This window comes from Lagopus muta, chromosome 16 (genome assembly GCF_023343835.1).
Source record: "Lagopus muta isolate bLagMut1 chromosome 16, bLagMut1 primary, whole genome shotgun sequence".
NCBI lineage: Eukaryota > Metazoa > Chordata > Aves > Galliformes > Phasianidae > Lagopus > Lagopus muta.
In genome coordinates this window covers 5,790,519-5,862,607 of record NC_064448.1, presented here as the reverse complement: position 1 = coordinate 5,862,607, position 72,089 = coordinate 5,790,519, and the positions used below count along the sequence as shown (strand labels likewise).

The 72,089-nt window shown below is 45.5% G+C and overlaps 1 long non-coding RNA gene across 6 annotated transcripts; it reads left to right on the top strand.

Annotated features, from left to right (window-relative positions):
- Positions 1–21,843: 21,843 nt before the first annotated feature.
- LOC125701141 (uncharacterized) lies at positions 21,844–66,596 on the top strand. Of its 6 annotated transcripts, none has more exons than XR_007380155.1 (4): positions 21,850–22,185; positions 22,307–22,465; positions 56,472–56,645; positions 59,556–66,596. It is a non-coding gene; the product is annotated as an uncharacterized LOC125701141 (long non-coding RNA). The 6 variants fall into 6 exon arrangements; XR_007380158.1 differs by having other exon boundaries at positions 56,472–65,308; positions 65,417–66,596; XR_007380157.1 differs by having other exon boundaries at positions 21,844–21,873; positions 56,472–66,596.
- Positions 66,597–72,089: the final 5,493 nt, after the last annotated feature.

Here is a 72,089-nt window from a genome sequence, read left to right as displayed (position 1 = left end):
AGGGGGCTCTGACAACTGGGACTTGTACTGCATTCCCAATGAGAGTGAACATCGTGATGCTTTTTTGGCTTTGTTTTGGCAAGGAGCTATCTCCTAATCACCCAAGAGAGAGGGAAAATCGATTCACACGTGGACAGGTGCTTGGTGCATGATTGCAGCACTGTGCCCATGGAGCTGCCAAGGGCTGCAGGAAGGATCTGGGGATGATGCCCCAGCAGTGGGCCAGAGCTGGAGTGCAATGTCTTCCATCCTTTCAAGCAGCCCACTGTGGGCTGTAGGGCTGAGCATCCTTCCTGGTACATCTCAAGGCTGGGCTTCCTGCTGCTCTTCAGCTCACTGGGTGCATGCAAATGAGCACATAGAGCACAGGGCAGTCTTTAATTACCCACTAAAGAAGAGAGCTCAACAGCTATCCCATACTAATGCCTGTCCAGCTGTCATTTCTTTACATCTCCTTCCTCTCTGTGGGAATGTAAGGGTATAGACAGAAAGACGGGAGCAAAGTGAGAAGGAGGAAGACATGCATAAAAAAGGTTTTATAGGTGTACAAATGTGTGTATATAGATAAAGTATGTACAAGTATCTGTACATGCACGCAGACATTTGCAAGAGCTCTGTTGAATGACTTGCCTGGCAGAGCAATGATCCACTCAAACAGCACAAAGAGCTCTACCAAGAAACAGCAACAGTAAATACTTCTATCATTATTGCCACTGAGAAATGTTTTTCATCGTTAGATGAAGAGATAGAACCCAAAGACTTCACCAACTGCCCTTCCCTACTGGCTGTGTTGCTGACCATGCTCTGTGTCCTACACTCTGTGACACCTCTTTCTTGCTAGGGAAACCCCAAACTGAGCTTTCCCTTGCTGTGTTTGCCTTCCTGGCCACACACAGTTGATTTTTTTTCCACATTATCACTTTCTAAATATATCACAAATCATCATTTACTTTTCTCCATCACTCCAAGACCTCTGTATGCCTTTCTTTCACTGCACAATGAATCATTGGCTCAAATATTTTAGGTTTTCAGAAGAATACCATCATACAGTATACAAGCAATTTGTTATCACAGTGTGCAAACAAGGTAGAGAGGGGAATATGCTAAAGTAAATTTTATGTATAGCTACTGTGTAAATTTGCCTATTTCCCAGGAGCAGTATTGTCACTATTAATCGTAATAGCACTTCTAATATGGCATATTTCCAATATTTTGCCCTTAATTAGGATTCTGATCATACAGTCCCATTTCATTCCCGTTCAGCTCTCTGAAACCCACTTGGATCCTATACAGGGGTTGTGGGCAGCAACAGGGAAGTCCCAGCACTGCTGTCCCCCCGTTGCCTGAGGACGTGGAACACCTGCACTGTGCTGTGCTTGCATGAGCTGACCCCAATCCTATTTCCTGCAGGAGATTTCTTCTGGTGAAGGGCATGCTGTTATTTGCTATGTAAAATGGATGTGTATGCACAGGGTTAGGGGAAAGCCAGCAAACCAACCCCATTTGGATGCCAAAGCCGGAGCTCTGCGGGAAGGGAAATGGAAGCAGATCACTTTCAAGTCAAGATCATTTTCAACTGTGCAAGTTGTCCTTGAATGCGACTGTGAAGGGTTTGTGACAGCATGAGGATGTGCTGGTCCTTCCACCTGAATGAGGAACAAACCTCTGCCTTTCACTGTTCTAACGTGCAATTTCCCCATTTATACACACACGGTTTGACAAGGACTGACCTCACACCGTGGCTTGTGCTCCTTTCACCCTTTTCTATTTCAAAGCTGTGTGCCCCCATGTCTAAAAGAAAGACACAAGAAGCACGCTCACATACAGGTTGTGCAAAGCACGCCTGTGAGCTGCTGTTGGCATCAGGTGCAGGATGCTGACTCTGTGCCAGCAGGGGATTTTCATGGGAAATGCGAACAGATCGATAAGCCCCAGATGGAAAGACAGGCAAGGGCAGGCAGCCAGCAGCTGTGATAGCATTGAAATAGTTAAAAAATTATAATTCTGGGTTTACCTTGAAGGTGAAGGGAGTGCTATAGGGATTTTTCATGTATTCTCTTGGTGGGAGGGGGAATTTTTTGCAGTAAACTTGGTGACTTCCTGTTCTGCGGCCTAGAGCAAAACCTTTAGCCTCTTCTATGCCTGTGTCCTCCAACATAAAGGGAGAACACCAGTCTGATCCTGCTGTGGTACACTGATGGAACTGGTGGAAGCACATTAAACAATGTCTCACAGCCCTGTGAGATGAGCAGAGCAGGGCAGAAGGTCTCCTGTGCACCATGGGGAGCTCCTCTGACTTCTGTGGAGCATCATCAGATTGTGTCTTCGGATACTTTATCCCCCTTGGAAAGGACAGAAAATGGGTCACCCACAGCTGGACTGGGACCAGGACTAGGAATACTCCAGCGGTTCCAATATTAATCCCCTGGAGTCATCATCAGTCCTTAGAAAAGGCACAGAGCAGAGACTCTCTTTCTTAGTCCTCAAAAGGCAGCAAAACTAACTGGCAGTCCTTTCAAATTCCAAAAAGAAAAAAAAAAGAGAGAAAAAAGAGAGAAAATATTCAAAGCCCAGTAAATAAAGAGGGCACTGTTGCTATGACCTGTCCCAGCCCCTCCTGGTCTGAGTTCCCCACTGTGCAGTAAATAAAGAGCTACCTGTTCCACAGCTATTTTTTAAAATAAAAACACCTTGAAGTGTTTTGATTTTCCTTAATTAAAAACACATCAAGCCATGGATAAAGCACTGCGGAAGGTCTTGTTGTGGCGTTGCATTTTACAGCTGGCAAGCAGATTTCTAATAAAATGCTTTTTGAAAGGAATATTGCTTTCATTCAAATCTCCTATAAAAACTACCCATCCATTAATTCCAATTAATGACACAACACCATTTCCACTAACACTGGTAGTAATTCTTGGCTAATGGATGATTTTCAACAAAATCAGAATCAATGTAAGTTTGGACAGGACCTTTGCAGAATTAATTTACTACCCTGATGCTAGCTGAACCAGGGCGCAGTGGTCTTCTCAAGTGTATAAATCACAGTGCTTTGGAATGGCCTCTCAGCACCACTGCACGCAGCCTGTGCTGAGTTTGCTGTGGCTTTGCAAAGTGAAATGCATCCTGCACAGCTGGTTGGTGTGCAGGCACAGGAATAGGGGTGTTAGTGGGAGGACTCTGCGTGTAGGGAATCAGAGTTAGAACAAAACCGTCCTCTCCCAAGAGCCCCAAATCTTCTTCAGTGTCCCCCAGCTTTTGTTCCATCCAGCCCCCGAGCTGCTGTGCCCTCTCTTCTGGGCCAAGGGTCACAGTGGGTTCCCAAGCCTCCACTGATAGACCAAATGAAGAATGGGATTTTCTGTGAGTTGTGTCTGATTTTACAAGAGCCAACCCCATCCACGAACATGCTGGGAAGGCTTAAAAATAGTTATTTATTTTTTATTTCATGTATCAGTACTGTCAGAAAAGTGCAGAGAGGAGAAACACAAGAGATTCTTAAAGAAAAAAAAACACTAGGGCAAGCTGAGAGATCAAAAATGTAATTCTTTTCTTCTTTTCTTTTCCCCCAAAGTATTCATTTTCTAACAATTCAGCTGTGCAGTTCAAGTCAACTCCCCTTTTATATAGTGAATTTAAGTAGAAAACCCAAAGGACATTCATCCTACAGTGTATTACATCAAATGGCACAAGCACAGCCAGGAGTCCTAGGATGGAGAGGACAGAGGTCCCACAGCAGCATCCTGTAAGGCCAGCTGGGTCCTGGTGGGGTGCAGGAGATCCCCACCAACATCCCTCTTGCTGCTACTACACGAGGAGGCAGTTTAATGGAAACCCTTTCCAAATCACACAGCCCTATAACCTGTCATTTTCTGGATGGCTTTATTATAGCTTTCCTTTAGTCTCCACCACTTGAGAAAACAGGTTCATCCTCCGTCAGGTTAGAGGGATTGTGGGGTTTCCCTGCTGACTGCAACTCCGTGCTGTGCAAATGCTGGCAGGAGAGGGAAGAGTTATTTCAGCTGACAATAAGGAGCATTTGGCAAAAGAAGCCTCATGTGCTCTGAAGTGCTTCTGCTGTCAGAAATGCTTGTGGTGGCCCTGGGGAGGCTCGGGTACATACTTGAGGGTTGCAGAGTTTGTGCATGGGGCAGAGCAGTGCCCACCATGATTTAGGTGCATGATTTTCCACAAGCCTGGAACTATGCAAGTGCTTAAGTGTTCACCTGGTTAAGTGTTTCCTGAACTGGGAATGAGTTACAGTGTTTTTTAAACTGATTGATATATTTGGAGTAAGGCAGTATTAATGATCATGTAAATTAAAATCTGGAAGACCTCCAACTTTTTAAAAGCTGCTTCTGACACTGCAGCTCCTTGCAAATTGACTTCGTGTTCCAAAGATACCTACGTGGAATTATGCTTTCACTCACAAATATTTTTGGGTCCAGGCTGCCTTTTAAAGAATCTCCAGTAATTACTATGATGAAGTGGCCATGAAGGTCACCTGGTGTTAAGGCTGATTTGGAATGCTTATCATTCAAAATAACCTGAGCATGCCTGCCATTAATAAACTGTCCAAAATGGCAATAATAAGGTGTGTGTATGCTCTTTGCCATTGGGATGACCCAAACTATATGGCCCTCAACAAGAGGGGACCTGCCTATGGGTGCGTTGCAGGAAAATACTCTTGATGTAGAAAACATTTAATTCTGTATTATGTGTTAATTCTCAGAATAAAATAAAGCCACTAGGTTTCCCCTCACTGATTTCCATTTATTACTCATCCAGGGAAGCTTGGCATGCCAAAAACAAATCTGTTGCATTAGTCAGGGTTAATTATCAGCCCTACAGAATGACACAGAGCTGCCCTTACATCTCATAGCATATGCAAGAGAATTCACTTTAACAGCATCCAAACAATGAGAAGATGGGCTGAAATCCATAGCCACGATCTGACCCAACCTCAGCATCCTGGTCCCAGGCTCCTGGGTCAGCTGCAGCCATGTTGGTTGGGTTGCTTTTGCCAGAGCCCACAGCTTATTTCGTCCTTCCGATGTGCCAGAGGAGGGGAAGCTGCCAGGGTTTACCCAGCTCCCTCATCCTGCTTGCTAGTGACTGAGTGTGTTCCAGGATTCACCCTCTGTGCAATCAACAAGTTGTTTGCATGGCTGGAGGCAGTTAATGGCACAATGCTTGGAGCGGGTTTTCTTTTCCTAAAGAGGGAAAGAGCAGTGGCTAATGCAGGCACTGTGGCTTGTACAGATAGACAGACAGGCAGATAGACAGATAGATAGCATGCGCTGCCTCAGACAAGGCGGTGGGACCTGCTCAGAATGGGAGCATCAAGTTGTGTCAAGGTCAGGTTGGATATTAGAAACAACTTCATCTCTGAAAGAGCGGTGATGCAGCAGCACAGCTGCCCAGGGAGTGGTGGGGTCATCATCCCTGGAGTGCTCCAAAGCCAGGGACCTGTGACACTGAGAGATGTGGTCACTGGGGCATGGTGGGGTGGGCTGGGGTTGGACTTGGGGATCATAGCATTCTTTTTCCAACCTCAACGATTCCATGATTCTTTGATTCTGCCAACTCCTGGAGCTCTGGATTCTCCACTTGAATCGCAGCAGCAATAGCCAGCAGATGTGCAATAGCCAGCAGATGCTTTCCCATCCCTAGGCAGCATCAGACCCAGATGCTGGCATCTTGCAGAGAGGCGAGGGCAAGCCCCAAAAACACACTGTAACTTCTTGCATCATCTCTGTCCTTCAGTGATGTCCCCTTCGCTCCAGGCTGAGCTGTTCCAAGGGACAGATTCCGGGCCACTGCCTATACTAATCTTGTAAACGCTACTCATTTTTGCCCAGGCTATCAAAGTAAAATGTCTCTACAGTGCAGTACATTTATTAAAGTCCTAATGGAATTAGAGTCCTCCCACCAAAAAGCCAGATGGTTGGTGTTTTTATGTTATTAGTTAATGCAATTTAGTATTAAAGTTTTGAGTTAAAAATAGTGTGTGTTGTTTTCTTTATGGCATCTACTTATATTCTGCCAGAAAGATGAATTTATGTTTAAACAGGGCTTTTCCTTTATTAATGAAGTCAATTAAAAGAATGACCCAAACGAAGGCGATTTTGGGTTTGGGGAACAATCACCTATTATTACTGCAGGCAGTTCTAGCTCTGGGAGCTGCAGTGCTGAGCAGGCACTGGAAAAATGCCTTTGTTGTCCATGATGTTCAGCATCCACAGAGAAATAGGGGGGAGGGGAGAATCAAAACAGAATACTGCAAGAAACCTCATATTGTTTTCACTGCAAAATGCCTTCTTGGCAGTGAGTGGCAGCTGCCAGCAGCATGTGTGGGAGGCGGCAGGGCTGTGTCCTTGGGCTGCTATGGCCCATGGATTGCTTCGTCCTCATCTTCCCTTTCAGAATCTATCATTTGAGGTGCAAATGTGGCTCTGAGGACTTTCTCATGTGTGCAAAAAGTTTGAATTTCACACAGTGCCACTTCCTTGTTTTATTCCATTCTCTATTTTTCCTTCTGCCTTTTTAAGGCGTGTTTTATGGTATGACTACAAGGAGAGGTCCCTCTCAGCTTTAGTGCAGTATTGGGAATAGGGAGGTGTTTCTGAGCATCCCAATCTCATCAAGGAGCTGCTCCGGGGGTTAGCAGGAACCTCCATCCCATTAGAGTCCGTCTGACTGTCTGTCTTACCTTTCTTTCTTCCTTTTATTATTCTTCCTTTAGAAATGCACACATCCCCAAGAGTCATCCAAGCACCAGCAATGCAGTCAAGCTTGCGTGTCTGCAAATGCTCTCAGTAGTCATCACAGTTGTCCTGCGATGTGAAATTGTGAAATTCCCACTGCATGACACTGAAAATATTACTATAGCTTTTATGGATAGACACTTCCAAGGGAGCTGGGCCAGATTTTGGCTGGGTTAATTTCTAACCTGACAGAAGCCAGTGCAGAAATGTCAAATTAAACCAGTTCGGATCTCAGTTGTAATTCACCTGCTGTTTCCTGCATATCAGGCTACCATTGCTTCTAAGTGATTAAATATCTAACAATTAGGAAAATAAGAAAGGGCCTCAGCTCTATCTCAGATAAGTAAAGTGAATCACCAAAATAAAATGAAGTCACTTTTTTCAGTTGCTTAAACATCATCCTTTCTTTGGAACACCCAGAATGGAATTCATTGCTGCAGTTCCTAGAAGAGTAAAAAGGGTGTCTTAGAAATGGACATCTGGAAGATGTATTTTAAACCTGCAAAATACAGACTGATACATAGCTATATATAATATGTTCTATTCCACCTCACCCTATCCCATCCCATCCCATCCCATCCCATCCCATCCCATCCCATCCCATCCCACCCCAAATTTTACTCATCACTGTTACTCGTCACTAAATGCATCTTAGCAGGTGTGCACCAAACAGTGGTGTGCATGGCAATTTCCTCCCTTATACCTTCTCCCCTGGCCCAGGGCTGGATTTCTGGCATGGCGCTTTGCATGGCTGATGCTCAGCTTCCCAGGTTGCTGGATGCCTGTGCTACTCTGGGTTTACAGGAGAAAACAATGTAACAGTAGGCTCTGCTGCCAAGGGCTGAGCACTGGGGGGTCTCAGAAAGGATCCTTCTTGACCACAGTGCTTGGAGAAGCACAAAATAGTTGGGCTAAGGAAGGCGGAATGGCCACAGCTGCAGAGGTCATCCATATACAGAGCTCTCTGCATCTGGGAATCTCACACAGCCTGATGCAATTAAGATAAGATTTGCGCAGAAAAAAAAATATTAGAACTCAACTGATCATTTGCATGCCAGCAACCATCTTGGTTTCCCTGTCTCTTCCCATCCACTGGCAGTTTGCCGGCCCTCAGCAAGGGCTGCATCGTGCCAAAGCAGAGGCAGATACAGCTCTTTGCGTTCCCCAAAATTCCCAGCACAGCGTGTCCCAGGGTTTGCTCCTTGAGCCCTCTCTGGTGGGAGGCAGCATCTTTCCCCAGAGGGAGGGGATGTTTCCTTGCAGCGGTGCTTGGGCAGAGCATGGAGCCCAGCCAGACCCTGGGCTGCAGCTGAAGCTGCCTCCTCCTTTCTGTTCTGCTGCAAGAGAGAAGTGCTCTGCGGAAATCATCCCTTTTTCTCTTCACTTGAAGCAGTTCCTGTAAACCAGAAGACATATGACTGTTTCAAAGAGTTTTAATACTTTTACCAGTAACTCCGTGGTGCAGTTACGAAGAAGTGAGGCATTGCGGGTGAAGAAGTGCACGGCAATTTAGAAGATTTAATAGAAGTCGATTTTACACTTACACACATTAACATTCACATGGACTTGACGAGCAGAAAAAAAAAGGCACCACCCGGTGTTCTTGCTGCTACATGATGCTGTTTGCCAAAGCCTTTAGTTATAATTAGTCAGATTAAACTCTGTCCATGGACAGATTCAACTCCATCCAGAAAAGCTACCTCACTTTCTATTTTTACAAACCGTGCTGACAATAAGTACTCTCACATCTGACAGGATATATTGTCTTTGCCCATTGCCTCTTATAACCTGACAGTGAAAAATGTACACTTCAGCATCCAGGGAGTCATTTGTTACCTCTCCACTTCCTTCTAATTAATGAAAACATAAGGGAAGAAACAATAACCGGGCAGAAAATGATCATTGCTCTGATGAAATAAAAAGAAAAAAAATACTTTTGGCACCTGGTTGCCTCAACAATGACATAATCAGAGGGGATTTTACTGACTCTGCAATAAAACTACATATAACAATAAATGCAAAATGCTTAAAGGTTTCCCCCCACTCCTTCCTTTGCATGCAGTTACACCTCCCATAAAGGCTATCTTGAAGATGATAAAGAAGAAGTGTTCTTTACTGAGGCTAATGGTCTTTTTGCAGAAAAGTGGAAGGCTGTACCAAAAAGCAGGCCAGCCTGGCTTCCCTCACCGAGAGGCACTGTTTGGCATAGAGCACTGTGATTGCTGTATTTGGGCCAGGTAGCATATTTTTGTGCTAGTACATGGAGAAATGATTGATACAGATGAAATTTGGAACACGGCAGAGCACGTTTTTTTCCCTGCAAGTATAATAGGGGCTGCAGGGGCTGGGAAAGCCGTTGTCAATGACACAAAAAGGGTTCCTTAGCAGCTTTGGGGTTTCTGTTGCAGAAGGTAGAACCCAAAGCCTTTTTTTTTTTTTTTTAAGTTTTTCTGCTTCCCTGAAGCACCACACATAGCCAGGGCATTTCTGCTTGAGAAGTTCTTATCCATCTGTAACACATCTCTGGGGTATCTGAACTCATTTCAGAATTGAGATTTTCCCATTCATCGTCCATTCCTTGGGTCTTTCTATAGAAGTGTCCTGAATATAATGACTTTGCTGACCTCCATAAAAACAGGACAGTATTTTCTCAATTGATCAAAACTGCTGAAAGAGTGCAGCTCCATTTCTCACAAAGCAAGTTACAGAGAGCTGTTGGGCTGGGAAAAGATGTCTTCATTAGCTGCCAGAAGTAAATGGAAAACCAGTGTAATCCAGGGGAGAAAAAAAAGGAGAACAGCAGTGATACGTTGATATTCTACTTCAAGTTGAGTGGTACTTTATTGCACGGTCTTGAATAAGATTATGTTCTGAGCAAGGTGCTTTAGTACACCCAGATGCTAAAAACCAAGCTTTGTGTAACCTGGCTGCGGCTCATATTCACTGTAAATCCAATGGTTTGGGAATAAACAATGTGTACAGATGGGAAAGCACCATTATTGACCAGACACTGGGGATGGCGAGAGCGGATGCACTCAAAAGCAGTTCAGCATCTTTTATCCTGTTAGAAAAAGGGTGAACACTCAAGTTAATAATTGTGATGCACAGCCAGAAATAATTAGAGACTGCAAGACTGGCAATCATAAATTACTTTTCTTTTAATAACATAACGAAGGCAGAGGCACAGAGGCAATAGAAAAGTGCAGCTTAAGCAGAGAAGTTCAAATGAATAAATCAAGGCCAAATCCATTTCTTTAATTTCTTTCTTGCACAAAGAACAATATAATATTCACGGTTTCCAACGGACTATCTTTAACTGTAGGTGATTTTGTCCATGGCTAACTTGTCTAAGGGAGAGAAAGAAATCAAATCTTAAAGGAGAGCTCCACGGACTATTTAAAGCTATGAAATATAATGCTGCAAAAGTTTCCTTCCCATCTGTAGAGGATGCCCTGACCAGGTAATGGTGGTTGCAGACAGGAGTGGCTCTGCTCTAACAAGCTGTTTGCAGCTTGAAATTCCAGGAGAAATTCTGGATATCAGCCAGGCATGCTAATGGGAGCTCCAAAAACACCGTGCTCCCGTGGGATATTCTTGGGATACATCAAAGTGATAGCTCTTCCTTCGCTGCAGACGTGTTGTTGGACTCCTGCCCAGTTTGCATCCAGAGCTGGTGCAGAGGAAATTAATAGGCTTAACACAGGTGGCTAAGTTGCATGGGACGAATTACCCTACGGTGAGATTCTGAATGATTGACTTAGCGTTCATCTTCAGAAGCTGAAGTTGGGGGCGATGAATCCTCCCGAGAGCAGCAGCCTGGAGAGTGGCTTTGTTTCAGTTTGCTATACAAGGGGCAGGGGAGTTTGGAGCAGTGGAAGCAAGGCCGTGAATGCTGCCGAGTTGATGTTATCCACTGCAAAGATTTTCTTTAATTATGGTAGAAGCTGAAAATCCTTTTTGTCTGTGCAGTACGACAGACTTATTAAAACACAGTGTAAAACTTGAAATGTAACAAAGGGAAGTGAATGGATTCCTAAGTTGCTGCGATTCTTTTGGAAAAGAGGAAAGGCTTTGCATCCATGCCCAGACCTGTCTTGCAGAGATAGTATCAGTGTTTCCATTACAGCAGCATCCAAAAGCCCTGAGCTCAAGGCTCAGTTGTCTTGGGTGACGTCTTGCAAAAAAGCTGTACCACCTTTTACATGAATATAATTAAATACTGTTTAATACATTTTCCAGTAAGAAAGTAAACACGTCAGAGCCAAAAAAAGGGCTCCGTTTGAATTGAGTAAGCAGATAACGTGGGCTGGAGGTTCCAGTGTGACTTTTTGGTAGTAGCCTACAATTTGTTCTATTTTAATTTGGCCCATCCATTTTGATGGGTAGCCTCATTAATACAGCGCAGTTTCACATTAGAAATATCTCCACTGAATGCTATGAAGCCTAATGCATTCCTCCCACACCGAAAGAAGCATAATAGGTGGCAAACATAGTGCACCTGGTGATCCTCACTGTAACTGATCGATCGTCAGTTTTCAAAAAGGAAAACCATCGTTGGGTAGAAAATGGATCGGCTGTTGAGCCAGACAATTATCTTCTCTCCTGAATGAGATGCTGTGTGCCAAACCAGAACGGATCAGCTATTTGGCAGAACGGTACACATATAACTAATATCTTTAAGACATGTTGGACAAAATTATTTACTACTAATGCTCCAAGGACTGGAAAAAGGCTCTGGGACCAAAGTACGTGTCCCATTAGTTGCAGAAAACCACTCGACAGTGGTACGAGGGCTCCTCGCCAGCCTGCTGCTGTCCCTGCTTCCTGCTGGAGGTCTCAGCCTCGAGCTAGAGTAAAGTGGTGGAAGTCCTTCAGCAAAATGAGATTACCAGCTGTCGCAATCCGGTTTGCTCTTTTAAAAGATGGATGTCAGCTTGCATCAAGCCCCTGGTTGGCTAATGGAATATATCAAAAGCACACTGTCAAGGGTTTTTGGGCCACAGGTCTGACTTATCCTAAAATAGTTGATATAAAACACGACGGTTATTTGAAACTCAAATGTCTATTTTTTATTTTTTAAAGAGGAAAATGACACCCCGCTCTTGTAAGTTTCATGCCTGCAATCAAATATAAATGAAAACAAAAGATCCAGACTGCCAGAAAAAGAACAGTGTTCTTTATTTAGTTGGGGTCTACAGAAACACAGTGATTTCTTCCTTCCTGTCTTCCAAGCCTGGCTGGCTGAGCAGCCTGTTGCTGGAGCTGTGCTGTCACTGCTGCTGAGGCTGATGCACACGCAGAGAGATTCTGGCATGATGCTCCCTGGCATTAGCATATATTTTCTGCGAGTGACACTGTTTGTCCTGCGGAGTGGAAATTCCCTCTGCCTGAAAAAATGGTCTCGAGGGATTAGCTCTAAAGGGAAGAAAGAAATTTATCCTCCAAGGCTCACGCGGTCTTGGTCCCTCTGCTGAGAATGACAACCAGTGTGACTCTATGTGTCAGTAGAGGTCCTGGCTCAGGAACTGGGCTGAGAAATATGGGGTAATTTGATGTTGACATTAAAACCTGTCACCATCTGAAACAGCAGGGGAAAAATAACAATATTTGCTAAAAGGCAGAAGATAAAATCACCAGATGAAATTACTGCTTCGGAATGACCTTCTAAAAATACCTGCGGTGATCAGTCTGGATGGCTGGAGAGCTCCAGACGGAGATGGCAGAGCCTCTGCTCCAAAGCCAGGTCTTCCCCGGAGAGAGATAATTTGCACCTTGCAAAACACTGTCCCCAAATAAATTATGGTCATAATGAGCCACAAAGACAACAGACAAAAAGAGCCCTTTCCTTGTAAACAAAAGAGCAGGAGGGAAGGCTCCAGCTGCAGCCAAGAGCCTGCTTGTTTATCTCTCATTAACGCAAAGGTTAACCCAGGAGGCACACGGGGCTGTGACATGGGCAGCCCCAGCAGCTTGTCCTGGTGCGTGCTGCCAGCACGTCTCACAGCCACCGTGATCTCAAAACAGGCTGTGAGTGCTTTGCTGCTCTTCCTTTCCTCTGTCTGATGACACATGCTTGAGTTTTCCGGGGCGCTCAGTGCAGAGGGAACATTTCCCACTTGCCCTGTTGTAGGACTGCATTTCCCATTCATTCCCAAATTCCCTTTTGATTCCACAACCTCTTTGCTATAGGCAGGTGCAGAACATGCAGCTGGATACAAACACCCCGTGAGTGAGTGTGCACTCCTAAATTCCAGTATATTAGCAGCATGCTCCAAACCTCCATTCCAAGACACAGCCAATAAAAATGAATTAACTGAATAGTCATTAGGATATAATGTGGTAGCGTTAAGATGAGCCACAATATAATTACCATTATTTCTAATGGAGTTACCATGCTGTTACTGCAGCACAACACACCTCACCTCTGCCTTCAAATGGGCACACACCTCATTGCACACTCACTTTGGGGCATGCTCGATTCAGGCACAAAAATCAAGAAGTGATCCAGAGAACACTTGTAAAAAATGCAGCTCCAAGCCAAATGTGTGAAAAAATGCACAGGTACTGCTACTTGGCTGGACTGGAACAGGTTGCCCAAAGAGGCTGTAAATGCCCCATCCCTCGAGGAGTCGAGGCCAGGCTCGATGTGGCTCTGGGCAGCCTGGTCTAGCGGCTGGCAACCCTGCATATAGCAGGGGGGTTGAAACTAGATGATCATCAAGATATTTTTCAACCCAAGCCTTTCTATGATTCTATGATTCTTTAGAAAAACCAGGTCTGTGTAGGTGGCATCAAAAGGAGTTTTCATGGAGCATGGTGGGTTTTGGATCAGGAACCTCAGATCTCTTTACTTGTTTTTTAAAGAAAAAGAGATTAAGAATTCCTGATCTATGAGCTTCTCAGTAATTTTGATCCTGAAGGCCAAATTCAGCCATGTTCATTGGAGGAGGAGCAGGCAGCAGGTTGTTTCTCCTGTTGCAATAAGGCAGGTTCAAGACAAGCACAGACTCCCAGTGGCCCAATGGGGGAGAAGGCTGCAGTGTTTGCTCCTCACTTCAGCTCCCAAGGAGACCTTTAGCTTGATCAGCGTCTCACACAGACATTAGGTTCACCCCCAGCAGGGCTCCTGCTTTACAGCATGGTCCTTGGATCTCTCACCAGGTTCACTGCACTGCCAGGTTTGGGTACATTGGCTGGTTTCTGAGAGATTCTCCACAAGGAGCCTGCAAAGGGGCAGGAATATGGGATGTGACATAAACATATTCTGCTAATGCTGTAAATTAGTCATATCAAATATGTATTTAATATAATAAATTTAGAAGACAGCTACTGTAGGGTTAGTGGCAACTGACAGCAGTTATAATGAGGATTAATATACATACAGGTCCTACAGATTCGTTATATTTCAATAAATATTTATTATAATTCACCAGTTCTTAACTTACACTTGAATAAATTGGCTAATGTTAAATAAATAGAGAAGCATGACCGAAAGGAACGGGCAGAAGTCTGTCAGTACTGGGGCAAGCTCTGAGCTCATGAGGGCTGTGCTCCAGCAAGGAGCAGCCTGCTTGGATTTGGCTCCAATGACTGTTGGTTTCACAAGCTTCATGTCAGAGCCTGTATTTCCTGCAGGGTTCCTGATCAGATGATCCTTTTAGGTCAAACATGGCCATCTCAGGTTGAATATTAGGAAAATTTTTTTCTTGGAAAGAGCAGTCAGGCACTGGCACAGCTGCCCAGGGAGGTGGTGGGGTCACAGTCCCTGGAGGTGTTCAGGAAAAAGTAAATGTGACACAGAGGAACATGGTACATGCGACATGGTGGGATGGGTTGAAGGTTAGATTTGATGAACTTAGCGATCTTTTCCAACCTCAGTGATTCAGTGATCCTATAATTCTATGATTCTATGAACTTGTGTCCTTCAAGGAGAGCAGCCTTTGCTGCAGCTTCTCTGAAAAAGCTCTTCCAGAACTGGCTTGGTTGCAACTAGCTCAGGTTCATGGCACTGAGCTGGAGGCAGCTGTGTGCCTGGAAGGAGCAGGTTTGCAAAGTACAAGGGTATTTGGGTGTCTTTAGGTGAAGAAGGAAGTTCTGTCAAATTTCAAAAGTATTTTGCTGTAAGTAAGTGGCTAATTCACTGCTTGCCTTTTTGGAACTGTTGCCAAGCAGCTCTGTGTCTGCATGGGTTGGTGCCTAATTGCTGTTAAAGGTCTGGCAGGGGAGGCCCAAAAGGAAGCTGCAGCAGCAGGAAACGTGCAGCCACAGCCACCAGCAGGGCACTGGGACCAGTCCTGGGGGGTGAGAAAGCAGGAGCTGCTGTGTGCAGCACACTGTGAGACCAGCCCTCTGGGGATTCCCATGCACAGAGCAACTTCTGCTTGAAGCACAGACCTTATTGCATGGGGACAGCAGCAGTGAGATCAGAATCTCACTGCAGGAAACCTCAGTGTCTTCAGAAAAAAAAAAAAAAAGCCAAAAAAAAACCCAGTCCACATTGCCTGCAGACACAGGGCTGCATTAAAGAATCCTCAGACATTTCAGAGCAGGGTGGAAAGCTTTGCACGAGTTGTAGATGGAGCATGTTTTAAAAATTATTTTTACCCATTGCTTTAACTTTTTCTTCCTGGCTTATCAAAGGATTCCTGAGTCTTTCAGAAGAAACTTTTACCAATATCTGATGATAAATCATCTTCTCCTGTAAATGCAAGATGGTGTACACTCTGCTGACTGCTCATAATCATCTTTCATGGATCATCTTGTTGGCTTCCTCTCCCATCATTATGCTTTTGCCTATGATAACCTCCCTGACATTGTCTTACTGATATTTTTGTAGCCAACCTGGACCCTTTCCTACCTCTTCCATACACACAGGCTTGCAGTGAATAGTTCTGCAATCTCATATGACAGGTAATAATGTTTTTCTTAATTTCTAATCACATGTATTAGTGAGTTACATGCAGGAGAATTGTTAATTACAGGCTGCTTGGGAATTGTGCAGAGGGGTTGAGGGGACAAGCCCAGCTGATCTCTGCACCATCAGCATCAAACCTGGAAGTGACATTGCTTTGTTTCCATTGTGGCAAAAGAGAGTGAGAAGTTTGGCATGAGGCTGATGGCCACCTGGCAGCACAAGCCCCGTGCAGTGCAGTCTGAGAGGGGAAAACAGATCCCAAAAGAAAAGTGGGGCTACAAAAGGAGGGGATCTGGTGTCGACCCAACACAGCATTGGGAAGTGGAATGGGGGCTGCATGTGAGACTTATGCCTGCATTGGGCTGCTGGTTTTTAACACTCCTGACACAGCTCTGCAGGATTTCCTTGGCTCCAACACTGTCAGAAACTCAGAAATTTTATCTAATCCTCAGGGATTAGATAAAGGTGGGGGTGACCCTCAAGCCCAGAGACTCCTGTCTGCTTCAGAGAACCTAAAGCCACACAGCATGGTCTAATGGGGAGATAGCACAGAGAGGGGAGAGAAAGGCAGGGGGAGAAGTAAGCAGTGAGTGTTGGTAAATGGGAGTCCTGAGGAAGTGAATATCTCTCATTCTTCCTCCAAACAACTGCTAAATAAATGGTACTTCTTGTCCCCCACTGGTTTCCCTTCCGCAGCCATCACCCCCCAGGGATGCTCTTCTTGCTCCTCGAAATGCAGTAGGAGGCAGCACCCTGCAGCAGGCTGCATTCAGGGTGCAAAGGGCAGAGCTGCACTTTGGGAGGGATTTATTGGAGGCAGCAGCTCCTTGCAGAGGAACGCTGCAGTGCTCCATTAACTCTGGGAGATATTTCTGCAGCGCACCACGCCGCGAGCATCCTTTTTGCTGTTAAGCACCAACAATGTTGAGCTGGGAGGGAGCAGGAGACTTTCTTGCTCGAGGAAGATGTGGAAAACCAATTACAGGTCCTCATACAAATCCAAATGTGTCTTCCTAAACAGACCGCCTCGCCAAATGAGCCCGAGATTTAGCTCTCACAATAAGCCTGAACTGTGAACTTTTTAATTTGCACATGGTTTCAGGAAATCTAACTCATCCTATCAGGAAAAAAAAAAACAGCAACTTTAAAAAATGTTCTTTCTCCTGTTTCTTTATTCCAGGAGCAGAGTAATTTATGTACTCATTTAATTTTGTTCTGCCACAAAGAAAACCACAGTATATAATGCGATCTCCATTGCTGGAATGCTCATTGTTGGAAGGACATCGGAGAAGACATAAATGTCCCTGACACAAAAGAAGATCCCAGGTTTCAGAAAGATCACACAGATTGGAAAACACGTTTTTCACTTAAATTTATGAGCGGCCCTTTGTTCTTTCCTTTATGGTATGATAGCATAATAATATTTTAAAACCACAGTAAGAGCGAGGCACCTGAGAGATTGGTGCTTTATAAATACTTAAACAGATAGACTGCTATGAAAATCTTTTGTTCTGCTGCATTTCTGCCCATTCTTAATACTGCTCCAACAATGCAGGGAAAAACCTCTAATAATTGGAAAACATTTGTGTTGGGAGGTGAGGCGGTTAGTGTCTTCAGAGAAATATCTTCCAAAGCAAAGAGCAGTCCATTACGCACACAAACTGCAGAAACTACACGCTGGTTTTGCATAGATGTGCATACAGAGATGCTGGAAACCACCCAGGCAGCGAGCGAAGCACTCATATTTCATCGTTATGATAGCATCGGACAGCTGCATCTCACAACTTCTGAAAAGTGCTGGAAAAACCCAAAGCAGCCCTTATAAATGTGGCTGAACAAAAAGCCTGTGCCGTGCGAACGAACCCAAGTCGGCCGTTTGGTAATTGGCTGAGTTATCTGGAATGTCACTGCTTTGTCTGCCAACAGTGCGGTGCTGATAAGCCCCAAAGGTTCTGAGCTCCCCAGAGGACACAGCACAGCAGCCCCTCCTCCTGCCTCAGTTTCCCGATGGAAAACAAGGAGAGCAACGTGCTGCTGTCTCCCATGTCAGGCTGTTTTGAGGAAAGGTTGGCCACGAAAAACCCTTCTGATTATTGACAGTTTCGAGAATAATTTTGTTTTCTTTGTCTTGCCAGAAATGTGAAATGAATAAAAAAGACTGGGGAAAAAAAATATGTTTGCATAGTATCTTCAAAAATTGTGTGTCAACCTTGTTATATCCATGTGTATTTGGAAAGGTTGGAGAAATCAGGAGGAAGGTGGTTTTGAGCATCATTATGGGGATGCTACTGCAGTGTGGCTGGGGTATTCTCCAGTGATTTGAAACTTGGAGCCCAGTAAAAGGAGAGATGGGTTCCTGTACACATGCATGGAGTATTTTTTATTAAAAAGAAAAAAAAGCATAACTTAACAAAATGAACACAATTACCTTAAGGAAGTTGAAACGAACAGCCTTCTTTCAGGCCAAAGTATACAGCAGGTGCTGCAGCCGTGTGATTTAGCTTGTGCTGACAGAGCACTCTTGGTGAGGCTCAGCCGGACCCAGCACCATCTGAAGGAGCTGCATGTGCAGACCATGGGCGCACAGCTCGGGGTATGTTTTGTGGAGACTTTGCAGTCAGTCCCAAAGCCTGGATTTGATGTTTCTCAGTCACTAATAAAGGGCAAAACCAAGAAAAAGATTTGCTGTTATAAATCATAGAATCATAAAATATCCCAAATTGGAAGGGACTCATAAGAATCATTTCCCAATGGTGAGGTTGGTGCCCCAACCCTGGAGACAACCAACGTCAGGCTTGAGAGGTTCTAAGCAGCTGATGGAGCTGTAGGTATCTCCGTCCATTGCAGGGAAGTTGGGCCAATTGGCTTTTAAAGATCCCTTCCAGCTCAAATGATTCTATGATTCTGTGATTCTATGCTTCCATGACCATCGAATCCAATTCTTGGTGCCACCTTTCACCACCACTTGAAAACACACAGACACCGTTTTTTGTGTCATGTAACTCACCACACCAGTATTTAAAAAACACCACTGATGTACAGATGTGTCAGTTTATGAAAACCTGAACTTTTAGTAAGAATTCACCTGGGTTGAGACGACTTCTATTATCAAAAGCTAATTCCATCTAGTAATGGAATTGCACATTGCACCCAGTGATAGAATTTTGGGTCAAAATAAGAGAGACAGAAAGAGAGAAGGCACAATCCCAGTAACCTTATCAGCCTGGAACAAGGCAAAGCCACGGGGCAGAGCTTCTGTACCAATAAAAAATAACAACTTTGGGTCACTTGAAGAAGACCAAAACCTAGGTGGCTTCTGCAGGACGTGGACACTGGAGTAACCTGATTTGATCACAGTACACTGCCCAGTCTTTTGGATCAAGAGAAGATTTTGGCTTGTAGAAAACCAGAAATCAACACCAAACAAAATGGTCCAATTGGGTCAATAATCGTCAATTTTAGTTTTTTTTTTTTTTAATTATTAGAAATATTTATATTACAGAAGCTTGGTATTTTAGAAGGCTATAAATGCATTTTTATATAATCAGCATTTTTAAAAGTCTATAAACATCCACTATGTTTGGCTAATGTACTATAAAAGCCTCCAAAGGAGCTGTTATTATCCAACTTGTCACCTCACACATGCTCCAAGGAGGATTTTTTTCTTGTCTGCTGTTAATAAAATGAAGCAAACCATTAACAGCTTTGGAGCTGCAAGGAGAAGTAAAGGGGCTTGTAATCTTGGACTCCAAAGGAAATGTCTGCAGCTTTGCTCCTCGCCTCTTTGACATTCCCAACACGCAACAACAATTTCAAAGAGACAAAATCAGTTTAGGTTACATAAATTCAAAAGCCCAAGCCTGCTTCTTTTAAAGTAACATCTTGCATTTTGTTTGTAGTGTTGCAATCTCTCACATAACATTTTGAACTGGTTTAGTTTTCTATTCTGCAGTGCATCTTCCACAGGTTTCATTGGTTATGGAAGCTTTAATTATTACATACACGCATGCATACATTATTACTACACACACATATTTGTGCATATATGTATGTGTGCATGCAAACACATGCATATATTAAAAGTCTGGCTTGCTGTGGTGGTTGCACACTGAAGACCCATCCCTCCTGGCACCCTCTACACACCAAACTCCCATCTGTATCTGCGCGTGGAGCAATCCAAAATGCCATGCATTTTGGAGAGGAACATGGATATTTTTGTCCCTGCAAGCTCAGGCTGAGTGTGGTGCAAATCAATTAGTGCAGGGAAGAAATCTGTGTGCAAAAAGCAGAGTCGGCATGAACATGGTGTTTTAAACAATCCCTTAATTCACATCTAGGAGATCAGTTTTCGGTTCATCGCCATTTATAGTTTGCTCCTGTTCCCAACATATCTCGGTGTCGGGATAGATTCTCAGCCCTGGGGAACCTGTCAGGGACGTGATAACAACTCACTCAGCCCAAAGCAGGGCATGATTGCGCCTGAGACAGCAAGCGGTGTTAGCAGCTCCCTGCTGCCGGCGTGGGGTCCTGGCTGGTGCAGGAAAGCACAGGCAGCCCCACGAGCCCCCACCATTTTCTGTTCTCAGATAGGGCTGAAAATAGTGTGAGAACTTCTTGTTTTTCACATGTGGGTTCTTGTGAGCCTAGGATGCTCCAAAGTGGGGAGCAGGCAATGCGCAACTCTGGTGTTTTAGGTAAAGGATTTTGTGATGACTGTAGGGTGGCTTTCACGACTTCTGTTATTGAAAGGCTGTGAGATGGGAAAACATGAAAAGTCCTGGTTGGCCCCTGAGAGAAGCAGCTTGGGTACCCCAATGATAATGGAAGAGGATTAAAAAGCAGTGGATGTGGTTTATGCCACTGCAGGAAATTTCCATCTGTTTTGCAGGGCAATGGGCTGAACCTGCTGTATGGGGTGGTCACCACAAAGGTGGCACTTCTGGGATGCCAGCATTTGTGTGATCTGTGGTTTTGTGCCACACACCCAGTCTTGGGTGTCCAGATGGTGATGACACAGAGCTGCCTCTGCTCAGGACTGGAGGGGATGGGGAAATCCCAGACTTCAGATTCCAATTTGAGTTCAGAAGGGCTGTGACAAAGAGGACAAGCCACAGGGGATGGAGAGCAGGTGTGCCAACTGAGAAGGTGACTCTGAGAATATTCTGACATGCCTTGGGGTGCCTTGGAATCTCTTAAGAGCCTTTCACAGCTCATGGCACTATGAAGTGGTTCCTTCAGGCATTTCCCATTCCTAGATGACATGCTACGAACTCCCAACAAGCTCAACCTCTGTTAAATGTTGTCTGACAGTCCCATGTGGATGCTCTACATGGAAGTATCCATTATGATCGCCTTCCAAACTCAGGAATCAGGGAATTCTAGAATTGCCCCTTGTTGGGGAAGATTTGGAGGCTCCCATGGCCAAAAGGCCCAAGAGGTGTCTCCATGTCGGTGTCCCCCATGCTATGGCAGAAGGGTTTCTCTGGACTATGGTGGAGCTCTCCAGCCCTCCCTGCTAAGGGTAGAAGATCAACACTTCACTGGGCCCTGGTTCCTTTGGAGACACTGGAAGGGAGATGTGGCTGGACGATGGGGTGCCTGGAACAACACGGTGGAGGTCTCAGTCCCAGTGTGCAGTGTTTTCTGTCTTGAAGGTGAAAATTAGGATCCCTTGACCTTCTTCCCCACTTTCTCTTCCGGCTACCTTTTGACAGTGGAGGAAAAAATACAAAAGAAAGAAGTCAGAAGAGAGGAAAAAGATAAATAGAGGAGGGAGACAAAGGTCTTCCAGCACGGACAAGGTCTCCGCTCCGTGTCTCCCAGTGCTGGTGCTTACCAAACATAGCCAGGGCCCCCGTGAACCCTCAGCCCAGCAGAGTAGTAAGATGAGCTCCCTCTTCATTTGGCCTCGCTAAAAATAGCGGAGGGTAAAAAAAGGCAGAGTCAGGACCCTGCTGGACCAGTAGTCAATGGGCTGAGAGGAGCGACTGAACTCCAAATACTGCTCAGCAGCCTCCAGCTGACAGGCTATTTTTTGCCATGGTTGACTAAATATGGTCAGGGAGGGAAGAGCACGAGCAGGGGCCGCTCGCCCGGCGGTGCATGTTTCGGATGCTTCGCTGGGTATATAAGCACTGGAAAGGTGGACCCACTTCCTGACCAGCGCTTGCCCCCCTCGGTCTCCCCCCTCCCTGGGTGCGTGTGTGCGTACCCCTCCCGGTGGCTGACCCCAAGCCAGGGCTGACCCTTGGGAAGGAGGGGATCTAGAGAGGGGACAGCCCCATTCCGCAGCCAGGTGTGCTGCAATCCGGGCGGGTTGGGTCCCTTCTCCTTAACCCCCGCCTCGCCCGCCGCCGCCGGCGCTCCCCGGAGCCCCGCTCCCCCCGCTCAGCCTCCGCTGCTCAGCCTCCGCTGTACCGCGCTGCCTGCCGCCTTCCTCCCCCCACCGCCCAGCCGCGATGCAGCAGCGGGGATGGAGTTGTAGTGGTGCTGGGCGGAGGGGGTGAGGTAAGGGTGGGGGGGGGAGGTTTGCCTGATGATTTTTTTTTTTTTAATTTTTTTTTTTTTTCCTCCAAGTGAGGACTAATACCATCACTGGGCCTGCTCTCTTTTTCCCTTCCTGCATTAGAGATTGGCTATAAGGAGAAGGCTGACGGCTGCAGCATGAAGCGCATTATTACCTTGTGATTCCATGACCCTCCTCTATGCATCCCTAACTCTCGAAAGCTGATTCAGCTTTCAGCTAGTGCTCTGGTGAGTCCTCTGCTGCAACAGAAGCTCCTAACTGGTATGTCTCTTTTTTTCCTTCCCCTCTTCTGCTCCCTTTCTTCCCTCTAACTGCACCAGCTCAGCTCGTTTTTAAACACTTTTCTGACCGATGCAGGACTGAGTGCCCATCCAACTTACCCGGGGACTCAAATGTCTGCTTTTGCATCCGGCAAATGTGTGTGTGCTGCGTGTGTGTGTGTCTGTGTGGGGATGTGCCGGCTGCCTCTAATCCATGGATGAGTTGGGAGACCTTCCCCCCACCTTTATTCTTTTTTCTTGTTGTTGTTGTTGTTGTTCTGCTGTGGCATAATGTGCATTTAAAAGGGGGGAAAAAAAAAAGAAAAAAAAAAAGCAACAAACTGCAGAGCAAGCAGTGCACTATAATAATCTGAACTGAAATGTTAGAACTTTGACATGCAGCCGTTCTGCAAGGTTAAACTGGCCTTTAAATGCCTAATTCAGAGCCAGGCTGGCTAATGACACCTAGGGGGATTGGGGCTTCATTTATTTATTTGCACCAAACTAGTGGCTCTGAGCTAATACCAGACAGAGCAAAAGGGTGAAATGTGGTTAAACTTAGCCTAACTTGCAGTGATCTCAGTGCTGCGGTGATTAACTGTTCCAGTGCCGAAAACTGAGCGTTAATTGTGGACGCATGGCTTGTGGGCAATCAGAAAGGAGATGCAAGAAGAAGTTAGGTTTTCCCTGCAAGGGGTTTGAATTCAGGTTACACTTCATCCATCAATCGGCTGTTATTGCTTTTGCAGCTGAGAGTTAGCTGTGGTCATTATGTTTTATATGATAGTGGTGATACCTGATCACATAAATGTATATGCATTGGTATTGTGCGAGGGGTACTGTGTTATATACGTGCATGCACACAAATTGGGCTGTATTTTATAGCATGCATATGTATATTTTACATGGCTTTATACAGAGATATTAAATGCTATATATAAACAGGTGTAGCACATGATCCTAATACAATGCACCTTCAGTCTGTGCTTGGAGTATGGCATTTGCATATGTCTGTGCTGGAGAGAGTGTGCACTCAGCAGCCGTGTGTAATTGTGGAGGCAGAGCCCTGTGATCTGGCTGGCAGTTTAATTGCTGGTTCCCTGGCGCGGGTGGCCATGCTGCCGCCCCAAAGCACTGAGCCTGGTCCATTCACTGCAGCTCAGTCCTGCTGGGTTCCCTTGGCCATGCCCAGCCCCAAACCAGGCTGCTTCCAGGTGCCCAAAGTTTTGCGCTGCAAAGCTGCAGCCTGACTTTGCCACTGGGACTCGAGGAGCTCCCCCAGAATGGGACAGAGGGCGCAGTTGTACAGCACCATGCTTCCATCCTTCACACCCCCTCCATCCCTCCATCTCTGTCCTTCCCTTTTATTTGCTCCTTGCACTCTGCATTATCTGCATTCCCATGCATTTTTTCCCCCCAGAGCAACCACAATTTTACTGTGCAGCTTTTTCTGCTCTGAGTGAGCCGAAGTGGGTGGAGGATGCTGGGCGATGCTCACCCTCCAACATTACTCCTGGTGCTCACAGCAGGATGTGGACCACAAAGTGCCTCTGGCATCACCATTAAATCACTGCCACGCCGCATGTCTGCTCCTCCACCAGCAGGGCCAACCCTACAATCACAGGCAGATTGAAACCTAGATCCACCACCTTTCTGGGAGCAACCAACAGATAAACCTGGCTGCCGCTGTTGTTCCATTGTCTCCAACATTTGTAAGGATTTTATGTGACATCTTTTAGCTCACTGTAGTGGCTGGCATCCCGTTCTCCTGCTCATCCACAGAAGTTTGGGACAGTTCAAGACAGTCCATGGAAGGGGGATTTCAGGAAAGCAAATTGGGAATGAGTTGAAATGTGCTATGGTCCAAGATGTCAAGCAGCAGTCCTGTTCCGTTGCATGGCCTGTTGGTGTTTATCTAAGGGGAATTCAACATGGCCAAGTGCCTTGGCCATGTGAAACCCAACTGAACTCAGTTCTTTGTGGGCTTTTGAGGAATTCTTTTTAGAATCTGAGCACCAAGACGTTTCCTCGCGCTCCTCACCTCTCCCTTCACTTTAATTTCACTGCAGTCACGCAGTACCATGGTGCCACAGCTCGATCTCTCTTGCCCTTACTCCAAACCGACAGTGGAAATTTACCTCAAAATGAGACAGATAATGGCATTTAGTGGGGCTAGAAGCCCTGTGGCAGTGAGGAAGGGCACAGTGCGGAGCCATCATGGGGCTTGCGCCCATGCTGCTGCATGGTGCATGGCACTGAGGGGCTGGGGTGAGCCCATGGGTTTGCACCCGGGCTCTGCAGGGCTTTGCAGCCTGATGGTGTGGAAGTCAATCAGCACAGGGAAATATTTACTCCCACTCTCTCAGCGATATTTCACAAAGCAGCGGGGGAAAAAAAAAAAAAAAAAGGAAAACACATCGATACAATTAAGTATTCCAAAGTGCTTACTTTGCCACTTGCTAAGTTTACTTAAACCCTCTTTAAAGGCTTCATTAGAAACTGGTGAGAAACGGCCAAATTCATTAGCGTCGAGGCAGGCGTTGTGCATTTCGCCTGCAAATTGCAATCGAGCGGCGGCGGGGCGAGGGGCGCAGGTGAGCGCGCACCCGCTGTGCTGAGAGAGCGGCAGCGCCCGCCGTGACCTCCGGAATGCCGCCCTGCATTCAACCCAGCCACATTGTTCCAGAGCTTTAAAGCTCAGCGTGGCGGCTGGCGGAGGGCAGAGGCAGCGGGAACTGATGGCTGCGTGTGGGGATGAGCCCCACGGGGAGAACTCCGAAAGACTTTTTTGGCCTAAGCTACCAGCACAGGGCTGGGGCTGCTTTTTAGTTTGCATTGCTGCAGGTGTCTATCCCAGGTATGGGGCTCCGCTGGATGACTTGTGAAAAGCAAATTGTCTTTTATATATGTATTTTTAAATACCCTGAACTCCCCCGCCCTCCTCCAAAGGTATATTGGGGATTGTTTGCTGCAAGGTAGTGTCACACTCACGGTGACCAGCAGAGGAAAAACCACTGGATTCTCTAGGTAAGATGCTTTCTTCTTCCTACGCCTTAATCTCTACTGAGTGCTGGAAGTGATGGCATGTCTGTAGCTGGTGAGTTCTCTTGCTCTGCCAGATGGAGCACTTCTTGCTGGTGTTGCTTTGTAAATCAGTGCTATGCTGGATTTTGGCTTTCTAAAAGCAAATTGGCTTCTTGTTTCTAAATTGCAGGATGGAGGCAATTGGGAATTGATATCTACTTAACCTCTACCCACATGGCTTTGTCTAAACCTGTATACACATATATATGCGCATATTTGTCTTTATATATATTTACAAAGAAATCAAATTCCTTCTACTAAAGCCTTTTTAATCACTGAAAGTTTACAATTTCAGTGAAAGCATCCTCTTTGTAGGTGGGCTAGGAGTGTGGCTTTTCCTCTGTGCCATTCCATGACAAAGTGCTGCAGGCACTCTGGGCATTGCCCTCTACTTCTTCCCAGCCTTAAACCCCAGCAACCTGCAGGGGCAGAGCCGGGATGACCAGCAAGGGGAGTGAGGGTGTGTGTGTGTGTGTTTTGCACATGTGCTGCCTCAAACTGTGCTGTAACTCACTCCTGGGAAGTAAATGGCACGCCAGCCCTATTTCCTCCCGTGTGCATATAAATGCGCATATTGAACCTACCTGCTTGAGAGACATACTTCTTTATATGCCCATATGAACCTGGCAATCTATGGAATGTAAAGAAGTATGTATTTCAGGTGGGAACTCTTCTCGGAGGAGCACTGTGTGACCCCGTGTGAAGGGGGGAGAAAGACAGACAGATTTTTGTCTTTTTTTTTTTTTTTTTTGAGATGCCTGACATGGCAGACTGGCTGGGGAGTCAATTGATGATCTTGTTCCAGTGCGTGTATTGTTCTGTCACTTTGCCTGTGTCAGCAGGTGGAAATGCTCATCAGGACATTAAATATTCAATATGCTGACTGCGGCATGGGCTTTGAAAGGCGATGCCAGGGGAAAGCTGGCTGTCCACTCCTGGTTTTCAGCAGGGATGCAGACCAGTCCCTCCAGATTGCTGCTTCCCCCTTGGCCTTTTTTCCTGAAAATGAGGCTGGTCCTTAATCCTAGGGAAAAGGAAAGGAGTTGGAGGCAGGGAGAAGAAGGGAAGGAGTTGTGACTTGGAGGTGCAGTGTTTTGGCTTCATGTGAATATGCAAAGGGCTTTGGGGATGTTTCCTGTGTTAAAACTTTTTGTGCTTAATGCTGGAGAGGAAGCGATGTTCACTGTGTGTGTGCCGGCCTTCGGACACAGCCATTGGGCGCCCAGGTCACAGCTAGAGGCAGCAAGCATCCCTAGTGTGTGCTGGTTATTAGGGGGAAATAAGAAAATTAGCTCCTTGAATTTGGGAAGCTTTCCTGGCACTTTGGTTTTCCTTTCTCATCGTAAGACACCTGGTTATTCTCCCAGCATCCCACAAGAATGAGATGTGGTGATACAGATGGGTTGAACGTTCCATGTGAACAAGCAGAACTTTGTGCCTGGGGAGGGCAGGTGAAGCTTTCAGCCCCCATTTTCCTCAACCATACAGAATGCACATATCTAGGCTGATAGATGCCTGCCATTTGGCACCTCATTTCTCCATCCCACCTACCGACTCCCAAACTTATCCCCATCACCCCGCCGTGCAGCCAAGGGCACAGCAATGTTCTGCTCTGAACAAATTCCCCATGGTTTCAGCACATCTGTGCTCTGGAGGCCTTTGCTGAGCCTCAGTTTGGTGTGATTCATGGCAAGCTCTGCTGCCACTTGTTACACGTACACCAAGCACTTGAGCACTTGGAGAGCAAGCACTTCTCAATTGCAGTTTAGGAAAGGTGTGCTGGGCTCTTAAGGAGATTTCCTATGCATAGTATTCCATAGGTTTTATAAATCTTTTCTTTAAAAATAATATAAAAAAAAAAGAATGATACAAGTGGTTGGCGCACATGGAGTACTCAACCTCTGCCTGGGAGAGGAGGGTCCTCTGCTTTGCCAGGTGCTTTGGGAAGACGCATTGTCCCCTGGACAAGGATGGATCCCAGCCACTGATGGTGTTCTGCCCCGATTTGGGGCCACAATTAAATACAAAGAGTAGGGTGCCAGAAAACAGAGACCGAGCATTAGAGCTCCCAAATGGGGCTGCAGTTTCTCTCACTTGTACATCACTGCTGGGAGCTTGAGTTGCTGGGTGAAAAATGAGGATGATTCTCACTATTCTGGACACAATAATAATTTCCCTCCTTTCCCAAATGCCCTTTTTTACTACCTCTTCTCCCTTCCCTTTTCCTCTCTGCTTTCCTCCCCATCCTTTCCTTGTCTTCCGCTTACTTGCGTGCTTCTCTTTTTCTCTTTATTTCTAGGTTGCTTTCTTGCTTTCATCTTCGCTCTTATGTTTTTCTGTTTTTCTTTTCTATTTCTTTTTTCCTCTTTTCTTTCATTTTCTCATTGTCTCGCTCTTTCTTTTTCTTGTTCTCTTCCTTTTCTCTGCATTCTCAGTGTGGGTGTTACTGAGCCTTCCACACCACTATGCAGATCTCTAGCGAAGGTGCCCGCGGTCTGATTTACAGCAGATACCTGCATCCGTAATGCAATTTTTATCTCCTTCCCCCCTCTCTGAATTAATATGCTTGTTAATCACACGGAATTGCTAACTTTAGGAAGTCACTAAGTGCTCAGATTTATTTTTACGTAAATATTTTCAAAACTGTAAGTCAGCTCTGTCTCACCATGCGGGAACCACGTGGTGGGAGGTGTGTGGGTGCAGGACACGTCCTGAGACCCTCCCCAGTCTCTGATGCAGTGGGGCAATGCCAAAAATTAAATAGGAATGCTGTGTATAGATCCCAAAACCATGGCAGCCCTTTAGCCATTAGCATCGCCCACCAGTTTGCGCCATTCTTACTCTTTGCTTCAGCTCCTTCTCGCTTTTCCTCTTTTTTGGATTAAAACTGCGACCGTTCCTCCACACTAAGTCCTCTCTGTTTCTCAGCTCGAAGTGAGCCTCTTCTCCTTCGCTCTCCTTAGAGTGGAGCCGCAGGTTCTGTGCCGAAGCGAGGCACAATGCTTGGCTGCGCCCATCCGTCCAGCAAAGCGCGCACCAAACGGTCCCACCGGCAAAAACGGGAGCTCTGAGGACTGTAAAAGCCATAAATCCAGTGGACCAAATTAGTTACATTTTCCTATTCTATGCCTCACAAAACCCAGCCGTTCTTGAGATGAATTTTCCGCATATGAACGGAACTACGGTCAGGTACAGAACGGGAATTTTGCGCGCGCGCATGGGAGCACAGGGATGAATTTGTGCCGTGAGTTTTTCCCCTGGATTTTTTACTGTCATGCGTTTATGTTGATGAGCTATTATTACTTTTGTTGCTATTACTTAATACAGGAAGACAGGTGGTCCAATAAATCCCAGCACTCTTTTTTTTTTTTTTTTTTTTGGTAAAAAATAAAAATAAAAAGGGGGGGGCTATATTTGCAATTCAAGTTTAATAGTGCATTCATCAAGAGCAATAAAGCATTCATTTTATTGCACGAGTATTTCAAGGGATGTGCTGGCCCTGGTGAAAGCATTAGTAAAGGGGTGCATCAGCAATCTCATTTAAAACTGTCGACCCAATGTGAAAAATGTTGCGTTGAAGAATAAACTGCTATTAAGCATGATTAGATTGACCTGCAGGACAGATATTTTAGCTGCTGCAGCACAAGTCGATCAAAGTGAGCATCGCTTAGATTGCAAATTTTTTTTTTTTTTAATGCTCTAAATTAAAAATGAAAGAGCCTCAGAATATTTAGGGCCAGAGAGTGACTTTGGGGGTGAGATTTGTGTGTTTGATTTGAGGAGGTTTGGGGAGGTGGAGAACAGGGGGAAAACATATTAATTGCTGCCCCTTTAGCATACATTGAAAGTATGTTACTCGGATCAACCAATCAAAAAAGAAATTGTGCTGACTCAGCATTCGGGCTAGTCTGCACGTCCGATTGCAGAAGAGATCAGCACTGCACTGCAGTATCTTTCCCTGCCTTTGACACCAGCCTAGCTGGGCAGGGCTTCCCTTGTGCTTCTCAGGACTGGGTTAGGCCAAGAACAAGAGCGGGCTCTGAAGAAATGAGGAGAGAGCCAAGGTTTCAGGTGCCTTGAGCTGCTCTGAGGCTTTTTAGTCTGTAAGCAAGAGCTTCCATGCTAGGTTTGCCCTGCCAGATGCGAGCGGCATGTATTGCTTGGGAATATATCTATTTTTAAAGAGTTTCACCACATCTTGCACTTCGCAGTGGCTGTGGGCGAGGGGGTGGTGTGTTCCTTGCAAGAGAAATATCCTCACTCCGGAGCTCACATCCCTCCCCTGAAAGCCATGCGCTGATTTCAGCTATTCCCTCCCAGTGAAGATGCTCAGTTTAGCGCTTTCTGCTGAAGTTGCTCTTGACCCGAAGCCATCATGCAGCAAGATGCTTCCCTGTTGGGATGCAGGGTCATGGCGAGTGCAGCTCATTGCACCGCCTGCTTGCTGGGCTGCAGGCAGACGTGCTGCTCCCCTGCCTTTCTTTCCCCCAGAGAGAGGGGGGCTGCTCATGTAGAGATGCTGAAGCCATTGCAGGCATGAGACTGGAGAATATCTTGGTGCAATTACCCAAGGACAAGCTCATTCTGAGTGCCTAGTGGCCAAAATGCACAGACTTGTGCAGCCTGTTCAACAGGTAGAGCTCCAAGCTGACTGCCTCCTCTGACACCCTGTAATGCTCCAAAGGAGGTTCTGCTCATACGGTGTAAGCCGTGTCAGCATGCACCCTTGGTTTGAGCTTACATTTCTTGCATAGATGTCTGTATGAAGGAACAGAGGCCAATAGCTGTGTGCACAGGTGGAAGGTTGTTAGAGGACAGACACACTTTGAATAAGAGGCAAGTTTATAGTGAAGCTTTTAGCAGTTGGAGCAGTTACTGGTGGTGCTCAGGATGCTTTGATGGAAGCGGGGTGTCTGACACCTCAGACAGATGCAGCTTTTCCTTTTTTCCCCCTATTTTTCTTTCCTCTTTTCTCGAAGCACAGCACTCTGTTTGCAGGTGCCTCGCCATGCCCAGATATGGCCTGTGCTGGGAAGGGAGCTGCTAGCTAAAAAAGCCACAAGCAGCCCAGTGGGGCCGGCAGCAGCTGGTATAAATAGTGCTCATTCTCAGCTGCCCCTCTGCTGGGCCGGATTAGGTGGCATCTGGGCAGCCAGGGGCTCGTGACCACCAGCCGCAGAAGTCCCCAAGCAGCTGTGAGGACAGGAGCTGTCCCTGCAAAGCCCTTACATAGGCACGTCGACCCTGGCATTTGGGGAGTCGGGTAAAGCTACCAGAGCAGGAATCCAGTGACCTAAGAATGATCAGAAATAAAGTTCACTGCGGCACCCAGGCAGAGCTTCCAATCTGGGATGTGGCCCAAGGTTGGAGGCAGAATTTGGCCTTCTGCTTTTTACCCTGTGGCATGCATGTGAAATCTGCAGGGACGGTGAAGGGGAGGCAAAGTGTTGCTCAGAGCGGCTGAGATGCAGTTGCTTCCCTCTCTGGGGCACAGTGAGTTAATTTACTGTGAGGTGAGGTTATTGGAATCTGATTTAATACTTGTGTTTACTTTAGGTCAACAAATTAAAAAAAAAAAAAAAAAAAAAAAGGAAAGAAAGAAAACAATACCACAACAAAGCTTAATAATTTAAGGCACTGGCTTGATGGAGGCTAATAGAAAATAATGCATCTCATGCAGAGATTTCCATCCCAAGCTTGCGGAGCATGCAGTATGTGCTCCTCCTGCCATGCCTGCAGTCAGTGCCATGGGAAGGGGCAGTGTGGTGCCTGGAGGCAGCTCATGATGTATGGAAGTGAAAAAATTGAGCAGTGAATGGGATTGGTTTGATTGAGTGGAGATAAACATGCAGGCAATAGCTGAAATGCGATGTGTACAGTGGGGGGGTGCGGGATAAAAAGCTGTTGGCACCACACGTCAGATTGGAGGGTCTGCTGACGGGCAAGGGATGCATGGGTGGACACAGGTGATGCTCAACACATGATTGTTGCAGAGTGTGTTGGGGTTGGTCCCAAAGTGACCACAGGCTGGGTAGGGGATGCCTGGAGCCTTCGGGTGCACCGGGAGATGCAGAACTACTCACAGGGTGAGATGGCAATTCTTTAGTGGGGAATGGCTTCGCCGCTAAATCAATGCAGGGGCTTTGTCCCCTCCCTTCCTTGCCGTGTCAGGACTCTGAGCCACACCAGGTTGTATTCTTTAATTTAAGCTGTGTCCTAATGCCTTGTCTCAGAGATAATAAGACGCACACACATACGTACCCGCTAAAATCCATTGTGCCATTTTTGCAAAGAACAGCAGAAGCTGCCCGTGTGCCTTCCCCTCTCTGTCCTCCACGCTCATTTGGCCTATTTGAAGTGGAATTTATTCCTGGGAAGGTCCCCATCAATTTGCCTTGCTCTTTTGTTGACAAGTTTATTAAAAACCTGGGCAACTCCATATTAAACTTTTATCAGTGTCGAGGAAGAATACGTCCTTAGAGCGGCCACAAAAGTTATGGATTGGATCTGAACATTTCTTGTTCCACTGTCCAGCTGAGTCAGCTTAACAAATAAAAGCTGCCACCTCCATTTTTTTCCCTTCCTCAAGAGACAGTTCCCTTTCCAGTGTAAGTAACAGCAGCAATAACACAAGGAGGTTTCAGGGGCGGGCAGACAGGAGCTTTTCTTTGCACCCATCTGTCCTTACTGCTGATCAGAATAATTATATTAACAGGAAACGGGAATAAAATAAGAGCCCTGTGGGTAGTTATAGTTTCTTATCTCTGAGCTAATTGTTTGTGTAAAGTAATCGACACTTTATAGATAAATATATGAAAAAAATACCCCCCAAAGTTAATACTGGTTGTACCGAGAGCAACGTGAGTAGTTTCACATTTCCATACCCTGCAAGGGCACGGAGGGTTGGCAGCGCGGCCGGCGGCGATGCTCGGTTGGGGATGTGCAGAACCGTCGTTCCTTTTCCTTTGGTTGTAAGATTAAACCGAGAGGAGGCCAACGTGTTGCAGGAGAGATGTTAAAAATAAAGCGCTGGCATCGCATAACCTAGTTCCTGTTTTGCCTTGCAACGGAGTTTTTATGAGTTGAAAGAAACCTGCAAAACAATTGGTGAGACGGGTTTTGAGCTGCCACAACAGAGACAGGCAGGGAAGAAGCGAACCGAGCGGTGGTTCTTAACCTCTGCCAGATAAATAAATAAATATCTGTCCCCAAACAACATATTTCTTGGCCTGTCACCGTGTCCAAGGATTTTTTAGTTCTTAAACAGGTTTGCTGGCATAATTTGTCAAGTACAACAGGGAGGTTTCCGTGTGACAGAGGATCATTTTTCACCACGCACGGTGGGGCACGGAAGCCGTCCTGCAGGCTCAGAGCAGCTCCATAATTAGATAACGGTTAACATACGTGTATTAGAGGGATCATCCTTCATGCCATGGGGTACAGCAGAGCCTACCACTGCCAGTACCATGCTGTGCTGAAAGCAGGCAAGGAGTGGGCCGGACAAATGCATCTTACTCCAGGAGTTTATCTGCATCACCATTTGCTCCAATTATAACTAATTGGACACATATTGCATTTTCATAGCATCTAATTTTCTATTGATTTGAACGGGACTGATGGTGTTTTGTACTGTTAAGTGGTATCTCGTACCCGTTGTTGTTTAAAAATGCTGAGTACACTCCCCTGTATGGAATTATGCAGTCAGCAGATGTTTTAAAACCTCTTTAATTGTTCGGTCCATAAAATGCACAAAGTGTATTAGGGAACAGCTTTGTTCTCTTTGAGTATGTGAATTTAAAAATCCAAACTCCAAACTATTTCTGCTGCTGGTTCCAGGAGCTGCAGCTCTCAGCAGGCAGCCCAGTCCCAGGGTTGGACTCCCTGCTGCAATGGATGCTCCGCAGTTCTTAGGATGTGTATGAAGCAGGACCTTCAACTTCAGGGTGAAATTTGGATTAAGACAGAGATGATCATATTGAGAGCTAAGACTATGATAAGGTCACTTGTGGTCTCCTGTACAGCTAAGGAATAAGCCAGTAATTGGTAGAGTTTGGGGTTATGTTCTCTGTTATAGATCTTGCTCTCTGTCTCGACAGTACATTCAAATAAAACCGGACTATCAGATTAGCCATTGCATTTCAGCAACTACTCAGTGAAGCAGGATGAAAGCAATAGTCCTCTGTTCAACATCCTTTAAAGAAGAAAAGATTTAAATGAGATATTTAGTGTAGGAGCAGAGAGGCAGCCGGGAAAAAGCCTTCCTAGCATTGATCATTGCAAGCATGGTGGAGATTTGAATGCTTTGGATAGTGGCATATAAGGAAGAAGGTTTTTATGCTGAGGGTGGTGAAGCTTTGGCACCGTTCTCCCAGAGGTGGTGGTGCCCCATCACTGGGGACACCCAAGGTCAGGCTGGAGGGGTTCTGAGCTGTGATATGGAGCTGTGATGTCCCTGCTCATTGCAGGGGGTTGGACCACATGGGCTTTAAGGGTCTCTTCCAACTCAAGCCATTCTATGATCCTATGATTAAAGGTAGATAGGGCAGGCAATAGGAAGTGGGAATTGTTGTGTCTGGGGTGCCCGTTGCCTTCACCAGCCATTAGCAGGAACCGCATCGTGTTGGTGGGAGACAGGTGGGATCATGGAGGTGTATAAACTAAATAGACACTTTATTAAGTTCAGGTAATAGTTTTGAAAGACTGAGTGGCTACTGCACTGTCAGCAGCTCCTTTAGTGCCCATAGGAGCTGAGTGCTTTTTAATTAAGTCAAATAAAATTCAAGCGGAAGACTTCCCAGCCTTGGCTGAAGCATATTTTTTGGGTTGAACACCTATAATTTTAGAAATGTTAATAAAACACAGTCCACTTTTTCCCCTGTAATAATATAAATTAAATTAATATTTTATGTCTAAGAAAAAAGGATAAAAGCAGCGAGGTTGTATTTTCTGGCTTACAAATGGCACATTGTGCAGAATACAGCAACTGTGGCATTGATTTAAACATGCTTGCAAAGACACCATGCAATAAAGTTGAATCATCTGCAGTACAAGTATGGCTGTTTGGGGGAAAAATAGCCAAATGAGAGAGCAGACATTTTCCTGTATTATCAAAAGCCACTTCATTTTGGGAAAAATTCCTCAGATTTAGTGACATTTGGATGGAAATCAAATAACACATTAACTTGAGGAAAGGGAAAAAAACCTTCCAAAGCTAATTAAAAGGGAATGTGCACTTCATTAAGATAAAGCTGTAGGAAATCAATGTTCTGTATTGTTGTTTTTTCCTTTTGATTGGATTTTAGCATGATAAATTGTTAATGCATTTGATCTAAAAATGATTTGTTTATTCAGATGAAGAGCAACAGTACTTTGTCTCATTTGGCCTTTTAACTTATAATGATAATGATTTCAAGAGATGTTCATTTCTCAAAAGGGTATTGGACTGGAATAAGCAGGAGATTTCTGGACTCAGAAGGATGGGCCCTACGTAAGGGTTCCTTGTAGGCTAATTCTACTGCATGTTGAATCTTCTGCTTCATTAGGAATATCGACAAATGTTGATAAATTCTTTGGCTGTTCTGCGCTGTCTACATAAAATGTCTTTATTAGAATGCTGAAGCTAAAGCACAAAGGTCTTCACTGCCCTGGGTTCTCTTATGTTGCCCACTTTCGGCCCCACTTGCCATGACGGTGCTTTGATAACACAGGGATCTGGCTGCTCTCAGAACTGTAATCATGAACAGCAAAGCTGACATTTGAACCAAAAGCAAAACAGAGGTAGGCACTGCACAGCGATCAGCAGAGAGGGGAATGAGATGCGCTGTTTTATTTGGCTATTTTGCTGTGGATTTGCTTCAGAGATGTGTTCCTCTATCTCCCCAGTGCCATTCCACTATGTGACCATTCCTGGCTGGGGCAGTGTTGGTGCCATGGACAGAGTCCTAAGGGCAGAGTAACCAGAAGGGACCTTCCCAGTGAAACCCAATTCCAAGCACTCCTGGGAGGAAACAACTGGATGAGGATGACCTTCAGACAGCAAACCTACATTTGGTGGTGCAGAATTGCCCGGTGCTTGAACCTGGGAGGGCAGTGGGAAGTGTAAGTGACACCAAAGCCCGACCTGGCTGGGTTTCAGCACAGCTCACACCTTTGAACACATCCAGCAAAGCCTCTGTAGCTCCTCTTGCTGCACTGCTGGCCAGGCCCAGTTGTGTGGGGCTGTGAGCCCTGTGTGCTGCAGCCCTGCAGCGGAGGTGTGGGGATGCTCTGCCTCAGTTCTGGGAAAGCCTCACCGCCAGAACCATCGTTAGTCGTGATTAATGGCATCTAGGAGAGAAAACCTAATTTTCTAAAAAAGGAAAACCTCACTCATAACTCACTGCAGAGAATTCAAACAAAACGTTATGGAATGTCAGTGCGTGCTGGCATTGATTTTGGATGTGCTGTGGGGCACCCCCTGAAGCAAAGCGAGGGGAGCAGAACAGCACTCAGCTCCAGCAGAAGATGTTGTTTTAACACCCTTGCTGCCAAAACCAATGGGATGGGGACAGAACAAGGGCACCTGAAGCACGCTGTGCTGATGTTCAGGCAGTTCAGTGCTCTCTCTCCTAAAATCTAAGTGCCCGTCAGGGTTCAGCTTGCAGTCTTAGTGCAGCATCGGTCACCTCTGGCACTTCCACCTCCTCCTGATCTCTGGTAAATAATTACTTCCCTCCCTCCTATAACTCACCAAAGGATGAGTTTAATACTTCTAGGTCCTCACTGACTAAGTTTCCATTTAGCTCCTTGGCTTGATTGTCTCTTGAAAAGGTACCTAGAGATAACTCAATTAAATTAATTGTAGAGCTTTTTAAAAAAGATGTTCTCTCTCTCTTTCGCTCTCTCTGCATTTATTTATAGGCAGCTTACAGTACTGAGGCTGGGCAGTTAAGTGATCTGCACTACTTACTGTTATAATACAAAGCCTAGATTTCTTGGGGAGCAGCGATGCTGGCCCACCTGCAGTATCTCTGCATGCAGTGCCTTACAGCACAGGTGCTTTTTTCTCGGTGTCATCCTGTGGTGTGTGCGGTGGGCTGTGAGGGAGAGGGGGAAAAAGTCACCTTTGCCTCGTGATGCATATAAATTCTTTAAATAGGTTACACACGTGGCGATGTGCAATATCTGCACGTGGCGCTGGGTTAAGAAGGAAAGGTCTGGCTTTATTGGCTCCTGCTGCTGCGATTAAAAATCTGATTTACTGAGTTATTGGGAGCAGTGAGTGCTCACGATGCGGGGCTCTTCAGGAGCTGCAGGCTGAGCCCTTGCAGATGGGCTGGGAGAATGAGGGACTGCTCTGCTTTGTCTTCCATTCTGCACCCTCCCAGTGGTGATAAATACAATCCTTGCTTGTCTTCAGTGGATCAGAAAGCCATGGAAAGCACTGGTTTTAAAGGTAGATGAGAAAACTTGAGTCACCAAAATGCAGGGCATGGATGGGGATAGCAGACAATAGATCTGAAAGGAAGAAGACAGGAGGTGACAATTAAATGACCTGGATTAGGACAGTACTCAGTTGCACTGTGGTAGCAATGCAGCTTCAAAACAGAACCAAATACCGGGTTTAAAAACGCTACAGGCAGGCATTGAGTGCTACCGACTGTTCCACTGCTTTTAAAACTGCCTCTTTAATTCAGACTCGCTCTTCAGCCAGAGCTGCTAAGAAGCTTAAATAAATCCTGAATGCCTGAAAGCGAAGCCATGTGAACCCGCGCAACATCAGGCAGCAAGTTCAGAAGAGGTCCTGGCGACTGTGAAGGAAAAGACCCTGAGGAGTTCCCCTCTTTGCTTTGCAGAGTGTGAGGCCAAATGCTTTGCTAAAGCTGGTAAAATGGAACCAAATCAACTGTTCAATGGATTTGGTCCCCTTCAACCAGCTGTAGCTGTGCATTGATCTCTCAGACGCACCTCGGAGGTTGACCCGGACAGCAGAAGAAATGGACACGTGAGAGTAGCCAAGGAGGGATGCTGATGGCTGGCGTCTGCAGATCTGTCACCCGGGCTCTAAACTGGTGGGCTGAGCCCGAGCCTTTATGTGGCTGCCAGTCAATTCTGTGTAACGGAGACCACTCAAGATTGATAATCTCTATCGTCCTCCTGTATTGATCTCGGCTGTGATTCAGGTCTGTGTATTTCAAGTGCAAATGCTGTACGTTTTACATGTGATTGCTCACGCCGCCCCCCCGGGAGCCTCGTGCTTGTGTTTCATCTGCTGCAATGAAGAATAAACATTTTGATCTGAAGTTCCCTCCTTGTGTTTTGTTCCATGCGCTGAGCTGCTCCCAAAATGGGAATTCTGAGGCTGTCAAGGCAGGGAATGGAGCGGGAGCACCTGCTGCTTCCCAGCTGCCTCAAACTGGCCAGCAATGTTGGGTGGTTTGAGAGATAATAGCTTTGTTCCAAATAAGGTCTCCATTTGATTGTGTTGGGCTTATGCTCCTAAAGACCTGTGAAGTGTCTGCTGGTCTCGCCCTTATAAGCACAAATATTATGCTAATGGACTTGAAGAAAATCATTGGTTTTCTCCATGTCATAATGATTGGTGGGAAAGGAAGTTGGGCATCATCTCTTCCTAACTACTGTGAATCTGTAGGACTATCACAAGCTATTGCTGCTGGTATAATGAGCCATTTGGATGCACGAATCTGATATGAGATTGTCCATATCTTTACTTCTTAAGGATACCTGGCCCAGGATAACCCCTGGCATTAGAGGAGACAGAGATTTCTCTCTTTTCGTGTGTAGGAAACTGGGTCGACTGACTCCAGGTCCCCGGTCCCTCAGGTACAGATTAAAAGTTCTTACTAGTATCAGGAGTGTCCACATGCTTTAAGAGATGGATTTCAGGTTTAACATGCATCTAATTTTTATCTCATTAGGGGTTTTAAAGACAATGACATGAGGAGCAGTGGAACTGCAGGGGCATCCCTCCTCAGCTAAAAGGAAACCCATTCTTTCCTCTGTAGCTCATTTTTCTGCATCTTAAGTGTCAAAGCATCTATTTCCTATTGAAATGCTAATAGTGCTTTAAGTTTGTTTGTTTTTCTTTTTTTTTTTCATGTGTTCCATTAAATCAGGCAAATACCTGGTATTTTTTTCCTGAGAACAGGTTGGGGTTGAGGAGCACATGCAGGACTGAGGGCTCAGGTCTCCATCTCTCCCCTTTGGGAAGCAGCGATCACTTCTCACACTGAGAAGGATGCTTGGATGTCAAAAGTTCCCTGAAAGTGAACAGCATACAGTGAGAATACCTTCCATGCTGAAATCCCCTCTTGCTGCAGCCTGGGCAGTGATGACAGATAAGTTTCTAGGGAGCTTCTGGGAAGATAAGTTGTTTGTTCTGTTATTTTCTTTTTCTGTGGTTCATCAATCTCTTAGTGTAAATATGTCGGGGAGAAGCAGTCATATCAGAACTGATCAAGTATATTTGCTGTGTTTGTTCTGAAAAATGCAAAAGCTGGAAGAAGTGCATGAGCTATTGGAGAAGGATATCCTCCTTCACACCATCCTGGAAATGTATGAAAGAAAGAATTATGTTTAATTTTTTTTTTTTCCACAAACGCAATACCTCTACAAATACCCACCAGTGCATCCAAAAGGGTTTTATCCTGGTCTAATAGATGCCCAAGCCCTTGCAACATGAAGTTGCAAATGTTTTAGCCTGTAAATAGAGGAAAGTGATGAACTCCTATAAACCCCTGCAAGATCATGGAGTGGAGTGAAATCCATGCAAAGGAAGGATGCTCGTGGCTTTACAGCCACAGCACTTTGCAAAATAGCCGGTGCAGCTGCAAGCTGCAGGCACACAGTTTTACACACTGTTTTCCCTGCTAATTGTTTGCTTTGCAATCAACAGCGCTGGTTTCTGGGCATTATCCAATCCTACTCCCTAATTTTGCATCAAGTGAAAGCATCAGTGAAGACGGGAATGAGTGTGCATGCAGAATCACTGTGCAAATGCCACCCTAAAACTCTTGCTGCCAAACTCAAGATTCATAAGCAAGGAAAGATGGGGGTGAAAGCAGCAGGGAAAAGGAATCTCCAGCACAAACTGTCAGTTTGGGGTGTGGGTGATATTGGGACAGGTTGAGTAGAACCAGATGCTTCCAGCAGGCTGTGGCTTGGGTTTCCAAAATAGCATGCTCCCCACTCCTGCAGTCTGGGTTATTCTCCCTCACTCCCCAAGGCTGCCTCGGTTGTAAACAACACCTTTATTAAAATTCTTCCTTTGGAATGTTAATTAAAAAATGTCGAGTGGGGAAGCTGAAGGCATCACAACTGGAACAAAACCATGGAATGCAAATGAAAAGGTTTTCTCCTGAAGAAACATGGGTGGACAAGGGTTCACCTGCTGCAGCAACACAGGGTGATTTCTGTTAATAGGTCTCCCAGGCTTTGGCTGTCGGCATCCACACAGATCTGTAGGCAATACTGAAAGCATCTGTAGTCCCAAAAATCCTCCCAGAAGAGTTCTGGATATATGTGGGAACATTGGTTCTCACTGTGTCCATACAACATGTTATGTGGGAGTACATGATATTTTGTCATCTGATGCAGTTGTTGTGCAATGATGTTGCACTACCCTGGCCACTCTACAAACTTGTGTGCCAAAACATCACCTTGGTCTTCTGGTGTGTTTTGGTACTAAATAGTAGGAAGCTTCCAGTTCTCTTGAAGCAAGAAGAGATATGTGGGGATTTTAAAGTCGGGCCATGTATTTAGGAGCTTAGATATGGATCTCATCTTCAGACACCTATGTTTGGAAATTTCTGCAGATATATTTACTGTCTAATTGTATCTTAATGAATGGGAAATTCAATCCACTTAACAAGAAATTTCTAGAACAATACAGGCTAGCATGGACTAAACAAAGAAATGTGGGGGCCAAGCCAAAGGCAGCTGTTAGACTTTGGGGGAACTTTCCAAGGACTGCTTGTATCTAGGGACAAACCTAAGACCAGGGCCAAAAAGTAATTGCAAATATTCCTCCCAGCAGTTTGTCTCTCAAACCCGTTCACTCTCAGATCCCTTCTGATGCTCTGCTTAGGAGCAAATGGAGCTTCCATTTCAACCAGGACACGGACCTACCCAGGGTCTGAAAACTGGATCCTCTCCAGTTGGTTTCTCTCATAAAGCACAGCCCTGAGTGGAAGTTTTGCCACTGACTGAGTGCCCCAGAATCAGGCCCTGGCTCAGGGACTGCCGTCCTTTAGCCAACCACCCTGTAAGTCCATCAAGCCTAATTGTCCCTCATAGCTGCTAAGAGGCTGATCTGATGGCCCTCCAGACCCTGCTGGTTTCCTAGAAACCCTATTAGCTTCTCAAACAAAGCAATGCTGAGGACTCTGTCCTGCAAACCTTTTGTGCAAATATTAAATAGCAGTGGATAATTAGCTGGAATAATCTTTTTTTCTTGACCTCTTCTGTAATAAAGACCTTTGTCAGCAAATGCAAACGTTATTTTGAGCAGTAATTCATAACCTAAATCTGCTAAACACACCAGACTAAATACACCTGCACTCTAATATCCATAGTTTGTACAGGACTTTTTAAAGGGATAAAAACAGACACATTATCTGTCCCAAAGATCTGAAAGCATTCACCTGTCAAGTGAGACAGAGAAGGTGGCAAAAGAGGTGGTACAGAAGGGAAAAAGGAAAATAAAACAGTAAAAAAAAAAGTGCACAAATTTACCCACTAATTTAGATTACACTTCTTAGGGCTCTACACGTGCTTTGTGGGTGTTCTGCAACCAAACTGCATGGTCCCATTAACACCAAGCTGACTAACAAAAAATCAGGTTGGTTCTCTTCCCTAGACATCACCCCCATCCTTTCTTACCAGGAGAGATAAATCAAATGGTTCCTTCAGCTTGCCGAACAGGACACAAGCTTTGGACTCTTCCAGCCTGGTTTGGTTTCTCCCTCAAGACAAGCAGAGGGGGCCAAAGAACCTTGCCTCTTCCTCCCTAATCACCTATTTAGCAATATCCTCTCTGGAACTCCCCCCCAAAAAAGGGGCTAGAAATTGTCCTTCTCCTTTAGCATTAGACCCTCTTTTACCTTTGATGGTCCACCAATGCATCTCTGGGTGCAGCAATCAGATTAGCTGGATTTTGCCCATGCAGTTATACTATGCACGTCCTTTTCCTTTGTATTTTTTTTTTCTTTTTTGTTCCTGAGAGGAAAAAAAAGAAAAGACAAGCAAACCAACGGGCAGATAATTGTTCTGTGCTGACAGTTTGTCAAGTGGAGGAAGTGCAATTTTAGTCAAAAGATCTACATTACAGCGGCACTTGAGCAGAAGTCTCTCCTTTTACTCCGAGATGGCATTGACATATAGCCTGGAGGGGCTATCAGGGTACAAAGCTAAAGATGGTTAAAGACATTAAAAACTGTACAATGTGAGCACCATCTACACTGGGACCATCACCTGGGAGGAAGATTCACCCTGACGTATTGGACAGAAGGCAAACTGAGCTGAAGATATTTTCGAGATACATGAAAAAAAAATATATATATATATTCCTGCTCCTAACTGTGTCTTTTCTAGTGGGTCTTTATTGACTCTTTAAAAACTATGACCAATAAATGTAATGATCTGCCTTCCTCTTTCTTCCTGGGTGAATGATGGCTCCTGCAGGGTGTTTATCACTGAGCGTAATGGCTGGTTGATCTGTTCGTGTCCGACTCCACTTCCCAGCAAGCTATTGAACGCCTCCTCCTCGTCGCGGGGCCTCCAGCATTTCCCCCATCCTGCCAGAGCTTCTGTTAAGCCGTATAATAAATATTGCACTCAGAACAAGATTGTAAATCGTGCCGTAGGACAGATGGAATTTGCTTTTCTGCCTTTCTTGAGTTTTGTCTTGCCTAAGTTGCTGTAATGTACTTAAGCAGAGAATAGACTTAATGCTCTTGTGTTTTTTTTAATAAGATGCATGGCTCATTTATCCAGTGGGTGCAGCTGGAAGGGAAGAGAACTGCAAAGAGGGGACTACACCTGCTGGAAAATATTCTCTACTTCCCCCAAAAGTGATGAAAATGTCAATACTATTGACATAATCACTAATTAAAAATGACTGCCATAATCATGCATATGACAGCCGTAGGACATCAGTTTGGATTAAATATAAGCAGCAAGTTGTGCTGCACATGGTTTCTAAAAGCAGAAAGGTCTGGATGATGTCATCTGCTGTACATCCAAGAGAGAGAAGAAGGATTCTGTTGTACATAGCTGCTCTTCTTTGCACAGCGCTGGTGCTTGAGTGGCCTGAGTTCTTTGCAACAACGAGAAAAAAACAAATCTGTTTTTACTTCCTTGTCCATGGTTACTTTGACTGAGGTTTAAGCAGTGCCCTCTGCTCTCTATGTAGTGTGGGTAGCCAGTGTGCACACAGCCATCCCAGCAGCTCAGTGCTCATGCATTGCTGCCACTGAGTTGTAGTAACAAACCAGGCTGGGTGTGTACAACCCTTCCTTTTTCTCTCGAAGAGTAAAATCCTTTTATTTAGAGGTTTTAACAGGTGAAATTACAACAAAAAATATCTTGTCAATGCCCCACGTGGATTATTTCCTTATGCATCTAAGCGGGGTGAGAAAGAATTCCCACTTTAGTGCCTATCTGTTCTTGCATTTTGCTTGTGATATAAATGCATGCCCTGGCATCTCATCTGCTCTAGGTTGTTGTCTTTAATTGGACAAGACCAAAAATAAACACTGTGACCTTCCACAAGTTCCTGGGGCTGCAGGGTGGGATGGAGCCTGTTGGTTCTTATTTGAGCAGAAATGTGAATCACCAGGAAAGCATAGGTGTCTTTTCATGGTGTGGAGCATGGACCACTGAGCCCTAAACCTCGAGAAGGACAGAAGGAGGGCCAACCCTGTGAGCAAGGAGAGTTGTAGTCTCAGACAGAAGCAGGACAGCATTCAACAACTGACACTTCTCAAATCCAATCAGCCTGACCCCAAAGCTACCATTGTAAAGGCTTACCATAGGTGCCCATCTCCATTGTACAGCGGGGGGGGGGGAGCTGTCAGTAAAAACTTTGAAAAAGGAAGATTTTAAGAAACCAAAGAACAGAAAGAATGTGTTCACTAAGAGTCGGGCAGAGCACTTCCATCCCAGTGGTGGTGGAGCCAAAGGTTTCCCAGTGATACACTTTCTTCATTTGAAACCTTTGGTTCTTATATCAGCGTGCAATTTGGGAATTTTTTATGTGGCATGTTAGGAGGTCCTCAAGCATGAACTAATTGATTCATGAGTGGATGAATCCGATGCATCTTTTAAATGGAAAACCGACATCATTCTCCATCAGAGATCCGCTAATAAAGCACATTTACTTGGTTAATCCATTTTTTTTGTCCTGCGCTAAGTGCACTGTATAAGGTATAAAAATATCAAATCAATAGGCAAAGAGCATATAAAAACAAGTGAGCAGTGTGAGCCACCCTTGGGTGGGCTCCTTGCAGGACCTGAGTTGGACCCCACTCCCAACACTGCACGGAGCAGTGGGGCTGCAGCTCACAGCTGTCCCTGTGAGCCCCAGGGGACAGCGGGTGCAGAGCCACCTGCTTTGGGGCCTCGTGGCACCACACTGCTCCCTATTTTTAGCAGTAACTGGGTTAAAGGTGTTGGGCTTATCTCCTTCCCTCATTCGTTAGGATTATGATATTTATTGTAGCAGAAGGAGCCGAGAAGCAGGAATGCATATGGAAGACAAAGGCATCTTCCAGCTCAGCCTGCTCAGATCCCTAATTTTTAATTTTTCCAGGGGAATACAGCAGTATTATTTCAGAGCAAATGCCTGCACAGCCCCGTCTCTGCAAACACCGCTCGATCACTGCAACTCTCTGGTGTGAGCTCATTTAACAAGCAGTTGCCTTGCAGGCTGTGGAGAATTGCCTCTTACCTAATAATTCTGCTAATTTGCTTAACTTTCCCAGATTGCAAATGGCCCTGCCCTGAACAAGCAGCTTTCTAAATGAACCCCCAGACAATTTCTTGACAAGAAGGGATCGGAGAGGTGCATGCTTGGGGAGCTGAAGCTCTCAGCCTTTTTATTTCTGACCTTTGGGCTAGCATTCAGATTTGCTTGTTGGGAAAACTGCATTCCAAGTGTATTTTCTTCAGGGATTTACAATACCCTTCTGCTTGTAATTATTCTCACCTGATGTCTTCCATAAATTAGTTAAAGATGCTTCTATTAGCGAGCTCCTATCCTGTTAATTATTGTGCTGCAGTTCCTTGCTGGTGGCCGCTCTGCAGCACTGGGGTTGTGTCCATGCAAAGCTCCCGGACAAGAAATCAGGAATGTAGTGTGGGTAATACAAACGTCTGAGCAATCCGGGAAAGAAATGAAAACTGCTGCAAAGGTAAATGTCAGACTATTTAAAGACAATGTTGACTATTGATTTTTCGGAGGAGACTACCTCTTCAAAGGATGGCAAGCATTCCTTCGGATCCAGATGAGGTAACTTAGGTGGAGGGGAAAGAGAGGGAGGCGAGGGAGTGGGAAGGGCAGAGATTTTCCCTCTCTGCAAAACGAATGCTTTACAAAACCCCTGGGATCAAAGATGTGGGTTGGGCTTTTCACAAAATCCACCTTTCAGCCCATTTAAGCACCATGCCTTTCCCAAGAAGCAAAGGGCAGAGAGGTGCTTGGAAGCGCTGATGAATAATAATGAGATGAGTAGCAAAATACTCGTTTCACTACAGCTTTCTGTTGAAAAATGAAACTTCAGGCACTCTCAGTCACTGCTTATGTGGTAAACTCACCAACCTACCTGGTCTCATCCACACCTCCTGGCACATCAGCACTGCATGGGACGATGAGCAGAAAGGGGGAAGCAAAGCCACAGTTCTCTCTGTACCTGCAACCCAAAATCTGGGGGAAATTACAGTCAAACGGGCAATTTTGGGTCATCCTTTAGAACTTTGGTTTCATGTGGTTTAAAGGAAATTCAGGCCTGGAATAAAAGCTTTGGTTTTTTTTTTTTTAATGAAATGCATATATATATATAAAATACAGACATAAATAAATGAAAACAAATTTATTGGGGATCCTGAGTGATTCTGTGGAAACGACCATCTCAGGTGACACTGGTGTGACTCTGAGCCTTGGCACATGGAAACCACTCGAATCTGTAGTTAAATCTAAATGAAAAGCCTATTACTCATAAATAAAGGGGGCTGGGCTGCTGCAGTAGTTTAAAGCAGAATTCTTCATCGGTGTTGGAATTTAAAGATTGTAAAATGCCACTTTGAGGCATTATGCAGTTGTGCAGAAACACTTCTTCTGCAGTGAATTTAGTTCCAAGAACAGATCTGGACCTAAGAGCTATTACCTCTTGGTTTTAAGGTGCAATCTGTCATCCTGCAAGCTTCCTCGCATGAAGAATTTCAGGATTGGGTATTGAAAGGGCATCAGCAAGAGCTGCAAATAGCCTATGGGTGATTCAGGAGCAACTTTGCTCCCAGTAGCAGCTGTTGGGGTGATGCTGGGCAGGCATTGAGGTGGGGACACGGTAGGACAGACCCTCCCTGCACCTTGCCCTCCCCTCTACAGTGTTTTTTGGGTGCTTGAGTTTAAAGATCATGAGGGAACTTGTTTGGCACTCAACTCAACCTGCAGAGAACCCTGAGTCCTTGTAGGTCCTAAGAACTGCTGCCTGGGGTAACTTCTGGTTTCGATGCATTATTTCAATGTGGAGGTCTTCAAACAGCTAAATGACAGATGATAGAATTTCCACAAGTGATGTTCATCTGAATTTTATTTTCTGATGTTTTGACTCATTGACTTGATATCTCTCTATTATGCACACACCTCTGGAGATGTTACTGGCAATGATTATGCGTGGCATCGAGTTAGTGAATAAAACCACTGCAGGAACTGCTTTACAGATCACAGTATCATTTTCTCTATAATTGTCCCACAAACGGTGGAAGTTATATGGAGGGAGCAGCGTTCCCTGACAGACTGCATATTTTTGCAGCACGCATCAGATCTCACTTTGGCTTCTGAGACTTATTTCTGATGGTTCTCAGGGATTTAACTTTAAGACCAATGTTTTTTAGTATCCATATACACTCCACTCTTCATGTCATCCAGCAGCACCAGAGGATGAGCTGTCTCCTTAATATGGATGAGATACCAATTTATCTAAGTTATCACCTCACAATCTCTCATTCATCTCCGCTGTTAACTGCTGCGTTTCTGACATCCATACCTAAACAATCAGCAACTTCTTCTCCTTCAATTGAAACCATAAGTAATTTTTGGCTGGAAGTTCTTGTTGTATGTGTATAACGACTTCTTCATCTCCCAGCTGGAATTCAGTGATCCTGTGACTGAATCAGACTCTGGACACCTCATTTTAAACCCACAACATCACACAGACCCACTCAGCGCACTAAATCAAAAGTCAGGGCATCTTGCCACCATCTGAAGATATATGAACAAATTAACATGTCCCATGCTCACTGTGAACAACACTTGCAGATTGGCTTGCGTTTGGCTGCAAAGTCAGCAAAGCTTTCCCCCTTCCTGATACATTCCCAGAACTGTGAAACTTAGCCCTACTCCTGGTATTCTCTTTATAGAGGGCCCCGGCTGTATTATGTATCAAATAAAGGTCTCATTACTTAGTTCCTGGCTCCTTCTTGCCATTGCTCTCATTAATCATCCTGTTCTTCCAGCCCATGCTGCAAGCTGTTGGGACTGCCACAGTGTCCACCTCTGAATTAAAGGCTTCATTCCCTGATCCTCCAAACTGGTGGTCTCCATCCTTCCATGACCCACTGGCATGCAGCCCCACATTGCTGGGGGCTCTTGGCCGTGATGTCTGGAGTGCTAGTGCAAAGAAGTGGTCCTCCCAATTTCAGGGTCTTCCCAGTCTCACCTAGGGGTGAGCAGGGTATTGCAAAGAGCCTTGTGTTGTGTCTGCAGTGAGAGATGCAACATGAACACAAAATGGAGAACTCTTTGGCTGTGCCCCAAATCTGTTAATTTCACCCCCAGTCTCCTTCCAAAAATTGTTGCCAATTATTGAGGACAACAAATGTACACCACACACTTCTGCCCTGCTTGGTTTCACCCCCTGCACGGGGAGTACCCAAATGAGCCCCATGCCCTGAATTCCCCCCAGCAGAGCAGCACAGCTGCTTTCCTCTCCTCCTTGCAGCTCTCAGCATAGGTCCCATGGGGTTTGCTACTTTCTGTGGGTAATATTTTTTGCAGAAGCACAAATGACTTGCTTAGAGCCTTGGAATCTAATTCCCTTTGTGCCAAGGCTGAAATGCAAAGAGGCAGAAATGCAGCAGAGAGCAAACTTCTCTCAGCTGCACAATTTTACCAAATCTGTCAGTTTATTCATTTTAATTACCCTTGGAATTCATATTTGTGTATACATATACATGAATTCATGTAATAACATATAATTAATTTAGAGTTTGACATTTCAGAACAGGTAATTAAAAGAGTTTGTTGTTGATTAATCACTTGCAAAATAAATTATTAGCAGTATCACTGTTAACGTTATGTTTATTACTACAATTTGGAGAAATTAAGGCAGTTCACTTACATTAAATTAAACATGAAGGCACAGATGTAATGTACCCTAGACAATATCTATTTACCCAGAGAACGAATGTGATGTGTGCGTTACAATACATTTGCTAGGTCATACATCTTGGATGGCCTCTGCGTGTCAGCACCAGAAACTTAATACCTACACACAGACAATTCCCATTTCTTTCCATAAATAGAAAATTAGGGTATGCTGGACCTCAACCCCTGCTCTGCACTGCAGCTCTGCGGGATCTGCGGATGCTGCAGGATGCTCGGAGCTGCCTTGGGAGGAAGGAGCAGCCGAGCATAGGAACTAGCAGGGGCATGAGAGACCATGCCAAATGCAAGCCCACAAAGCCTGCATGTGGCAAAGAAAATCAATTTTTTACATCCTCAGCAGACCCCCAGGCCATTGTCATGAACCAGATTATAGCCAAAGTGTGCAGAAAGGGAATAAATCTCAGCACGACTCAATGAGGTGCTAAAGGCTTAAGCAGATTGCTTAAGTGTAAGTTGAATTTGATCTTTAAGCAACTATGCACAGGCTCTGCTGGGATGCGGAGGGGTTTTGTCCTGTGATGAGATAAGGAGACCTTGCTTTTGACAACTGTTTTGTCTGGAGGCCGTTCTGATCGAAGTCTGAGAGAGCAAAGGGAGAAGTCAGTGGAGATGAAAAGGATGTTCTCTGGATCTGTCCCTCTGTGGTTTTATAGCTATGGGAAATAATCTATAATTAGGTGTATAAAACAGCTCTCTGATCTCTTCGCTTCTGGCCCAAAAGAGCACAAAATTGATAACTCAATTATCGCTGCTGGAAATACAAATAAATTACAAGCACGTTGTGGGAGGAACTCCAATAAAGGGACACCCACGCAGCACAACGGGCGCTGCTCTGCAGCTGTGGGACTGCAACGCTGCTGCTGGGTGAGGCAGTGGGTGCTCTTTGCTTGGGGCTTTTTGGGCTTCTTGGGGCTGAATGTCTCTCCGGATGGTGGCACCCGTTGGCAAAAGCATTGGGGCAAAGATGGAACCTTCTCAATTGGACCCCAGAGAAGAGCCAGGGCAAAAGCCTGCTGCAGAAAGGGACATTGACCTGGGAGAGGGTGGCTTCTTGAAAAGGTGATGAGTTCAGCTTGGGAATGGGTGAGAAAAGCAAGGCTGGGTTCAAACAGTTTTCCACAAATGAGAATAATGGGTGACTTATCCTTTTCCTGGCAAATTCCTGGGACTTTCCATTTGGAATTTACAACCAGAGCAGTGTAGGATCTCAGGGATCTTCTTCATGTTCTGCCAAGCCATCCAGCATCCACACCAACCCTTCTCCCCACTCAGGCTTGCTTCTAATGACTCCTGGGCTGAATTAACAGTCTGTGCTTGTGTGACAATGACAATCAGCGCTAATGACCACTCTGTTTGTCTAATCCACATGCTGAGCACTGATTTCAGTCCCTGCCTCACACTCCCTTTGCAAAAGAGTCTTTTTAAGCAGTTTAAAATGTGCAGGATGCACTGGGCTGTCCATCCCTGCTCCTTTGATATTCTGCTGCCTGGAAGTGTCCTTGAGCCAACAGGCAGCACCTGTAGCGAGGTGTGCCCTACGATGATGCAAAGAGCAAGATGAGAAAAGCCTTTGCATTTCATATCCTGTTCGGTTGACCTATTCAGTAATCAGGAAAATTATATTTAAACAATTTGCCCTTTGATGCAATCCAAGCAGCTCTGAAGGGCAAGTGCAGTATCACGGAAAGCTCCGTTTTTATTCTGCAACACACTTGGTGACCCCACGGAGAATGTGTGACGGTGCAGATCCGTGGTTCGTTTAGAAAAGGAAACCAAAAGCACTCAACTGCCCCCAAAACCTTTGTGCCCCTTCCAAAACATCCCTCAGTTCACACGGAGAGGAAAAACCAAACCAGCTGCTGTTCCTCCCATTTGCTCTGCCCATTGGCATGCATTGCTTCACTGCTGAGGAGAAACAAGGCAGCACAATAATATTCACTTTATGGACTTGACTTTTTTATTTAGGCAGCAGCATCACCCGTAAAGAAGCCTGGTGCACGTCATCCTTCCTCCCTGCCCAGGCATGGGGCAGACGGGAGAGCAATTCTAGCTGAAAGCTTTTAGCTCCTGTAACCGATGATTTATATTTGTGCTATAATAGCCAGATACAGCAATAATAGTAAGGATTTAATTGTTTTAATGAAAGTAGCTTTTTTTTCTGCATTCGAATCAATTTGCTAAGTTTGGATGATGGAATGTAAGAATGGATTTCGCTGCGCTTTCCGTACGCTCTGAACAAAAAGGCACAAGCCATTTCAAAAGAACCAGCCTGACATATTAAAACTCTTAATAAGTAATATCTGCATAACTAAAGGCAATAGGAACAGTCCAACCTGAAGAAAAAAGGGTTTTACAGGAATTAGCGTCTCATTGTCACATTTGTAAAAGGGACACATGCATTTTTCAGATCTTTGCACATTAATGGCTGTATTTGATTCAAAATACAGTCAGTGAACCCTCAGTAAATGGAATTAAATGGTATGTGTCTGATTTGAGGGTGACAATCCGCCAATTGTTTCTTGTTTGAATTACTACCTGCGTGGCTGGGCACAGCAGTAATTGAAACTATAATGTTTCATTCCTCTTTAGCTATAATTTATCTGCAAAGTTCACTCACTGCTATTCTGTTCTCCTTCCTGAAATCTCTCCCTTAACCATTATCATGCTGTATCGGACTGCATCCCTCCTGCACACCCTATGGAGCTTTGGGGAGCACACCCTCACATGGCACCACAATTTCCCATCAAAATTCAGAGCACACAGTGGCTTTGAGATCATCTTATGGACAAACCAATATATGGCATCACCAAAAATTGAACACTTTGTGTAGCTGCAATTATTGGCTGAATGGAGGAGAAGGCGATGTTGCTCTTTCTTCTATCCATGCCTTGCTTTTCTGTTTTAGTCATCTACATTGCATTCTATACAGAGGTGATGGAGCTGGACTCAGTGATCCTCATGGGTCCCTTCTGACTCAGGATGTTCTGTGATTCTTTGATTCTATGACCTGTGGCTGCCACAGTAGGATCAGTGCTCAGCTTCTGCTGTGGATAACAAATAGATGGCAAGACGTGTGGAGATGCTCCTGAAAGGCATTCCTGGCATCCACCCTCCAGCCCATCACCGATCCATTCACCAACCTGCACCTGCTGGCACCTGACAGGGCTCTGTGCTTGAGGTGACTGAGCCAAGGAGATGGTTGGGGAATAGAGGTGGGCTGGCATCTAAATGTAGAAGGAGTATGGCAGCCCACAGAGAGAGCCAGGTAGGGATGGAGCGATATGAAGCACAAGGAGGGCAGTTGCTGAGAGGAACATCACCTGAAGGCATTCCTTCCCTGGGCAATTCCCTGTGTCATGCCCCACAAAGAGGACCCCTGGGCCCTGCAGGAATTGGAAAGCAAGAGGAGGAAGCCTTCTCTCCTCCACTTTCCTCCTGTCCCAAACTACATTTCCTCTTTGGAAACTGAGGGAGCCACTTCACCATCCCTCCTGCAGCCCTCGATGGGCTCCGAGGCTGACTCTGATCCAGGTCATGGCACTGTTTTCTCCAAGCAAATCGTCAGCAATGAAAGTAATCCCTTGGATGGAGATTTCACTCAAACTGAGGCCTCTGGGATTGGTCTGCAGTGGTGCCCCACTCCTCCTGCAAACCTTCTTTACACATAGGCTGTGTGTGAGGGGCTGTACTTCATACTTTGGGTCACAGCCATACTGATTTAAGCCAGCCCTTTTCAGATGTACCTACTGAATGCTCTTTTTTCGCTCACCTCAAGAGTGCAGGCTGAATAATTGGAGCAAGTGGCTGCATTTCTCATAATAAAAGTGGGATTTGTATGTGGCAGAGGTCGACGGTGCTGAGAGGGAAAGGTAATTGACATTCCCTTCGGGAAAACTTTAAAAATTTGGACAGTGATTGCTTTGGATTTATTGTCTGATAACAACATGGAAACAAACAAACAGCATGACTAAGTGCAACTAAAGCAGTTCAGTTCTGCTGCGAGACTGATAGCAGAGAGGGGCTGGTCAGAACCTGTCTGTTGTTCAGCTCTTTCCCACCAACAACGATGTTAGGGCACTACAGCATGAAAAAAAGAATAAAAATAAAGAAGCCAATGGAGTGGCTCTGAGTGGTGCTGGAAAGTGTCCCTGCTCCCATGGGGCTCCCTTCGATGCTGCAGTGCTGACAGGCTGCAGGTTGCCCTGATGGAATTTGTGCAGCTTCCCACACCCCATCGTGGTGAGAGGAGAGCTTGTCTGCTGCCCAGCCCACATGCCTCTGATAAAGAAATATCTGTATATGTGATAGAAATGCATGTATATACCCACATTGCTGCAAATCTGGTGTGGATGTGCTAGGTGTACAGCTCGGATTAACCCTTGCCTGGGTCACCCCTGTTCTTGGAACAAAATGTGCATTAAATTAAAATGTTAAGAGATTAATTTGTAACAGCTTTTCATCAGCTTCTGCTTAAAGGGCAGCTTTGATATCCTTGCTGTTGGGATATTTCCAAAAGGGAGCAAATTGCTGACCCTCATTCCACTCTCTCTCCTCCTTTCTGAGCAAGGCACTCGCTGTGTGTATGCAGGAGGGCTGTCAGTACCTGGCAAGCCAGCCTTGTGTGTTGGGATACTTTGCTCTGAGCTGGGCTGAAGTAAAGGCTCAGATGTTGCTCGTTCATATTGATTTGCACAAGCAGCCATAAGACCCCTGCAAAACGATGGAGCATCTCTGCTGCCTCAGTGTCATGTGTATCAAACTGATGCGACATTAATAATTAAAAATATATATGCTTTTCAAAACTAAAGCACAGGAGAGCAGTTCTTCAGCTGCACCCTTGCTGGAGATAGCATCTCTTCCTTTGCTTGCTCTCGTAGGTGCTGCTGCAGCACTGAGCTGTGCAAGCCTTGGACATTGCCATGCCTTTATCACTCACTTCTGCCCAGACTCTGTCTTTTCCCATTAGGTGACTGTGCAGAAGTGTGTTCCACGCCTCCTCTCGCTGTGCCTCCATCTCCAAACTGCAATTGGGTTTCTTGGGGTTTAATGGGAACGCAGCAACTCTGGTGCATTTAAATAGCTGATTTCTCCACGCCTGATTCAGGTCTTGCCTCCGGTGATATCAGCCTGGCTGCTGCTGAGGGAACATGGCATTCAGTGAAGGAGAAAAGCACTCAGACACATCTGTGGGGCAGGGCTGGCAGGTTTGGATCCCACCTTCCCCATGGTAATGTCCCAGGGCCCTGCTGCTGCCCTTCTCATTTAACAGACACCCCAAGCTCTGCGCAGCACCAGCGCTGCCAATCGATGCTGGGGCAGTTGTGGCCAGCCCAACTCACCATTCAGTTGAAATTCTAAGGGGCTGCCGCCACACTGTGCCTGTGCCTCCTGTGCATTTTTCTTCCCCTGATACCCCTGTGCCACCCCATGCACAACCCTCCTGACCCAAGGCTGTGCCCCACAGTGGCCGTGCTCTGCCCACCACCCGCACACATCGCTCCTGACCCCGCGTCGCAGGGATAATTCCCGCTGTCACGTCTGACATTTAGCCATCCAGTGACTCTTGCCAGGAAATTGCCATCATTTCAGTTCGGCTCCCAGTTCCTATTCTGATTTATATTTTTGTTTTTATCCAATTTTTCTGACTTGTTTTGGTAGGGTGGACAAAATGTTCTCTCTCAAGACAGATGACAGTTTGCCGATAAGAGGAGCAACTTATCACGAGCAGCTCCAATTCTTTCTCAAATGCTTAGTCTGTTGGAACGGCTTTAAAGCCTAATGCGATATTGTAGGTTAGCCCCAAATCTGCTTCCCCCCCTGTATTTCATACTTTATGGCTCCGAACATTGCTCCTTTTAAAACAAAACACTTCAATCTTCTCTACACCATCTACAATTTTCTTCCTTCTTTTCCCTCTCTGTTAATTTCACTTTTTAAAACTTATTTTAGGATGGCAAGTAAAATAAACAGTGTGGATGGGTGACCTCTTGGAAGCTCAGTGTCCTTGAGGCTAACTTTAGAAATCATTTGTCACAGGCACAGAAATGTGCACTGCAATCAGAATTAGCTGCCAGATTTTTTTTTTTTTCCCAGACAATTATATTGTAATTTGAGTGGCATTCTTGACAATAGTTCAGGTTCTCCAGCCATACCCAGCAAACTGTGCACTGCAAAAAAAAAAAAAGTTCTGTCCTATTCTGGTTTAAAAATCCTTTTATTTCAGTATTTTTTGGAAATAAATTAAATAAGTTGTAGAAGAGAGGCAAGGAAACCAGAGAGCTTTGAGCTCTGGAGATGAGCCCAGTAGGCTAGGAGGTTATTATATGATGGGGTTTAGTCCAGCAAAATGGATACTCTACCAGAACTGGGTGAATACTGTGAAATTAGTCATCTGGGCCAGAAAAACTCAGGTTATTTCATGCCCTCAAATAGTCCTCAATTTCTGTGCATACAATTTTGGGGCAAAGCATCAGTATTTATGATATTTGCTAAGAGGAGCAGAAGAAGCGATGACCTGAAATGAAGGATCTCAAGCTGCAAGTCTCAGTCCCATGGGAGTCAGCCCTCCTGGATTTTTGTTCCAAAAGCCTTCAAGGTCTGAAGACACCTGCAGCCAGCACAGTGCCTCTCTTACACACAGTTATTACTTGGAAATAGGGATGTGGTGTCTTGCAAGGGCACAATCCGCCCAATTATCCTCTTTCCTCTGCCTTTTTTCATCCTTAAATTATAATTTAATGCATCCTGTGAATTCAGATCCCAGTTCAGCAAGGTGCTCGGTCTTTGAACGCCGAGGGCACTCCTGAAGTGCCTCAACATTAAGCCCCATCCCACAGGACAGATACTAATTACCTCTCACAGCTTCCATGAAAGATGCAGCATTTTACCTCTGATTCAGAGCATGTCCATAAATATCAGCCCAGCTCACAACCAGGCGATGGTTCTGTGATCTAAATCACAGAGCTGGCCGGGGCTCACCCATGGTTCATCTCTGTACAGGAGGGCGCTGGACCAAAATCTCTGCAGGGCAGGAGGTCCCGAGGACATTATCACATGCTGCAAACAGCAAGGAAGAAATATCCCATCAAGATGCTCAGGATAATCCCATCTCCTCTGGACTCCCAGGGAAGTTCATAGAGAACTCCTGAATGCGTCGGTAAATTTAACTGCAAAACCTAGGAGGATTTCCAACCCTTCAGAGTTTTTCCAGCATTTTGTTTGCCTTTTATTATCCCAAATAGATTTTTTTTTTAATGGCACTGCTCCCTTAGAGAAAGCCATCCTGTACAACACCCTGAAAAGCCCTTTGAGAGCCAGGTGGGCTGTGTGCTGGAAGAAAAGACATCTCCCCACCTTTACAACCCCACAGCAGGTGCTCACCTGGGGGCTCCTTAGTGAAAAGTGGAGAAGTTATCAAACATCAACCAAGTGAGGTGGCTTCAGTGCATGATCCCAGAGGTCCCAGCTTCCAGCCATGCTGCCTTACCACTAACTGTGACAGGCTCTTGGTCAAACCTTGGGGAGATGACACCTGGATGAAAGGGAAAGGTGCTGGGAGTGGGCATACATGGGGAGTCCCTGAGGGAATGCGGGATGATACGGAGTGACAAAGCCTCAGTGGCTCTTCCAGCACGACAATCCATCTCCAAGGCAGCACCGCCAGCCCCATCCCATAAAGTGCTGGCGGATCGTAGGGGCGAAATGGCGATTTCACCCGCTAATTATAAAAATGCCAGCCAAAAAACCTGCACGGGATGATTTCTTGCATTAAACAAATTTTATAGCGGAGAAGACTTTTAGCGGCGCTATTTGCAGCCCTGGCCTTTCGCCAGCTCGCTGTCATTAAATCCGCCGATCTTAAGTATCAGCTGCACTTATTCGTAGGGGCTATAAATAAAATGCTGGAACCCATTAAAGGAGCCTGCTTCCCCTGGCTGTTTGTCACGCCTGCGGACAGACGGACCTCGGGAGTATTTGGGGGAACTTCCCAGCACCGCAGGGCTGAGCGTGGGACTGAGCTTTCCCATGCACGTGGATCTATCTCTCACCCCTGGCTTTGCAAAGCCCAGCTTCTTTCTGCTGGTGCAGCCCCTGTGAAAAATGCCCAGCAGCACTAATGTGTGCCTAATGACCCATGGCCCAGAAATGACTAAGATACAGGAATTAAATTTACAATCAACCTCTCTTTTTTTTTCTCTCTTTCTCTCTCTCTTTTTTTTTTTTCCTTTTTTTCTTTTTTTCCCCCTTGAAACCTTTGAAGCAAAGTTCCTCATCACAGAACTCCATGAAAATCCTTCTCAGCCCCCAGGCAGAGCGGGTGCCTGTGTTCAGCATGGAGGGATACGGCTGTCACCGTGCCAGGTGTGACGTGGGGCTGCATCAGATCGATGGCACAGTCACGGGAGAACTCACTAGTGATGCCAGGTTTATTTTGGTAAGTGCAAACTAATGAAATTTAGAGGTTTAATAAAAAGAATAGCAACTATCCTTTAGAAACAAAAAGCAAAGCGTGCCAATCACATTTCAGAAATGAGAGGGTTGGGCTGTTTCCCAGAAGAGTCCGTGAGTTTTTTGACCACGGTTTGCTCCAGTGATGCTTGCAGCTTTTCACCAGGGACCGGGGCTGTGAGCATTGCTCCACTTCTGTGCCCATCTGTCCTGCATGTGCACAGGGAAAAAGCACTGCACAGGGCTGCAGTGATGCTCACCATGCACTGAGTTGCTACCAGGGACCGTTTATCCCTTTCCCATCATCTGAGTGCTGAGCTGAGATGGGAATTCATTTGTCGTGTTCTGAATTATAAAAGGTGGCAAAGAAATGGTTGTAAAGGCAGCGAAAGGGAAGGAGATGTAACTGCAAGCCCAGAGCAGAGGCATCCCAGCAAATGAAGGTGAGGACCCAGGAGGAGCGCTGTTCACAGGAAAAGACAACCTTGAACATCTCCTAACAGGAAGGATGCATAATTTAGAGCAACCTGGAGGCATTTTGTAGCACGTTTATTTTACAGCCTTATGCTTCCTTCTCTTGTACTTCTTCACTTGCAGATATGCACCTAAATGTTCTGTTGGATGAAAGGAGATGCAGGGGGTTATTTTGAAGAGGGGGTGATGGGCACATCCCACCACTGAGCCCAGTGAGGGCTAGACCTGCAGAACTGCTTTGCTTTGATTTTGCTCTAAAGCAGCTCTTCTCTGCCCATTCTGCATTAAAATGCATCAGATATAAATAAAATCACCCAGACAGGAGAGTTCTTAAAGTCTCTGTTCCGCCCTTGGAGGCAAACAGTTCAGGACCCGCAAGAGCAAGAATGGTTGGATTTTCTGAGGGATATTTTTGTGTGTTTTGTTGTTGTTGTTCACAAAAGCGGAAGATGAGCAGGTGAAAAGAAACCTTCAAACCTCAAACCACAGTGAAGCTGTAAGCCTGCAGGCTAGCTTGTGCAGGTGCCCTAAGCATAGGTCTGCCTCTCTGTTGGCTTTGCCCCCAAATCCGCGGGGTTTGCAAAATCCCAGAAAATCCCCCATAGGCGTGAAAGCAAGAGAGCACAATCCAGATGGTTTTTCCTTGTGGCTCTGGGTGCCTGGGGAGCGGTTGCTGTAGGGCAGAGCTGGGGAATTGGCTGCCAAAAGAATTTGGGAGATCAGACACTGTTGCACAATGGAGTTTTGAATCATTCTACATCCATGATGACCCCAAAATCATAGAATCGTGGGGTTTGGAAGAGGTCACTAAGATCATCTAGTCCAACCATCAGCTCATCGCCACCAAAACTTGTCAGTGCTGTGATCAGCAGAGGTTTTCCCTTCTGCTGTGGTGCTCCTGAGGGCTCTGTGGGCTGTAGCTTTTCTGTTGGGAGGGATGCTTGGACTGGGTTGGAGAAACAGGCACTGGAAAGCAGTGAGGAAACAGAATTCATTCCACACCCGTCCCCGTCTCTGGCTCAAGGAAGAAAATGATGAGGAGAGAGCTAATGAACACACGAAAGGATGCGAGAAGAACTTTAATTGCCTGTACGGCAGCGCAGGAGGGCTGAGCCATAAAAAAGAGTGGGAACGACTAATTTATGAGTACAAATTCTATCTGGAGAGCATGACTTAAACTTGGGGAGAAAATCCATGTGCCTGGAATATTAAAATCAATAGTTGGAACCTATCTGCAAAAAAAAAACCCAAAAAACTGACTGGGCAAAGAAGGTGTAGGAGGGACAATCAATATCAGAAGTGACGTTGCTGCCATCCAAGTCACTAGGAGCTCAAGAGAAAGTGACCTGAAGTAAATGGATGACACTGCTCAAATCTCACCAGAAACCAGAAATATTAAAGAAAAATTCCTATACATTGTCCTGGAAAACCTGAACTGGAATGATGTGAATTGGAGGGCTTGTGTTGCCAATTTTGGGAATTTATAGAAGTCGTTGTTAACCAAAATCAGGAAGATTCTCTGCAGGATGGTCTTGACAGCTGAAGAGCTGATCGCAGCTCTAAAAACCACTTACAGCCAACATAGAGGGGATGCCATTTCCATCTCATGTGCAGGGCTTAGACAGAACAAAGCCTGAGCTGATAGCAGACACTTTTCAACACTGTAAGCCAGGTCACTTGTAGCATTTTGAAGAGAAAATGTGTGTGATATTTGGCAACTCGTTGTTTAAAAGCACTCTGGCTTTTAGGGCATCTAATGAAATCTCAGAGCTCAGAGAGAGAAGGTTATTCTGGTTAAAGCAGCGACTCGGAGGGGAGGAAGGGGAGGTCTACATTCACACAAAGGGAAAATGTGTTAACCAACAGCAAGCAGAAGGCCGGCAGGTGAGACCTCTGCTAGCAGAGCCGAGAGGAGCAGGGATGTGGTTTTTAGATATCAGTGGCTGAGTGCAGTTGTCTAGACAGAATAGTGGACGATGAAAAGGAAATACATAAAAGGCAGACACTAAACATTTCATTCCTCTAATTTCGGGGGAAAAGCTAAGTAAATTAGCAATGTCACAGAGCTATGAGAAATATCTCCAGCTCCAACTCGTGCCCCAAACTCCAAGAGTGCAGCACACCCGAGTGCTGCTGACTTTGTGCCAGCGCAGGAACGTCGCTCGTAATTATAAATCTGATTATCTGATGTTGATTTTGTGAGAAATAATGGAAGAGCTGATAAGGGACTTGATTAATAACAATTTAAGGAGAATAATTAATTACAATCAACATGAGTTAATGGAAAATATATCTTATTAAACGAAATTGATATAATTTTTCAAGAATGTGATTATAGATTTGATTGATTTAGTACATTTCATCAGCGCTGTTACGTTTGACTTCTGCAAGGCGTTTGACTTAATGTTGTCTCATTTATTAGGAAGCTAAAACAATGTAAAATCAACACGGCAGGCACTAAACGGATGAAAACCCCACCGATATGTTTAAATGTACGGCTGCATGCAGACACTCATCACAAGTGGCTGTGTTTCAGTTCATCACTTTTAGCAAAATGGTAGAAAATCAAAACTAATTACAATCAAAGCTTGCTGATGAGTTCAATTTGGATCATGGTGGGGCTGGGGATCAGTGTCCTCCTGAGCCAGATAGAAGCAAAATCCATCCAGTTCAACACACGCGCATACAAATCCACACTTGGGAACTGGAATTTCATGGCATCTGGGGGGAGGAGAGATCCTATAGCACAACACTGGAAGCTCAAACAAATAGCAAAGTGTTACTGGTGTAACATCTGCTGGGACCCTGCAGCTATTTCTGGTGCCTGCAACTGGAGAAGGATGTTGATGAATGGGAGAGGGCTCCAAGGAGGCACACAAGAATGACTGAAGCGTTGCAAGACATGCCTTATAGTGACAGATTCAAGGACCCCAATGCGCTTAGCTTAACAAAGAGGAGGTTAAGGGATGGTTTAATGACAATCCAGATGTGCTCAGACAGACAGAAATGGAAAGCTCTTCAATCGAGCAGACAGAGCGATAAAAAGAGCCGGTGACTGCAAGCTGACACTGCGAAATTCAGTGGACAGGAGCTGGGACAAGTGCACTTCTTAAATGGACAGAATTACCATCAGAACAACTTCCCAACAAGTATTTTCGCCATCTTTCACCATTTCAAATTCACAGAGGATTTATTTTCGTTTTGGTTTTGTGTATATCTCAGATCCACCAAAGATCACTCTTTAAATGAACACTCAGAGACCCTCAAAGCCTTAATAGGATTCTCCTTCCTTGATTTCTTAACGGCCTTAATTATGAGTACTTAAGACATCACCCCTGAGCACTGAGTGAGACGACTCCCTCCTTTCAGACTGTGATGAACCTCAGTGGTGACTCTCACAGACCCCTCAGCTTTGCAGAGGAATGGCTGTGTGGTTCAGGAGCTGCTGGAATTTCTCCTTTCATGGAAATTCCTCACAAAAGCCCTTGGTGCAGACACCTCTTGGGCATCTCCAGAACTACCCGTTGGCTTCTCCTGGGGCTGGTTTGCAAGCCCTGATGACATCTTACAGTGCAGCTGGGAACAAACAGGTATATTTTATTAATACTATTATTATTAATGTAATATTAATTTGGGCACTAAGACATTATTTCTGGGTTTTCAGGCTCTGAAAATAGCATGAGGGGAGAATTTTCCTTCCAAAGAAATGTGATAGGAGAAAGAGGTCAAGTAAGAACTGATACCCAAAAGCAAGAAAATAAAAATTGTTTTATAACCTACTTATATAAAAGGGACTTTATCTTCTCATAATGTCTTTACCTTTAAAAGCAGGCCTTTACCTTATATAAAGGATATAAAAGAGATATAATTTGTTATCTTAACCTGTAATGAGATCAGCAAAGATTTTAAGCTCCCACTCACTGTTTCACTGTAGTTCATTAATACCTAAACCCATCCCACTGTACGTATAAGGCCTCAACTCTGCAGCTTGGAGGCTCTGCTTCATCCCCCTACTGACATCATGGAGCAAACATGCAAGAGTCCTCTGCTCCAAGCACTACTGAATCCAGCTCTGTGTTGGCCAGCATTGATTTCAGGGTTGGGTCCAGTAACCATGCAGATGCTTTTGAACTGGACAACAACTCAGCGTTTATATTTTATCTGAAGAAGCCTGAACCAGCAGAAATGGTTTTAAAGCTAGGGCAACATCATTATTATACAGATAAACATTACTTTAATGTGGTTCACCATAACAACGGACCATTTATTAAAACACTTCACCATTTAATTTATCCAGCGTTTTATATTGAAGAGTATTTTCATTAGGATTCCACTGCAAAACTAGAGAAGGCATTAAATCATTTAATATACTGACAGCTCACTTAATTTATTTAAGCAGGGGACTCTAATTTAAAAAAGCAGACCTTATACAGTGCCCTATCTTTTCAGTTCTGGCATGCAAGGTCCTATTAATTTCAGGGTAGGGTGTTACATTAAATCAACTTGAGATCCCACCGTGTGCTTTCCTTTGGTCAGCAGCCCTCTATATTGCTGCACTGCCAGAGCTGCCTGCAGGAACATCTCTTGATGCACGACAGCCTTGCTCCATGCCTCTTGCTGCTGCTAATGCCCGTGAGCATCTCACCTTTTGCAGCCCATGGTTGAGGGATCAGCAGGGAAGAAGAAAGCCCTGAGATTCTTGGTGAAGTCTTCCATTTAACTGCTGTTAATTGGGATTTAGAAATGCCTCTTGGCTTCGGAGCACTTGGTGAAGCCTGGGAGAATCACTGAAACTTACTCCTATCTCAGTTTGCACTGACTTAGCAAGAAATGTGCAATTATCACAGAGTCATGGAATGTTTTGCGTTGGAAGGGATCAGCCCATGCGGCAAACTGCTGTTGTTCCCACATTTGTCATAATAAAAGGAGGAGAAGAATACTGTTACCTGTGCCAAAGCCCTGGGTGACTCTGGGGTGCCTGATGGCCACTGGTTTCACTGCTGTCCAAGACCAGTTCTGAAGCAGACCCTTGGAAACAACAGCAGATTATCAATAGCATGTGGGACATTATTAATAAACACTAGGGAGCTTGATATGATCTGGCAAAAGCAGCACAATGAAAACAGGTACCAAAAGAAGGATGGAGAGAAAAGGAAGTGATCTGAACAGGGTGTTTAATGACTCACCAGGCTGCGAAGCGCAGTGGAGAGCAGGGATGGAATAGAAAACATTTTAATGAATTCAGCATGCGCACCCTTAGAAGGCTCAGCTCCCCATTCCCCAGCAATATTTGACCCACCCGAAGATACTGATCACACCGAAAATAATAACCAGTAAGTAATAATAATAGTAATAATAGGAAGAGCAAGACCCTCATCTCCAATTCATATTTATAATCCAGCAAATATCTCACCTAAATCCGGAAGATTTATGGGTTTGCATCTATAATTAATATCCCTCCTTAAGCAAGAAAGGGTATATTTTCATAAAAATAAATCTGGTGCTCTAGACTGGATTTGGAAAACTAATATTTAAATCCCCAGCAAGAGATGGTTATTGATCGCATATATGTGTCTACAACAGAGACACACCATGCACATATAGAGAGCAAGAAAATTGCATATTTATGTTTAGAATAAATAGATAAAATTTCTATTTTAAATGCAATAGATGAAATTTAAGCAGGAAAAAGGAGGAAGATGGGCAGCTCCGAACTGCCCGTTTCCCAAAGATTCAATTTGCATTAGGCCTGCTGCTAACGGCGGGGCTGCAGTGGGCGCCAAGACGCATAAAGGACCTCGAGACAAAGCCATCGATCTTGTTTTAGCTTTATGAGCAGAATAAACAGTTGGGCTGATATAACAGCAGAAGGGTCAAGCAGAGCCAGGACTGATGAAGTGACTCACAGGAGCTCAACATTTAAAAAGCCTTCCTGTTCTCCATCCTCCCTTCTGGGGTACCTGCATCTCCCCTAAATCCCACAGATGAGTAACAGCAGAGCACCAGCTGAACTTGGAGCTTGGTCGATGCCTCAGCATGCCCTGAGCAATGGGAAAGGCCTGGCCAAGGCAAGCTCTGCCTCAGCTCAACAGAACCTTGCAGGCAGCTGTATAGGTTGCACCAGGGAAGGGACAGACTGGATATTATGACAAATTTCCTCTCAGAAAGATTAGTGATGCAGTGGCACAGCTGCCCAGGGGGGTGGTAGGGTCACTGTCCCTGGAGGTGTTCTGGAACATGGAGATGTGGCACTGAGGGACGTGGGCACTGGGCACGGCGGGGCGGGCTGGGGTTGGACTTAGGGATCTCAGAGATCTCTTCCAATCTCAATGGTGCTATGACTCATGATTCTACGATTTAGGGGTCACCTCACTTCCTGCACATCCAAATTTCATTTTTTTTCTTCTGTTCTTTTTACCTCCTCAGGTTTCTTTTCACTTCCCAGAGCTGCAGCTAGCAGAATGGGAATGTGCCAGGTGAGCAGTTGAAGCACAACTAGAAAAGAACAACTCCTCTGGTGCAAGCATGGATTTAGATGAAAAGTACTGAATTACTGGAAATCTAAATGTAGGCACTGTTTCAAGGTCAGGAGACTGAGCGTCACCTCACTCAGTGGTGCATTTTCCAACAGAGGTAAAGCACTTCTGCTGTCCTGGATCCAAAGTAAAGTTATGAGCAGAGCCCAGACGCTTGTATTTATGTTGTCCTAAGCTGTATAATGACTCTATTTCACAGAAATTTTAATTATTCATGGTTAAATACTATGCATCCAAAAAAAAAATCCCTTATGCAGGCAGTTGTTGAAGGAGTTGGTGAGGGACTGTGTGCCTCACAGCATGGGAGTGAGCACAGAGGGAGCTTCTTTCCCCCAAATGATAGACTTTGAGAAGTGCTATGGCACTGGCAGAAGGAAGGAAAAAAATGCCATAGAGGATGTGGGTGCCTTGCCCCTCTAGCCTGCAGCCATGAGATGTGGAATACATCCAGGATCACATCTCTGGAAGGTTAAATGCAGACAGCACATGGGCTCGGGAAGCTGCAGGCAGCGTGGGGTATTAGCCAAGGCACAGCTTTGCTGCAACCTCGTTTTTATGATTTAACATTACTGCTGTAAATAATTGATACTAATGTAAGTGAGATAAGAGACAGACTGTCTGTGGGCCAAGAGGAAGTGGATCCTGGTGACATCCACCCAAAAATGTGCTTGCAGATTTGGCTGAAGTGAAAGCTCTGAAAAGCCAAACACCTGATCTGAGAGGCAGGGAAGGGAAGAGGGATAGGAAAGGCAAGCTAGATCAACTCATAGGACTCCCATTTTTCTAACGAATGCTCCCTGTATCAGTTCCTTCAACAAGCGAACATCAGCATCACCTATCGCTGGTTAGTCTGCCAAAGTTTGCTCTTGCATTTGTCCTTAAGACATGTTCATGCATTGTCAGACGTTGTGAACCTGGGTGGATATGGGCGTGATTTAAAGAACCAGCATTTTGTAAGAAGGTTCAAATGCATCCCTCCTCATCAGAGACAAGAGAACCCCAGAGTGCTCGATATACCTTATGCCTTTGGCTGTGGTCATCTACAAATCAGCTGAGCACCAGGTAGGAGATATCCAGCATCTCAGTCTTTGGAACTGGAGATGGATAATTACCCATTTGGTTCAGTGAGGAAAGATATGAGCCAGGCAATGGATTCAGCACTACGGAAACCCACCTGAGCGTGGGACGAATGGGCCATGATGGGGCTGGAGTTGGGGATATCCCTGCTGGGAGCCTCCTGGGGACGTTGAACTGCAGTGGGCTCTAAATCCCAGTGTTGATGCTGCTCTTGGCATTTCCCATCCCCTGAGCAGCCAGCATGATGTCACACCGGCTTTGATCCTGCCTAGCACATAGAAAAAGAGATAATGCTGTCTGAAAAAAAAAAAAAAAAAAAGGAAAATGGTGTGGAGCCATCCTTAAAGCTCCCTGCTAAACTTTCTGCTGCATCACCACCTTCACACAACCCCTGTGTTTCTCCCCAGCTCAAGGACCTTCCCTTACCCTCGGTGTAAGGTAAGCGTGCCTAATGGCTTTAAATTGCAGGAGGATGCCACAAAGGATTGCAAGAAATCTGCAGAGCCCATTCCTTCATTGTGAATGATTTCCTTGTAGAGGCAGCAGGTCACTCTTAGGGCAGGTAGGTTTGTCGCATGTGCGTCCCTAAGGCCATGACTACACATTACTCTGGTGCACAGATATGCAGAGCTCTGACGTTGTGTTGTTTTTTTTTCTAAATACCTCTTAGCCAAGTGATTTGAGCCAGAAAGCTGGAGGAAAATTGCCATTTGGAAAATGCATAGAAAGAGCAGCATTCACTCATGAGTGACACAGCTGGAGACAGCTAGCGAGACTTTCTCATCTCTAACATGACTTTATGATTCAGTGAATAATGCATATTAGCATAATACTAACTAAAAAAATCCATACTCATCATTTACTATTAATTAGTTATCAACATTATCCTATTATTAATTATTAACATTTACACTATCTATCAGCCCCCAGCTGACTGATAGCTTAAAATCTTGCATAAAGATTGTTACAACAATGCTACATTGCATCCCATAACGTACTTTGCAGTCAGCTTGTCATATCCCCATCTATAAAGCTTTTTACTAATGCACTTTACAACAGATCTTATAGTACACGGATGAGGAATGTGGCTGCACCCAGCAATAATTCCATTAATTATGAATAAAGCATTTACAAATGACATCCTTATTTACAAACAGTGATGAACTCATTTTGTTTTAACGTGGAAGTGCTGTGTTATCTGTAATTCTGTAAAAAGCAGTGCTGGCAGCATGGGACAGGGAGAGGGGCCCAGAGCTCATCTTTACATCATAAAGGAAAGAAATAAAATAAAATGAACAGAAAGAAATCATTGACAAACAACAAAACTTTGGGATAAAGCTGACCAAACTCCAACCTGATGGGTGGAAGGGATGTTTTAAGGTGCCGTGAAGAGCTAGAAGGCATTATTCAGTGACCTTGCATTGTGATTGTGTCAATAAAACTCTCTCCGCGTTACCAGCAAGGCTGTTTCCATGCTTTCTCTCACTTGTGATGTTTTCAGCTGGCTGGCAGCTCCCCAACACTCGTTAGCTGCATAGGGTTTGTCTTTGCAGCATCTCGGTACTGTTTGGTCCTAAAGGCTTCCTGAGATGGCAGAATATTTATTGCATCCCATATTTCACCGGGGATACTTACGTCAAGAGGCTATAAATACGTTACTCTTCCGAGTTTACATAAGGGATACAAAGTGAGTAGCCAAGTTTACAGTCTGGGCTCTGTTAGCGTGGGGTCTGTTCTTCCTCATATCCATCTCTGTTGTTTGAAATAATTTGCCAGATTAATGCTGGGAGAGATTTTTGACTCACTGGTCGCTCCTGAGCGCAGCAGTCATGTTCAGGTTATTCCACGTACTACAGAAGCCAGGTTCATTTAGCCTTGCATCCTTTTTGGTATTAAAGCCATGAATATTGATGCTGGCTGTAGCTTTAAAGTGAGAGCCATGATCCAAGAGCTCCTTATCCCAAGGTTCACACTTCTAAGTGTATGCTCACTAGGGATGCCAAAACCCTGAGAACCCTTTGCACGCTCTCTTTCAGTGCCTCATTCTGATGCTCACGAGTGACCCTTGCACGTACAACACATCACACCTGCAGAGACCTTTCCCCAGATTCCCAAGCCAATAAGTGATAAAAACAGAATATGTGGTGGTTACAGTCAGCACTGCTAAAGGGCCCTTCTGCAGCACCCCTCCCAGCCTAAGGAAGAGCAGGAAACCTCAATCACAGGTCTGCTAGTGTCAGATCTGGATGTTAGTGGCCCTGCCTGTGGCAGGGGGGTTGGAACTTGATGATCCTTGGGGGTCCCTTCCAACTCAAGCCATTCTATGATTCCTGATGCTTCTTCAAACCATGAGCACGTTGGTGTTCAACCGTAGGAGTTATTTATTGAGGCTTTGGCTGTTTGCAGCAGTGGCTGGGGAGAAGTTCTGCAGTTATCAAAAACCTATTTCCTGCACCATCACAAATAAAACAGCAGCCCCCCTCTGAAAAGCCGAGCGCAACATTTACATTTTAATCTCCCGACACACTTTGGTTTCTGACAAACAGTGTTTTTCAGTGCATGTGTTACAGTGGGGATGCAGGAGAAGGCATCACAGCCCAGGAGGGATTGTGGGTGGCTTTGTGAGCAAAGGATGTAACCCTTCAGGCAGAAAAGGAATATCACCACAAAAAACAGTGGTGCACAGGCATCCAGCACTGCATGATGCCATGCATGTGTAAAACAGGGCTGGGCTGGAAAAGCAGGCAGCCCTGTGCTGCTACCCATCCTGCTGTCACCCCTGGAACTCTCAACTCACTGCCTGCTTGGATTCCTGGCTGCAGGACAGTTGGTGCAGAGCAGAGATGCTCTCGGCACCCCAGCTCCCCGGTTTGCTGTCTGGTGATGAGAGCATCTCCTTCCCTGCTTAATGCTGGAGCTGAGATCCTGCACTGCCTCCATAGAACTGCTGCAGCAGGATATGAATTATGGATGCAATGAAAAATCCCAGCGCAGTGCACAGAGGGAATATGCAAAGTGCAAAGCAATCACCTCTGCGCGATGCACGAGCATTGCCACACGCTGCCATTGGATGCCCAAAAACTGTACCCCAGCACGACCTGCACCTCCCTCATCCTGAAGGCACTGGGATGCCCTCCTCCTGAGCACACTAGGGCTGAAAATGAGGACACCTACCATATGAAAAACACCTCTTTACGTATTGTGGAGGCACTCAGGGCACTGGATGGGCCTCACTGTGTTCACAGGCATCCAGGGGATGGGTGTCTGCTCTCCATGGGTAAGAGCTTGCCCTTGGGAGCTCTGGCAGAACCTCGCCTGGAGCCAAGGAGCACGCATGTGTTGTTTGCATCCTCCTGTCAGAGCCGTTGCTGCTGGAAAGGAGAAGTGTGGGACAGTGCTCCACAGACAGACTTTAGGGGGCTGCAGTGTGTGGAAGCTCTTCTCATAACTTTTCTTTCAGAAGGCTTCTCCTTTTCATTTCTTTTAATTTTCAAATGCTCCGATTCCTCCCCTTGAAGCACAGCTCGTTGCCTCCGTACACCATCTCATAGCATGCTGCAGAAGTGTTGCCACTTTTCAGAGCCATTTCTGAGCATGCAATATCAACATCTGTGCTAAAAGCAAGCCAGAATTTTTCCCTGAAGCGATATTTTGCTTGGCATTATTGTTCCTTTTTCTTTTTAATGGTTTGCTTGTCATGGGGACTCCTCAGCCTCTTGTACTCAGGAAATGCAGAATGCTGCTCCATTCCCTGCTGCAAGCAGGAGCCAGCAGTGAGCACAGCAGTGATGCAGCTCCTGTCCATCCTGGCACATCACCGTGCCAGAAGGTTGAGGAAATGCCTTGGGTCATTTAGGGCCCCAATTAATTGCAACAACCCTCCATGAATGGCACTGTTAACTCTTGTTCCTCATGTTAAAGAAGTTACGAGTATTACTTAGTGGCCACTAAAATTATACAGCACTGCAGCACCACGTTTGCTGCTGTGTGCTCACCCTCTTTAAATGCCACAACCAGGCATGGGATAGATGGGAGGCACATGAGCATCCCTGAAACCTGGCTGCTGGCTCTGCCCAGGCTGCAGCTGACAGTCACAAAAAAGCAAGTGCAGTGCAGAGTTCTTTCTGCCTGGGGGAGAGCACTGAGGTGCTGCTATCACTGGCTCACTGTCAGCTACAGGGATCACTGTTCCCAGGGCAGGCTGCAGGATGCTATGGAGCTGGAGACTGTTTTCATAGAATCATTAAGGTTAGAAAAGACCTCTAATGCCATCATGTCCAATCCCAATCCATCCCACCATGACCACTAATGTCCCTCTGTGCCACATTTACCACTTTCTTAACATCTCCAGGGACGGTGACCCCACCACCTCCCTGGGCAGCTGTGCCAATGCCTGACTTCTCCTTCTGAGTAGAAATTTCTCCTGATATCCAGCCTGACCAGGATCAGATGGAGGATGGTTGAAAAGGAAAAAGGACGACCAGTAATAGGGATCTATAGCACCTCCATCTGTAAAGAGTATGACCAGTTCTCAGCTCTCAGAAGCTAAAACAGGACTGATGTATAGAGTCCACTTTGGTTTCTTCCTGGTTTATGTCTCTGACACTTTGCAAAATCTTCAGGATGTCAGGAAGAAGCTCTGCTCTCCTGTACACGTATCCTTGAAGGATTTCACAGTGTTTGGGTAGGCAGCAGTAGCAATGTCTGACAGCACTCTCACTGCAGCTGCAGGGCAGTGAGCAGCAACACAGTTTTGCCTTCTCTGCTGGCAATCTGCAGCTTTCTGGGCAATTATCTTCTCCCCCACCATCCTGCCCAGCACACAGCTGGTTGGCAGAGCTAATTGATTGGTGTTTGTACAGGCTTTTGGGTTTCTCCTGTTAAGTAGGTGTTAAATCTCATTATTATTATCTTCTGTCATAACCACAGTGATGAACGTTCCCCTGTGCACATACTTAAACTACCCAGTGTGGGCTGCCTTGTTCTTAATTTTGATTATTTTAAGAAGTCTTTTAGCACATCAAATAGCCTTGGTGGATAAAGATTTATAGCAAAGCCTTGGGAGCTGTCAGAGTAATGTTTTTCTAGCAGCAAAAACTTAACCTCCTCTTAGATCTCTTTCCTGCTTTGTCCCACACTTCTCCATGTGATGAAGAGATGCTGAGGCGTTGCTGGGTGCAGCTCTTGGGATGAAGGAGATGTGCTGTCAGTCCTTTTATTTTTGATCCCATCTGAGTGTGTCACTCAGATGTCTTGAATCAAAGAGGGTGAGAAGGTGCCTTAAACTGCTGTGATTGGAAACTTCAAACTCACCGTGTCTTCCAGACACTAAGTAAATGGCTGGTGGGCTCTTGTAAATCACAGCATTTCTAAATATACCAGAGAGTCTCTCTGCCAAGATGCTGATGAACACTGTGTCTGTTCCTATTGACTTCTTTTCCCCCTTCAGATTACTTTTGCTTTGAATAATTTCAAATCATAATGCAAAAGAAAAAAAGAAACCAACACAGGACTCTTAACGAGACTCACTGATGCTGTGATTAATGAAAATGTAATGAGAGCTACCATGCAGCCATTACAAACCAGTTAACTAATTAGTCTAATCACAGAGGTGGAAATAATTAAAAGACAGTAAAGTAGAGGTAGCCTAATAACAGCATTTTCCTCTGACCCAGAAGTGAAGAGAGAAGGATGCTCTGTTCTATCTGGTTTACTGGGTCAGTGCCAGGAAGAGTGGGGAGCGAAGGGCCTGGAAGAACTGCAGTGCCTGGGCCGGATCAGCCAGGGAAAACAGAGCAGCCCTTACACCACCCTAACCCAGACTGCAGCAGAGTCCCCAGCTGCTTGAGATGGGCACTTGTAAGGTAGGATCGGTCTGCACTGGAGAGGAGCACCCTGAAACCCTGCCCTACTTCTGCAAGGGTCTTCCAGCCTGGGCTGCTAATGAGAGGCACAGGGCAATGTGCAGAACTGGCTCTCACCCCGTAATTAGCAGTGACCTACCTCTCGCTGCTGGATGGAATGGCTCCGTTTGATGGGCTGTAAAAAATCCTAACCGGTAATTTTCCAGTTGGGATGGGTCATGGTTATGGCCATCTCCATTGGCTCTTATCATTTCTGCCACGGGTTTGTGCTCATTCCATTTGACCTGAGTATAATGAGCAAAGAAGAACAAAGGAGCTGCAGACACACAATCAACGATCATGTGCTGAAGTTGATGAATCTGCCAAGACTGCTAAGTGGCTCCTCATCAGCTATTCACGTGCTGGGAGCCATCTTTATTTGCTCTTCGTTTGTAAGTGAGTCTATTTTTACAGGTCTGTTTAGGGGGTGGGTGAGTGGATGGAGGCAACCACCACTGTCAGGTAATGACTGAAAAATCAAACCGTGACACCAAGTTGGCAGGGAAATGAAAAGAAGAAATGATGCCATGTCATTTAGAGAAGGAAGAAATAATTTTCCACGGTGACAGCTCTGGTGGGAGGCAGAACTTTATCTCCCTGCATCTTAGATGAAGTATCACAGCAGTAGCACTGACTGTGCTTTCGTGTTACCAGAGTGTCTCTTCATTAACCTTATTTTATTTGCTGTAGCTGCAAGCATGATTTCAAGGGTAGGAGCAGGGCCCGTCCCACTGGGAGGATTTGCAGGATGAAATGCAATCCCAGGACATTCCACTTGGATCCTCTAGCTGTGACATTGCTGCAGAAGAAGTGTCTGGGGGTCCATGCTGCACGCCATTGACTGCCCAATTTCTTATGTCCCAGCACCTCTTCTTTGTCAATCTGAACATGTGGGTGAGCAGCACACCTGTCCCAGGGCTCTGTTCCAGCTGAGGCTGTTTCCTGCTGCAGGCTGTGTGGGTTCAGCAGCACGCTACTCCGGGAAAGCAGTTTTGTACAAACAGCAACACACAGGCTTGCGCTGCGGGTGTTTGCAAACAGCTGATCTAGAGAGATTGCTTTTTTTTTTTTTCTCCTTGTGCTTTTGACCTTATTTGCTGAAAATGAAACATCATGTAACCTTCCAGGAAATACCACGAATCTTCGATCTGACATGAGAACATAAATCTCCAGTGTGTGTGCATCAGTTCCAGTCAGGTTTTCAGGTCTCATCTAGATCAGAATGCAATGGGAGCATCCCACAGGGCTAGCACCTGAGCTCTACACCTGTCCTGTTTCGGAGCAGCAGTCCCATGGCACTGCTTGCTGCCCATGGACCTGGCTTGTTTTCCATCCATTCTTTGTAGAAAGAATGGGATTTCTTGCACCTGAATTACTGTAACTGTGTGCAGTTTTAATGGGATGGGTGCAAGTCTTCCCTCCCTGCTCTGGCTGAAAGAA